The 56,760-nt window shown below is 37.7% G+C and overlaps 1 long non-coding RNA gene, 23 other non-coding genes and 25 pseudogenes across 27 annotated transcripts; 48 read left to right on the top strand and 1 right to left on the bottom strand.

Annotated features, from left to right (window-relative positions):
* Positions 1 to 33,102: 33,102 nt before the first annotated feature.
* On the bottom strand, positions 33,103 to 37,032 carry LOC114776669 (uncharacterized). 4 transcript variants are annotated; one of them, XR_003745635.1, is made up of 8 exons: positions 36,782 to 37,032; positions 36,586 to 36,703; positions 35,887 to 36,521; positions 35,580 to 35,663; positions 35,152 to 35,207; positions 34,896 to 34,951; positions 33,790 to 33,955; positions 33,103 to 33,306 (listed from the first exon to the last, which is right to left on the bottom strand). It is a non-coding gene; the product is annotated as an uncharacterized LOC114776669 (long non-coding RNA). The 4 variants fall into 4 exon arrangements; XR_003745634.1 differs by lacking the exon at positions 35,580 to 35,663 and having other exon boundaries at positions 35,887 to 36,049; positions 36,295 to 36,521; XR_003745633.1 differs by lacking the exon at positions 35,580 to 35,663.
* Positions 37,033 to 44,206: 7,174 nt separating this feature from the next.
* LOC114776678 (5S ribosomal RNA) lies at positions 44,207 to 44,325 on the top strand. Its single transcript, XR_003745644.1, has one exon. It is a non-coding gene; the product is annotated as a 5S ribosomal RNA (ribosomal RNA).
* Positions 44,326 to 44,469: 144 nt separating this feature from the next.
* On the top strand, positions 44,470 to 44,588 carry LOC114776710 (uncharacterized; annotated as a pseudogene).
* Positions 44,589 to 44,732: 144 nt separating this feature from the next.
* On the top strand, positions 44,733 to 44,851 carry LOC114776683 (5S ribosomal RNA). Its single transcript, XR_003745649.1, has one exon. It is a non-coding gene; the product is annotated as a 5S ribosomal RNA (ribosomal RNA).
* Positions 44,852 to 44,995: 144 nt separating this feature from the next.
* Positions 44,996 to 45,114, top strand: LOC114776684 (5S ribosomal RNA). The gene has a single exon (XR_003745650.1). It is a non-coding gene; the product is annotated as a 5S ribosomal RNA (ribosomal RNA).
* A 144-nt stretch (positions 45,115 to 45,258) lies between these two features.
* Positions 45,259 to 45,377, top strand: LOC114776689 (5S ribosomal RNA). The gene has a single exon (XR_003745655.1). It is a non-coding gene; the product is annotated as a 5S ribosomal RNA (ribosomal RNA).
* A 144-nt stretch (positions 45,378 to 45,521) lies between these two features.
* On the top strand, positions 45,522 to 45,639 carry LOC114776713 (uncharacterized; annotated as a pseudogene).
* A 143-nt stretch (positions 45,640 to 45,782) lies between these two features.
* On the top strand, positions 45,783 to 45,901 carry LOC114776700 (uncharacterized; annotated as a pseudogene).
* A 143-nt stretch (positions 45,902 to 46,044) lies between these two features.
* LOC114776696 (uncharacterized) lies at positions 46,045 to 46,165 on the top strand (annotated as a pseudogene).
* Positions 46,166 to 46,309: 144 nt separating this feature from the next.
* Positions 46,310 to 46,428, top strand: LOC114776702 (uncharacterized; annotated as a pseudogene).
* A 144-nt stretch (positions 46,429 to 46,572) lies between these two features.
* LOC114776694 (uncharacterized) lies at positions 46,573 to 46,691 on the top strand (annotated as a pseudogene).
* A 143-nt stretch (positions 46,692 to 46,834) lies between these two features.
* On the top strand, positions 46,835 to 46,953 carry LOC114776672 (5S ribosomal RNA). Its single transcript, XR_003745638.1, has one exon. It is a non-coding gene; the product is annotated as a 5S ribosomal RNA (ribosomal RNA).
* Positions 46,954 to 47,097: 144 nt separating this feature from the next.
* On the top strand, positions 47,098 to 47,216 carry LOC114776682 (5S ribosomal RNA). Its single transcript, XR_003745648.1, has one exon. It is a non-coding gene; the product is annotated as a 5S ribosomal RNA (ribosomal RNA).
* Positions 47,217 to 47,362: 146 nt separating this feature from the next.
* Positions 47,363 to 47,481, top strand: LOC114776697 (uncharacterized; annotated as a pseudogene).
* Positions 47,482 to 47,624: 143 nt separating this feature from the next.
* LOC114776671 (5S ribosomal RNA) lies at positions 47,625 to 47,743 on the top strand. Its single transcript, XR_003745637.1, has one exon. It is a non-coding gene; the product is annotated as a 5S ribosomal RNA (ribosomal RNA).
* Positions 47,744 to 47,887: 144 nt separating this feature from the next.
* On the top strand, positions 47,888 to 48,006 carry LOC114776680 (5S ribosomal RNA). Its single transcript, XR_003745646.1, has one exon. It is a non-coding gene; the product is annotated as a 5S ribosomal RNA (ribosomal RNA).
* Positions 48,007 to 48,150: 144 nt separating this feature from the next.
* Positions 48,151 to 48,269, top strand: LOC114776704 (5S ribosomal RNA). The gene has a single exon (XR_003745657.1). It is a non-coding gene; the product is annotated as a 5S ribosomal RNA (ribosomal RNA).
* Positions 48,270 to 48,414: 145 nt separating this feature from the next.
* LOC114776703 (uncharacterized) lies at positions 48,415 to 48,533 on the top strand (annotated as a pseudogene).
* Positions 48,534 to 48,677: 144 nt separating this feature from the next.
* Positions 48,678 to 48,797, top strand: LOC114776707 (uncharacterized; annotated as a pseudogene).
* Positions 48,798 to 48,941: 144 nt separating this feature from the next.
* Positions 48,942 to 49,060, top strand: LOC114776699 (uncharacterized; annotated as a pseudogene).
* A 143-nt stretch (positions 49,061 to 49,203) lies between these two features.
* LOC114776677 (5S ribosomal RNA) lies at positions 49,204 to 49,322 on the top strand. Its single transcript, XR_003745643.1, has one exon. It is a non-coding gene; the product is annotated as a 5S ribosomal RNA (ribosomal RNA).
* A 143-nt stretch (positions 49,323 to 49,465) lies between these two features.
* LOC114776695 (uncharacterized) lies at positions 49,466 to 49,585 on the top strand (annotated as a pseudogene).
* Positions 49,586 to 49,729: 144 nt separating this feature from the next.
* Positions 49,730 to 49,848, top strand: LOC114776686 (5S ribosomal RNA). Its single transcript, XR_003745652.1, has one exon. It is a non-coding gene; the product is annotated as a 5S ribosomal RNA (ribosomal RNA).
* Positions 49,849 to 49,990: 142 nt separating this feature from the next.
* LOC114776688 (5S ribosomal RNA) lies at positions 49,991 to 50,109 on the top strand. Its single transcript, XR_003745654.1, has one exon. It is a non-coding gene; the product is annotated as a 5S ribosomal RNA (ribosomal RNA).
* Positions 50,110 to 50,252: 143 nt separating this feature from the next.
* LOC114776676 (5S ribosomal RNA) lies at positions 50,253 to 50,371 on the top strand. Its single transcript, XR_003745642.1, has one exon. It is a non-coding gene; the product is annotated as a 5S ribosomal RNA (ribosomal RNA).
* A 144-nt stretch (positions 50,372 to 50,515) lies between these two features.
* Positions 50,516 to 50,634, top strand: LOC114776675 (5S ribosomal RNA). Its single transcript, XR_003745641.1, has one exon. It is a non-coding gene; the product is annotated as a 5S ribosomal RNA (ribosomal RNA).
* A 143-nt stretch (positions 50,635 to 50,777) lies between these two features.
* LOC114776687 (5S ribosomal RNA) lies at positions 50,778 to 50,896 on the top strand. The gene has a single exon (XR_003745653.1). It is a non-coding gene; the product is annotated as a 5S ribosomal RNA (ribosomal RNA).
* A 145-nt stretch (positions 50,897 to 51,041) lies between these two features.
* On the top strand, positions 51,042 to 51,160 carry LOC114776706 (uncharacterized; annotated as a pseudogene).
* Positions 51,161 to 51,304: 144 nt separating this feature from the next.
* On the top strand, positions 51,305 to 51,423 carry LOC114776701 (uncharacterized; annotated as a pseudogene).
* Positions 51,424 to 51,567: 144 nt separating this feature from the next.
* LOC114776705 (uncharacterized) lies at positions 51,568 to 51,686 on the top strand (annotated as a pseudogene).
* A 145-nt stretch (positions 51,687 to 51,831) lies between these two features.
* On the top strand, positions 51,832 to 51,950 carry LOC114776709 (uncharacterized; annotated as a pseudogene).
* A 144-nt stretch (positions 51,951 to 52,094) lies between these two features.
* Positions 52,095 to 52,212, top strand: LOC114776698 (uncharacterized; annotated as a pseudogene).
* Positions 52,213 to 52,356: 144 nt separating this feature from the next.
* Positions 52,357 to 52,474, top strand: LOC114776714 (uncharacterized; annotated as a pseudogene).
* Positions 52,475 to 52,617: 143 nt separating this feature from the next.
* On the top strand, positions 52,618 to 52,736 carry LOC114776691 (uncharacterized; annotated as a pseudogene).
* A 143-nt stretch (positions 52,737 to 52,879) lies between these two features.
* On the top strand, positions 52,880 to 52,998 carry LOC114776716 (5S ribosomal RNA). Its single transcript, XR_003745658.1, has one exon. It is a non-coding gene; the product is annotated as a 5S ribosomal RNA (ribosomal RNA).
* A 143-nt stretch (positions 52,999 to 53,141) lies between these two features.
* Positions 53,142 to 53,260, top strand: LOC114776679 (5S ribosomal RNA). Its single transcript, XR_003745645.1, has one exon. It is a non-coding gene; the product is annotated as a 5S ribosomal RNA (ribosomal RNA).
* Positions 53,261 to 53,406: 146 nt separating this feature from the next.
* Positions 53,407 to 53,524, top strand: LOC114776712 (uncharacterized; annotated as a pseudogene).
* Positions 53,525 to 53,669: 145 nt separating this feature from the next.
* LOC114776711 (uncharacterized) lies at positions 53,670 to 53,789 on the top strand (annotated as a pseudogene).
* A 144-nt stretch (positions 53,790 to 53,933) lies between these two features.
* On the top strand, positions 53,934 to 54,053 carry LOC114776673 (5S ribosomal RNA). The gene has a single exon (XR_003745639.1). It is a non-coding gene; the product is annotated as a 5S ribosomal RNA (ribosomal RNA).
* A 145-nt stretch (positions 54,054 to 54,198) lies between these two features.
* On the top strand, positions 54,199 to 54,317 carry LOC114776674 (5S ribosomal RNA). The gene has a single exon (XR_003745640.1). It is a non-coding gene; the product is annotated as a 5S ribosomal RNA (ribosomal RNA).
* Positions 54,318 to 54,462: 145 nt separating this feature from the next.
* Positions 54,463 to 54,579, top strand: LOC114776715 (uncharacterized; annotated as a pseudogene).
* Positions 54,580 to 54,723: 144 nt separating this feature from the next.
* Positions 54,724 to 54,842, top strand: LOC114776693 (5S ribosomal RNA). The gene has a single exon (XR_003745656.1). It is a non-coding gene; the product is annotated as a 5S ribosomal RNA (ribosomal RNA).
* A 143-nt stretch (positions 54,843 to 54,985) lies between these two features.
* Positions 54,986 to 55,104, top strand: LOC114776717 (uncharacterized; annotated as a pseudogene).
* Positions 55,105 to 55,250: 146 nt separating this feature from the next.
* Positions 55,251 to 55,371, top strand: LOC114776718 (uncharacterized; annotated as a pseudogene).
* Positions 55,372 to 55,516: 145 nt separating this feature from the next.
* LOC114776690 (uncharacterized) lies at positions 55,517 to 55,636 on the top strand (annotated as a pseudogene).
* A 145-nt stretch (positions 55,637 to 55,781) lies between these two features.
* Positions 55,782 to 55,900, top strand: LOC114776670 (5S ribosomal RNA). Its single transcript, XR_003745636.1, has one exon. It is a non-coding gene; the product is annotated as a 5S ribosomal RNA (ribosomal RNA).
* Positions 55,901 to 56,044: 144 nt separating this feature from the next.
* LOC114776719 (uncharacterized) lies at positions 56,045 to 56,162 on the top strand (annotated as a pseudogene).
* A 145-nt stretch (positions 56,163 to 56,307) lies between these two features.
* On the top strand, positions 56,308 to 56,426 carry LOC114776685 (5S ribosomal RNA). Its single transcript, XR_003745651.1, has one exon. It is a non-coding gene; the product is annotated as a 5S ribosomal RNA (ribosomal RNA).
* A 142-nt stretch (positions 56,427 to 56,568) lies between these two features.
* Positions 56,569 to 56,687, top strand: LOC114776681 (5S ribosomal RNA). Its single transcript, XR_003745647.1, has one exon. It is a non-coding gene; the product is annotated as a 5S ribosomal RNA (ribosomal RNA).
* Positions 56,688 to 56,760: the final 73 nt, after the last annotated feature.

Genomic DNA, 56,760 nt, shown 5'->3' with positions numbered 1-56,760 from the left:
CTCAAAGTCGAAAAAAAAACAAAGTCCGAAGTAAAAGGTTAAAAAAATGACAAAAGTCAGAAGCGAAAAAGTGAAAAATGACAGTCAAAAAAAACATGTCAGTTTTGTCAGTTTTTCCACTTTTTTTTAATTCTGACTTTTGTTTTTTTTTAAATCAGTTTTGTCAGTTATTTCCTTTTTTTACTTCTGACTTTTGTTTTTTTTAACTTTGTCATTTTTTCCACTTATTCACCTAAGGTGGAATTGTAAAATGCTCAAAAATCTACAAATTTGGAAAAAAAAAAAAAAGTCAGAAGTAAAAAGGTTAAAAAAAAATGACAAAAAATTACAAAGGTCAGAAGCGAAAAAGTGAAAAAAATTACAAAGTCTAAAACATGTCAGTTTTGTCAGTTTTTCCACTTTTTTACTTCTGACTTTTGTTTTTTTTTGTCATTTTTTCCACTTATTCACCTAAGTTGGAATTGTAAAATGCTCTAAAATCTACAAGTCGAAAAAAAAAAAGTCAGAAGTAAGAAGGTTAAAAAAAATGACAAAAAATGACAAAAGTCAGAAGCGAATAAGTGAAAAAATGACAGTCAAAAAAAAAACATGTCAGTTTTGTCAGTTTTTCCACTTTTTTTTAATTCTGACTTTTGTTGTTTTTTAAATCAGTTTTGTCAGTTATTTCCTTTTTTTACTTCTGACTTTTGTTTTTTTTAACTTTGTCATTTTTTCCACTTATTCACCTAAGTTGGAATTGTAAAATGCTCTAAAATCTACAAAGTCGAAAAAAAACATGTCAGTTTTGTCAGTTTTCCACTTTTTTTACTTCTGACTTTTGTTGTTTTTTAATCAGTTTTGTCAGTTATTTCCCTTTTTTCACTTCTGACTTTTTTTTTTTTTAACTTGTCTTTTTTTTCCACTTATTCACCTAAGTTGGAATTGTAAAATGCTCAAAAATCTACAAAGTCGAAAAAAAAAAAAGTCAGAAGTAAATAAAAAAAAGACAAAAAATGACAAAAGTCAGAAGCGAAAAAGTGAAAAAATGACAGTCAAAAAAACACATGTCATTTTTTGTCATTTTTTTTCCACTTTTTTTACTTCTGACTTTTGTTGTTTTTAAATCAGTTTTGTCAGTTATTTCCTTTTTTTACTTCTGACTTTTGTTTTTTTTTAACTTTGTCATTTTTTCCACTTATTCACCTAAGTTGGATTGTAAAATGCTCAAAAATCTACAAAAGTCGGAAAAAAAACAAAAGTCCGAAGTAAAAAGGTTAAAAAAATGCAAAAAAGTGAAAAAAAATGACAAAGTCGAAAAAAAAACATGTCAGTTTTTGTCAGTTTTTCCACTTTTTTACTTCTGACTTTTGTTGTTTTTTTAAATCAGTTTTGTCAGTTATTTCCCTTTTTTACTTCTGATTTGTTTTTTTTAACTTTGTTTTTTTCCACTTATTCACCTAAGTTGGAATTGTAAAATGCTCTAAAATCTACAAAGTCGAAAAAAAACATGTCAGTTTTGTCAGTTTTTCCACTTTTTTACTTCTGACTCAGTTGTTTTTTAAATCAGTTTTGTCAGTTTATTTCCCTTTTTCACTTCTGACTTTTTTTTTTTAACTTTGTCTTTTTTCTCCACTTATTCACCTAAGTTGGAATTGTAAATGCTCAAAATCTACAAATCGAAAAAAAAAAAAAGTCAGAAGTAAAAAGGTTAAAAAAAAAGACAAAAATGACAAAAGTCAGAAGCGAAAAAGTGAAAAAATGACAGTCAAAAAAAAACATGTCAGTTTTGTCAGTTTTTCCACTTTTTTTTTACTTCTGACTTTTGTTGTTTTTTAAATCAGTTTTGTCAGTTTTTCCTTTTTTACTTCTGACTTTTGTTTTTTTAACTTTGTCATTTTTTCCCACTTATTCACCTAAGTTTGAATTGTAAAATGCTCTAAAATCTACAAAGTCGAAAAAAAAACAAAAGTCCGAAGTAAAAAGGTTAAAAATAAATGACAAAAAATGACAAAAGTCAGAAGCGAAAAAGTGAAAAAATGACAAAGTCGAAAAAAAACATGTCAGTTTTGTCAGTTTTTTTCCACTTTTTTTACTTCTGACTTTTGTTTTTTTTAACTTTGTCATTTTTTCCGCTTATTCAACTAAGTTGGAATTGTAAAATGCTCAAAAATCTACAAAGTCGAAAAAAAATTAAAAGTCCGAAGTAAAAAGGTTAAAAAAAATGACAAAAGTCAGAAGCGAAAAGTGAAAAAAAATGACAAAGTCGAAAAAACATGTCAGTTTTGTCAGTTTTTCCACTTTTTTACTTCTGACTTTTGTTGTTTTTAAATCAGTTTTGTCAGTTATTTCCCTTTTTACTTCGGACTTTTGTTTTTTTAACTTTGTCATTTTTATCACTTATTCACCTAAGTTGGAATTGTAAAATGCTCTAAATCTACAAAGTCGAAAAAAAAAAAAAAGTCCGAAGTAAAAAGGTTAAAATAAATGACAAAAATTACAAAAGTCAGAAGCGAAAAGTGAAAAAAATGACAAAGTCGAAAATAAACATGTGGTTTTGTCAGTTTTTCCACTTTTTTACTTCTGACTTTTGTTGTTTTTTAAATCAGTTTTTGTCAGTTATTTCCCTTTTTTACTTCTGACTTTTGTTTTTTTTTAAATTTGTCATTTTTTCCACTTATTCACCTAAGTTGGAATTGTAAAATGCTCTAAAATCTACAAATTCGAAAAAAAAAAAAAAGTCCGAAGTAAAAAGGTTAAAAAAATGACAAAAGTCAGAAGAGAAAAAGAAAAAATGACAGTCAAAAAAAACATGTCATTTTGTCAGTTTTTCCACTTTTTTTTAATTCTGACTTTTGTTGTTTTTAAATCAGTTTTGTCAGTTATTTCCTTTTTTTACTTCTGACTTTGTTTTTTTTAACTTTGTCATTTTTTCCACTTATTCACCTAATTTGAATTGTAAAATGCTCTAAAATCTACAAAGTCGAAAAAAAAAACAAAGTCCGAAGTTAAAGGTTAAAAATAAATGACAAAAAATGACAAAAGTCAGAAGAGAAAAGTGAAAAAAATGACAAAGTAAAAAAAAACATGTCAGTTTTGTCAGTTTTTCTTTAACTTTTTACTTCTGACTTTTGTTTTTTTTTTAACTTTGTCATTTTTCCACTTATTCAACTAAGTTGGAATTGTAAATGCTCAAAAATCTACAAAGTCGAAAAAAAAAACAAAAGTCCGAAGTAAAAAGGTTAAAAAAATGACAAAAGTCAGAAGCGAAAAAGTGAAAAAATGACAGTCAAAAAAAACAATGTCAGTTTTGTCAGTTTTTCACTTTTTTTTAATTCTGACTTTTGTTGTTTTTTTAAATCAGTTTTGTCAGTTTTTCCACTTTTTTTACTTCTGACTTTTGTTTTTTTAACTTTGTCATTTTTTCCACTTATTCACCTAAGGTGGAATTGTAAATGCTCAAAAATCTACAAATTTGGAAAAAAAAAAAAAAAGTCCGAAGTAAAAGGTTAAAAAAAATGACAAAAAATACAAAGGTCAAAGCGAAAAGTGAAAAAATTACAAAGTCTAAAACATGTCAGTTTTGTCAGTTTTTCCACTTTTTTACTTCTGACTTTGTTTTTTTTAATTTGTCATTTTTTCCACTTATTCACCTAAGTTGGAATTGTAAAATGCTCTAAAATCTACAAAGTCGAAAAAAAAAAAAGTCAGAAGTAAGAGGTTAAAAAAAATGACAAAAAATGACAAAAAATGACAAAAGTCAAGCGAAAAAGTGAAAAAATGACAGTCAAAAAAAAACATGTCAGTTTTTGTCAGTTTTCCACTTTTTTTTAATTCTGACTTTTGTTGTTTTTTTAAATCAGTTTGTCAGTTTTCCCTTTTTTTACTTCTGATATTTGTTTTTTTTAAATTTGTCATTTTTCCACTTATACACATAAGTTGGAATTGTAAAATGCTCTAAAATCTACAAAGTCGACAAAAAATGTCTTTTTGTCAGTTTTTTTCCACTTTTTTACTCTGACTTCATTGTTTTTTAATCAGTTTTGTCAGTTATTTCCCTTTTTTACTTCGCAATTTTGTTTTTTTTTTAAATTTGTCATTTTTTCCACTTATCACCTAAGTTGGAATTGTAAAGTGCTAAAAAAATCTACAATTCGGAAAAAAAAAAGTCCGAAGTAAAAAGTTTAAAAAAAATGACAAAAAATTACAAAGGTCAGAAGCGAAAAAGTGAAAAAATGACAAGTCGAAAAAAACATGTCAGTTTTGTCAGTTTTTCCACTTTTTTTACTCTGACTTTTGTTGTTTTTTAAATCAGTTTGTCAGTTTTTTCCTTTTTTTACTTCTGACTTTTGTTTTTTTTTAACTTTGTCATTTTTTCCACTTATTCACCTAAGTTGGAATTGTAAAATGCTCAAAAATCTACAAAGTCGGAAAAAAAACAAAAGTCCGAAGTAAAAAGGTAAAAAAAAATGACAAAAGTCAGAGCGAAAAGTGAAAAAAAATGACAAAGTCGAAAAAAAAACATGTCAGTTTTGTCAGTTTTTCCACTTTTTTACTTCTGACTTTTGTTGTTTTTTAAATCAGTTTTTGTCATTTTTTTTACCTTTTTACTTCTGACTTTTTTTTTTTTTTTAACTTTGTTATTTTTTCCACTTATTCACCTAAGTTTGGAATTGTAAAATGCTCTAAATTCTACAAGTCGAAAAAAAACATGTCAGTTTTGTCAGTTTTTCCACTTTTTTTACTTCTGACTTTTGTTTGTTTTTTAAATCAGTTTTGTCAGTTATTCCCTTTTTCACTTCTGACTTTTTTTTTTTAACTTTGTCTTTTTTCCACTTATTCACCTAAGTTGGAATTGTAAAATGCTCAAAAATCTACAAAGTCGAAAAAAAAGTCATAAAAAAAAAGTCAGAAGCGAAAAAGTGAAAAAATGACAGTCAAAAAAAAAACATGTCAGTTTTGTCAGTTTTTCCACTTTTTTTTTACTTCTGACTTTGTTGTTTTTAAATCATTTTGTCAGTTATTTCCTTTTTTTACTTCTGACTTTTTGTTTTTTTTAACTTGTCATTTTTTCCACTATTCACCTAAGGTGGAATTGTAAAATGCTCAAAAATCTACAAATTTGGAAAAAAAAAAAAAAAGTCCGAAGTAACAAGTTAAAAAAATGACAAAAACTTACAAAGGTCAGAAGCGAAAAAGTGAAAAAATTACAAAGTCTAAAAACATGTCAGTTTGTCAGTTTTCCCACTTTTTTACTTCTGACTTTTGTTTTTTTTTAATTTGTCATTTTTTCCACTTATTCACCTAAGTTGGAATTGTAAATGCTCTAAAATCTACAAGTCGAAAAAAAAAAAAGTCAGAAGTAAAAAGGTTAAAAAAAATGACAAAAAATGACAAAAGTCAGAAGAGAAAAAGTGAAAAAAAAATGACAAAGTCGAAAAAAAACTGTCAGTTTGTCATTTTTTTCACTTTTTCTCTTCTGACTTTGTTTTTTTTAAATCAGTTTTGTCAGTTATTTCCCTTTTTTACTTCTGACTTTTTTTTTTTTTAACTTTGTTATTTTTTCCACTTATTCACCTAAGTTGGAATTGTAAAATGCTCTAAAATCTACAAAGTCGAAAAAAACATGTCAGTTTTGTCAGTTTTTCCACTTTTTTACTTCTGACTTTTGTTGTTTTTTAAATCAGTTTTGTCAGTTATTTCCCTTTTTCACTTCTGACTTTTTTTTTTTTAACTTTGTCTTTTTTTCCACTTATTCACCTAAGTTGGAATTGTAAATGCTCAAAATCTACAAAGTCGAAAAAAAAAAAAATCAGAAGTAAAAAGGTTAAAAAAAAAGACAAAAAATGACAAAAGTCAGAAGCGAAAAAGTGAAAAAATGACAGTCAAAAAAAACATGTCAGTTTTGTCAGTTTTCCACTTTTTTTTACTTCTGACTTTTGTTTGTTTTTAAATCAGTTTTGTCAGTTATTTCCTTTTTTTACTTCTGACTTTTGTTTTTTTTAACTTTGTCATTTTTCCACTTATACACATAAGTTGGAATTGTAAAATGCTCAAAAATCTACAAATTTGGAAAAAAAAAAAAAGTCCGAAGTAAAAAGGTTAAAAAAAAATGACAAAAATTACAAGGTCAGAAGCGAAAAAGTGAAAAAAATTACAAAGTCGAAAAACATGTCAGTTTTGTCAGTTTTCCACTTTTTTTACTTCTGACTTTTGTTTTTTTTTAATTTGTCATTTTTTCCACTTATTCACCTAAGTTGGAATTGTAAAATGCTCTAAAATCTACAAAGTCGAAAAAAAAAAAGTCAGAAGTAAAAAGGTTAAAAAAAATGACAAAAAATGACAAAAGTCAGAAGCGAAAAAGTGAAAAATGACAGTCAAAAAAACATGTCAGTTTTGTCAGTTTTTCCACTTTTTTTAATTCTGACTTTGTTGTTTTTTTAATCAGTTTTGTCAGTTATTTCCTTTTTTACTTCTGACTTTTGTTTTTTTTACCTTTGTCATTTTTTCCACTTATTCACCTAAGGTGGAATTGTAAAATGCTCTAAAATCTACAAAGTCGAAAAAAAAAACAAAAGTCCGAAGTAAAAAGGTTAAAAATAAATGACAAAAATGACAAAAGTCAGAAGCGAAAAAGTGAAAAAAATGACAAAGTCGAAAAAAAACTGTCAGTTTTGTCAGTTTTTCCACTTTTTTACTTCTGACTTTTGTTGTTTTTTAAATCAGTTTTGTCAGTTATTTCCCTTTTTTTACTTCTACTTTTGTTTTTTTTTACTTTTTAATTTTTTCCACTTATTCACCTAAGTTGGAATAGTAAAATGCTCTAAAATCTACAAAGTCGAAAAAAAAAAAAATCCAAGTAAAAAAATAAAAAAAAATGACAAAAATTACAAAAGTCAGAAGAGAAAAAGTGAAAAAAATGACAAAGTCGAAAAAAACATGTCAATTTTGTCAGTTTTTCCACTTTTTTTTACTTCTTACTTTTGTTGTTTTTTAAATCAGTTTTGTCAGTTATTTTTTAATTTGTCATTTTCCACTTATTCACCTAAGTAGGAATTGTAAAATGCTAAAAAGTCAGAGGTAAAAAAGTTAAAAAAAATGAAAAAAATAAGAAAAGTCAGAAGCGAAAAGTGAAAAAAATGACAGTTGAAAAAAAACGTCAGATTTGTCAGTTTTCGATTTTTTTACTTCTGACTTTTGTTTTTTTTTTTAAATCAGTGTTGTCAGTTATTTCCCTTTTTCACTTTTGACTTTTGTTTTTTTAACTTGTCATTTTTTCCACTCATTCATCTAAGTTGTAATTGTAAAATGTAAAAAATCTACAAAGTCGAAAAAAAAAAAATTCAGAAGTAAAAAGGTTAAAAAAACGACAAAAAAATAAAAAAAGTCAGAAGTGAAAAGTGAAAAAAATGACAAATCGAAAAAAAACATGTTAGTTTTGTCAGTTTTTCCACTTTTTACTTCTGACTTTTGTTCTTTTAACATCAGTTTTGTCAGTTATTCCCTTTTTCACTTCTGACTTTTGTTTTTTTTTAATTTGTCATTTTTTCCACTTATTCACCTAAGTAGGTAAAATAATATAGTATATATTCAAGAGGAAGGTCTTGAGCTGCCGTGTGAAGGTGCTCAGTGACTGAGCTGGAAGTTCATTCCACCACCGAGGGGCCAAGACGGAGAAGAGTCTAGATGAGCGTCTTCCTTTACCTTCAGAGATGGAGGGGACCAGGCGAGCAGTACTGGAGGCTCGGAGTATACCAGGTGCAGTGCGAGGTGTAATAAGGGCTGTGAGGGTAGTGGATGGTGCTACTCCAGTTTGGCTTTGTAGGCCAGCATCAGTATTTAGAACCTGATGTGTGCAGCTACTGGGAGCCGGTGGAGGGAACGTAGCAGAGGGGCGGTGTGGAGAACTTGGGAAGGTGAACATCAGTCGTGCTTGCTGCGTCCTGTATGAGTTGTAGAGGTCGGATGGTACATAGAGGTAGATTCTTGTTTACCTGCCACTTTCCACTTTTTAATCATTATTATTGGTGTGTTTTACACTTGGCCAACACACTCGCGTCTGAACCAGAAGAGCACCAAGTTCAAGGTTCAAACCCCACTTACTACCATCGTGTCCTCTGTCCCCAGGGGGACTGTCCCCGTCATTACTGATGTAAATGTGTTGTTACGGAACACGTAAAATAATATAGTTGTATATAATCCAAGTGAAATATAGTACATGGTGAACTATACAACATGGTTTTTAATGTTTGTCTTGTGTTTTGGACGTGTGAAGCTCAAGAAAGTCAAAGGAGATTTCATTCATCTTTTCTATATAGATTCTTTATTTGGCGTATTTGCATTTTGTAATAATGCTCATGTTCGCTCGCCTTTGCGATGTCCGCATAGCTGTGTCCTGTTCACCAGCCTCCCAGAAACCTGGACGGCCGGGTTCTAGTACTGTTTTCTTTTCTCCACGTCTCCTTGTAAAGCTTCTCGAAGATGCTGCAAGTCCGAAGTAAAAAAGTAAAAAAAAAATGACAAAAAATGAAAAAAGTCAGAAGCGAAAAAGTGAAAAAAATGACAAAGTCGAAAATAAACATGTCAGATTCGTCAGTTTTTCCACTTTTTTACTTCTGACTTTTGTTGTTTTTTAAATAAGTTTTGTCAGTATTTCCCTTTTTAACTTCTGACTTTTGTTTTTTTTAACTTTGTCATTTTTTCCACTATTCACCTAAGTTGGAATTGTAAAATGCTCTAAAATCTACAAAGTCGACAAAAACATGTCAGTTTTGTCAGTTTTTCCACTTTTTTTACTTCTGACTTTTGTTGTTTTTTAAATCAGTTTTGTCAGTTATTTCCCTTTTTTACTTCGGACTTTTGTTTTTTTTTAAATTTGTAATTTTTTCCACTTATTCACCTAAGTTGGAATTGTAAAATGCTAAAAAATCTACAAATTCGGAAAAAAAAAAAAAAAAAAAAACGTCCGAAGTAAAGAGGTAAAAAAAAATGACAAAAATTACAAGGTCAGAAGAGAAAAAGTGAAAAAAATGACAAAGTTGAAAAAAACATGTCAGTTTTTGTCAGTTTTTCCACTTTTTTTACTTCTGACTTTTGTTGTTTTTTAAATCAGTTTGTCAGTTATTTCCTTTTTTACTTCTGACTTTTGTTTTTTTTAACTTTGTCATTTTTTCCACTTATTCACCTAAGTTGGAATTGTAAAATGCTCAAAAATCTACAAAGTCGGAAAAAAAAAAACAAAAGTCCGAAGTAAAAAGGTTTAAAAAAAAATGACAAAAGTCAGAAGCGAAAAAGTGAAAAAAAAGACAAAGTCGAAAAAAAAACATGTTCAGTTTTGTCAGTTTTTTTTCCACTTTTTTACTTCTGACTTTTGTTGTTTTTTAAATCAGTTTTGTCAGTTATTTCCCTTTTTTACTTCTGACTTTTGTTTTTTTTAACTTTGTTATTTTTTCCACTTATTCACCTAAGTTGGAATTGTAAATGCTCTAAAATCTACAAAGTCGAAAAAAAAACATGTCAGTTTTGTCAGTTTTTCCACTTTTTTTACTTCTGACTTTTGTTGTTTTTAAATCAGTTTTGTCAGTTATTTCCCTTTTTCACTTCTTTTTTTTTTTTTTTTTAACTTTGTCTTTTTTTCCACTTATTCACCTAAGTTGGAATTGTAAAATGCTCAAAAATCTACAAAGTCGAAAAAAAAACAAAAGTCCGAAGTAAAAAGGTAAAAAAAAATTACAAAAGTCAGAAGAGAAAAAGTGAAAAAAAATGACAGTCGAAAAAAACATGTCAGATTTGTCAGTTTTTCCACTTTTTTACTTCTGACTTGTTTTTTTTAAATCAGTTTTGTCAGTTATTTCCCTTTTTTTACTTCTGACTTGTTTTTTTTTAACTTTGTCATTTTTTCCACTTATTCACCTAAGTTGGAAATTTAAAAATGCTCTAAAATCTACAAAGTCGAAAAAAAAACAAAAGTCAGAAGTAAAAAGTAAAAAAAATGAAAAAAATAAGAAAAGTCAGAAGCGAAAAAGTGAAAAAAATGACAGTTGAAAAAAACAATCAGATTTGTCAGTTTTTTCCATTTTTTACTTCTGACTGATGTTGTTTTTTAAAATCAGTTTTGTCAGTTATTTCCCTTTTTCACTTCTGACTTTTTTTTTTTTTTTTAATTTGTCATTTTCCACTTATTCACCTAAGTAGGAATTGTAAAATGCTAAAAAGTCAGAGGTAAAAAGTTAAAAAATGAAAAAAATAAGAAAAGTCAGAAGCGAAAAAGTGAAAAAAATGACAGTTGAAAAAAAACGTCAGATTTGTCAGTTTTTCTATTTTTTTACTTCTGACTTTTGTTTTTTTTTTTTAAATCATGTTGTCAGTTATTTCCCTTTTTCACTTTTGACTTTTGTTTTTTTTAACTTTGTCATTTTTTTCCACTCATTCATCTAAGTTGGAATTGTAAAATGTAAAAAAATCTACAAAGTCGAAAAAAAAAAATTCAGAAGTAAAAAGGTTAAAAAAACGACAAAAAAATAAAAAAAGTCAGAAGCGAAAAAGTGAAAAAAATGACAAATTCGAAAAAAAAAACATGTTAGTTTTGTCAGTTTTTCCACTTTTTTACTTCTGACTTTTGTTCTTTTTAACATCAGTTTTGTCAGTTATTTCCCTTTTTCACTTCTGACTTTTGTTTTTTTTTTAATTTGTCATTTTTTCCACTTATTCACCTAAGTAGGTAAAATAATATAGTTGTATATATTCAAGAGGAAGGTCTTGAGCTGCCGTGTGAAGGTGCTCAGTGACTGAGCTGGAAGTTCATTCCACCACCGAGGGGCCAAGACGGAGAAGAGTCTAGATGAGCGTCTTCCTTTTACCTTCAGAGATGGAGGGACCAGGCGAGCAGTACTGGAGGCTCGGAGTATACCAGGTGCAGTGCGAGGTGTAATAAGGGCTGTGAGGTAGGATGGTGCTACTCCATGTTTGGCTTTGTAGGCCAGCATCAGTATTTAGAACCTGATGTGTGCAGCTACTGGGAGCCGGTGGAGGGAACGTAGCAGAGGGGCGGTGTGGAGATCTTGGGAAGGTTGAACATCAGTCGTGCTGCTGCGTCCTGTATGAGTTGTAGAGGTCGGATGGTACATAGAGGTAGATTCTTGTTTACTTGCCACTTTCACTTTTTAATCATTATTATTGGTGTGTTTTACACTTGGCCAACACACTCGCGTCTGAACCAGAAGAGCACCAAGTTCAAGGTTCAAACCCCACTTACTACCATCGTGTCCCTCTGTCCCCAGGGGGACTGTCCCCGTCACTACTGAATGTAAATGTGTTGTTACGGAACACGTAAAATAATATAGTTGTATATAATCCAAGTGAAATATAGTACATGGTGAACTATACAACATGGTTTTTAATGTTTGTCTTGTGTTTTGGACGTGTGAAGCTCAAGAAAGTCAAAGGAGATTTCATTCATCTTTTCTATATAGATTCTTTATTTGGCGTATTTGCATTTTGTAATAACGCTCATGTTACGCTCGCCTTTGCGATGTCCGCATAGCTGTGTCCTGTTCACCAGCCTCCCAGATAAACCTGGATGGCCTGGTTCTTGTACTGTTTTCTTTTCTCCACGTCTCCTTGTAAAGCTTCTCGAAGATGCTGCAAGTCCGAAGTAAAAAAGTAAAAAAAAAATGACAAAAAATGAAAAAAGTCAGAAGCGAAAAAGTGAAAAAAATGACAAAGTCGAAAAAAACATGTCAGTTTTGTCAGTTTTTCCACTTTTTACTTCTGACTTTTGTTGTTTTTTAAATAAGTTTTGTCAGTTATTTCCCTTTTTAACTTCTGACTTTTGTTTTTTTTAACTTTGTCATTTTTTTTCCACTTATTCACCTAAGTTGGAATTGTAAAATGCTCTAAAATCTACAAAGTCGAAAAAAAACATGTCAGTTTTGTCAGTTTTTCCACTTTTTTTACTTCTGACTTCAGTTGTTTTTTAAATCAGTTTTGTCAGTTATTTCCCTTTTTCACTTCTGACTTTTTTTTTTTTTTAACATTTGTCTTTTTTTCCAATTATTCACCTAAGTTGGAATTGTAAAATGCTCAAAAATCTACAAAGTCAAAAAAAAAAACAAAAAGTCCGAAGTAAAAAGGTAAAAAAAAAAATTACAAAAGTCAGAAGCGAAAAAGTGAAAAAAAAATGACAAAGTCGAAAAAAAACATGTCAGATTTGTCAGTTTTTCCACTTTTTTACTTCTGACTTTTGTTGTTTTTTAAACCAGTTTTGTCAGTTATTTCCCTTTTTTACTTCTGACTTTTGTTTTTTTTTAACTTTGTCATTTTTTCCACTTATTCACCTAAGTTGGAATTGTAAAATGCTCAAAAATCTACAAAGTCGAAAAAAAAAAACAAAGTCAGAAGTAAAAAAGTAAAAAAAATGAAAAAAAATAAGAAAAGTCAGAAGCGAAAAAGTGAAAAAATGACAGTTGAAAAAAAAAACGTCAGATTTGTCAGTTTTTCCATTTTTTACTTCTGATTTTTTTTTTTTTTTTTTTAATTTGTCATATTTTCCACTTATTCACCTAAGTAGGAATTGTAAAATGCTCAAAAGTCAGAGGTAAAAAAGTTAAAAAAATGAAAAAAAAAAAAGAAAAGTCAGAAGCGAAAAAGTGAAAAAAATGACAGTTGAAAAAAAAACGTCAGATTTGTCAGTTTTTCCATTTTTTACTTCTGACTTTTGTTGTTTTTTTAAATCAGTTTTGTCAGTTATTTCCCTTTTTCACTTCTGACTTTTTTTTTTTTTTTTAATTTGTCATTTTCCACTTATTCACCTAAGTAGGAATTTTAATATGCTAAAAAGTCAGAGGTAAAAAAGTTAAAAAAATGAAAAAAATAAGAAAAGTCAGAAGTGAAAAAAATGACAGTTGAAAAAAAACGTCAGATTTGTCAGTTTTTCGATTTTTTTACTTCTGACTTTTGTTTTTTTTTTTTAAATCAGTGTTGTCAGTTATTTCCCTTTTTCACTTTTGACTTTTGTTTTTTTAACTTTGTCATTTTTTCCACTCATTCATCTAAGTTGGAATTGTAAAATGTTAAAAAATCTACAAAGTTGAAAAAGAAAAAAATTCAGAAGTAAAAAGGTTAAAAAAACGACAAAAAATAAGAAAAGTCAGAAGCGAAAAAGTGAAAAATTAGAAAAAAAAAACATGTTAGTTTTGTCAGTTTTTCCACTTTTTTACTTCTGACTTTTGTTGTTTTTTACATCAGTTTTGTCAGTTATTTCCCTTTTTCACTTCTGACTTTTGTTTTTTTTTTAATTTGTCATTTTTTCCACTTATTCACCTAAGTAGGTAAAATAATATAGTTGTATATAATCAAGAGGAAGGTCTTGAGCTGCCGTGTGAAGGTGCTCAGTGACTGAGCTGGAAGTTTATTCCACCACCGAGGGGCCAAGACGGAGAAGAGTCTAGATGAGCGTCTTCCTCGTACCTTCAGAGATGGAGGGACCAGGCGAGCAGTACTGGAGGCTCGGAGTATACCAGGTGCAGTGCGAGGTGTAATAAGGGCTGTGAGGTAGGATGGTGCTACTCCATGTTTGGCTTTGTAGGCCAGCATCAGTATTTAGAACCTGATGCGTGCAGCTACTGGGAGCCGGTGGAGGGAACGTAGCAGAGGGGCGTGGAGAACTTGGGAAGGTTGAACATCAGTCGTGCTGCTGCGTCCTGTATGAGTTGTAGAGGTCGGATGGTACATAGAGGTAGATTCTTGTTTACTGCCACTTTCACTTTTTAATCATTATTATTGGTGTGTTTTACACTTGGCCAACACACTCGCGTCTGAACCAGAAGAGCACCAAGTTCAAGGTTCAAACCCCACTTACTACCATCGTGTCCCTCTGTCCCCAGGGGGACTGTCCCCGTCACTACTGAATGTAAATGTGTTGTTACGGAACACGTAAAATAATATAGTTGTATATAATCCAAGTGAAATATAGTACATGGTGAACTATACAACATGGTTTTTAATGTTTGTCTTGTGTTTTGGACGTGTGAAGCTCAAGAAAGTCAAAGGAGATTTCAGTCATCTTTTCTATATAGATTCTTTATTTGGCGTATTTGCATTTTGTAATAACGCTCATGTTACGCTCGCCTTTGCGATGTCCGCATAGCTGCGTCCTGTTCACCAGCCTCCCAGATCAACCTGGACAGCCTGGTTCTTGTACTGTTTTATTTTCTCCACGTCTCCTTGTGAAGCTTCTCGAAGATGCTGCAGTGCTGCTCTCATGTACGCGGTCTGCTCGAGTTGCCCACACAGTTCCTTCTGCCTTCTGAAGAGGACCTTCAGGGTTTCCTCAATCTCCTGCCTCTTGCTTGTATTGTTTAAGTCCTGGAAACGTTTTTCCAGTTCGTTCCTGGTAGATGTTTCTTCGAGGAGCACTTTTTCAAGTTCTTCTCGTGCTCTGTGCTCATGGTCACGTTCGGCTGTCATCATCTCAAGTTCCTTTTTCATTTGCTGGAGCGTCTCCTCGGGGAGACTGTCTTTGCTCTCCAGCTGATGACGGAACTTTGTCTCTGTCTCCAGGAGAAGCCTCTCTGCCTCTTTCCTGCTTTCTCTTTTTGCTTCAAGCTCTTTTTCAGCTTTCTCTCTCCTCCTCTGCTCATCTGTCATTTGACTTCTCAGCGTTTCCTGCTCCTCCTTCTCATTCTGCAGCGTCTCTTCATAAAGAGCCTGCATGCTCCCCAGCTGCGTATGGAGCTGTGTCTCCATCTCCATCTGCTTTCCAGTTTCTCTCACGTTACAGAAACGCCTTTCTGCTTCTTCTCTGTTGTGTCTCTCCACGTTCAGCTGTGCTTCAAGCTCCTCACATTGCAGCCGTTCCAGATCTTGTTCTTCTCTCAGTCTTTCTTTTACTTCATTCTCAGCCTCCTGGATGGCAATTTGCCTCAGCTCTTCACGCCAAGCCAGGCTGTTCTGTGTCGTGTCACGAATAGCCATCTCCAGATTATTATTAGAGGCCATGAACATCTCCTCCACTTCTTTACGATGACCGGGATCCCTTTCCAGGAATGTCTCCATCACCGCCTTGAGTGTGCCGAGCTGTTCCCCGAACACCTCAACCTGACCCATCTGAGCTGATTTCAGATCGGTCATTTTGGGCTCAACGGAAACGTCCTTCTTGAAGAAGCGACGCTTGGTCCACCTAACAAACTTCTTCCACGCCTTCATTTCTCTACCTCTATACTGAACTCTCGGAAATCTGAAATGATTAAGCTCTTCACGGCTCACCTCTTAAATAGAGCGAAGCTGATGATGTCACTTTTTTTTCAGCCAATCAGATGGAGGAACAAGATCTTAAGAACATTGTGATTGGCTGGTTTCACTCAGCTGATTACGCTACAGAACAAGAGCTCAGAAACATTGTGATTGGCTGAAAAAAATTATATCAGCCAATCACATTAATTCTGGGCTCTTGTTCTTGCTGAAAAAAAAGTGCCTCTCTGGACAGTGAATCAGGAGGAAACCCACACCGAGACAGAAGAACATGTAAACTCCACACACACAAGGTGCTGTTTGTCCCAAATCAAATTACTGCCACTTTCACTTTTTAATCATTATTATTGGTGTGTTTTACACTTGGCTAACACGCTTGCGTCTGAACCGGAAGAGCACAAAGTTCCAGGTTCAAACCCCACTTACTACCATCGTGTCCCTGAGCGGGACGCTTAACCCTGACTGTGTCCCCAGGGCATACCTGTCAAGTATCCCGTTTTGGCCCGTTCTTTCCCGCCGTCCTCCCGTATTAGTATTTTCCCGTAAATCTCCCGTATTTTAATCTGCGTTATTTAAAAAAAATAATCTGAGTTGTGTCGCTAATGTCGCGATAAGTGCCGCCTGCAGTAGCTACTACAGGTACTGAAGGTGGCAGTTCTCGCGAGATTAGCGCTTGAGGTCAGATGACGAGATGATGAGTGACGACGCGGGAAAAAAGAAGAAGAAACAGACAGATGATGGACGCCAGGACAGAGAAGGAAGGCGCTCCTGCCAAAAAAAACTAAATCCTCGTGTCAATACCGCGATCAATGGGACACCGAATGTATTTTTTATGAAGAAGAGCGGGGTGGGGGACAGTCATTTGTAACCGCGATTTTAGCATCGCACACGGGGGAAGGAATGATGTCCGCCAGGCACAAAAACATGCCCGGGCGATGTCAGCATTCGTGACGAGAAATGCCACTGAGGCAGACCAGGTCACAAGTGCAGAGGTACAAACGGCAACGCTGTGTACCAAAAACCTGATTAATCAGTTTGTCCAATAATGGCGGTCAGGAGTGGTGCAGCTGTGTATAAAGCCAGCTGAAGTTTAGAAGTGATTGACAAGTGGTGATTTTAGCTTTCTTGTCACCCGTCTTAAAATGTAAGGGACACTGGGGCTTGGTCGGGGTGGTGGGACTGCTTAATAAAGTGAAGTGATTGTCACATGTGATACACAGCAGCACAGCACACGGTGCACACAGTGAAATTTGTCCTCTGCATTTAACCCATCACCCTGAGTGAGCAGTGGGCAGCCATGACAGGCGCCCAGGGAGCAGTGTGTGGGGACGGTGCTTTTGCTCAGTGGCACCTCAGTGGCACCTTGGCGGCTCGGGATTCGAACCGGCAACCTTCTGATTACGGGGTCGCTTCCTTAACCGCTAGGCCACCACTGCCCCACTTGTGGTGGGCGCAGGAAAATGTCCCTTATTTTCAAATCCAAAACTTGACAGGTATGCCCCAGGGGGACCGTCCCCGTCACTACTGAATGTAAATGTGTTGTTACGGAACAAGTAAAATAATATAGTTGTATATATTCCAAGTGAAATATAGTACACAGTGAACTATACAACATGGTTCCAGTCAGTAAAAACATTTGTTTTGCACGTCATTAGTGTGAACATGGACACACCCCCTACACAAATGGGCCAATCGGATACCAGTGCAACTTTGATTCTACATTTTATTATTAGATCATTTGTACCGTGATATAAAATTATTTTTAATGCTTGTCTTGTGTTTTAGACGTGTCAGAAAGACTTTGGGCGGAACCAGATTTGTTTAGTTGTTTCTATCTGGTCCGGTTAGAGTGTGACACCTAATGAGCCACGCGTATTTTTCACATGTAAATGTGTGCGTTCATGACGGAAAGTAAGTGCTGAGGAGTGTTGTTCACACTCGTGTGTTCGATTCGTTTAACCTTTCATACTGTTTTATATGCAGAGAGAGAGTTTGTAATGTTTGGGAATTATTTAATTCTTATGCTAATTTCCGCCTGCAATTAGCGCTAAGCTAACGGGGTTCAATAATTTTCCTGTGTTTTAGCTGCCTATATGGAGTGTTTGCTTATGTATGCTTTCTCTGTTTCTTGTAGACCACACACACACACACACACACACAGACACACACATACTTCGTTAATAAATAAGATAATTGATAAGCTGGCCTCCAGGCTCCTGATTCTCTGACCGGAATTCTCTGACCGGTCTTAATTGTGCTGACTGTCTATGGAGCTAATATTATGACAAAACTATTTGAATGTGAATTGTGTAAATTTGAATTATCAAAACTGAATTTGAAATTATTTTACTTGAATATTAGAGCTAATATTATGACAAAACTATTTGAATGTGAATTGTGTAAATTTGAATTATTAAAATTGAATTTGAAATTATTTTACTTGAATATTAGAGCTAATATTATGACAAAACTATTTGAATGTGAATTGTGTAAATTTTAATTATTAAAATTGAATTTGAAATTATTTTACTTGAATATTAGAGCTAATATTATGACAAAACTATTTGAATGTGAATTGTGTAAATCTGAATTATCAAAATTCAATTTTCTAAAATTCAATTTTCTAAATTCAGTTTTCTAAAATTCAAACCCAGAAATTCAGATCGTACAGAAAGTAGGTCAGAGGTCATTCACAGGGAGGCGTAGATGATCTCCGAAAAGTCGAGCGAAGCATTTTGGCCAATTACAGAGCTGCTCAGGAGGTGACCATTCTTCTGCGTGATCATGAATCGCCCAGAGGTAAGTGATTTTTAAGCATTTATGGTTTATATTTATATATTGTGTTAGCGTTCCCAGCATGTGAAACATTATCTGAGCGGTCTCTGGTGTTTGTATATTTGATAAAAGGGTTTAGCATACCACCGTGTCTATATAGAACGCGAACACGCCGCAATAACTTTAAGTGACAAAGCGGCCGTTGTAAAGAGCTTAGAATCCGTTTGCTGTTGGGAATTTCGCATTCAGTGTAGACATTATCCCTGATTTTAATCATCAGGTTCTACTGTCTTCTGTCATGACGCGTCACACCGCTCGTGTCCTGTCTAGACAAGGTGTAAACGTAATAACTCCAGGTACGGATTAACTAAAACAGAATAGAATACAATAGAATAGAAAGCCTTTATTGCCATTATACACAGTACAATGAGCGCAATGTATAAGTGATGTACTAAAAACTATAACTACAGTACACATACAGACAAATAAATCAGATTAAACATACTTTGGTCCAAAGTGGCGAGCAGCATACAGTATGGTAGAGGTAGTATAGATAGCACAAGGGTATAATATAAATGCAATATTATACAAATATGACAGTTTTCAGTATGGAAACAGCTTTGGGGAAAAAAACTGTCCCTGAGTCTATTTGTTCTGTCAGGTATAGACCTATAGATTTTAATCTGCCTTCACTGGCTGGTGCTGCGCAACAGACGCGTTTTACAGTGTTACGCATTATAAACAATCACACACAATTCTTTTTTTATGAATGCAATGATCAATCAGACATTTAGATGAGTCATGACTGAAACTTTTGCTGTTGCATGCTCGCTGCTCTCTAGCGAGTTGTCTCATCATAAACAACAAATTACAGATGTGTGCATACAGTGCAAGTGCACAGTAAATTGCAAAATGTAAACCACTTCAGTGATTATAATAGGAGTTTTTGAGAGTGGTTGAACTCAATGATAATGTTCTTTGATAATTATTTGCTCTCTTTCTGTACAATTAAATGGTTATAATTAGTAACTTACAAAAACATTTGTAAATGAAATCTAAGCAAACAGCACAAAGAAAGTATTATGTAGAGGACCATATGTCACCTTGTGCTTTATTCTCCAAATGCTTGTTTGAACGAACTGATTGCTTAGGACTTTTCTCGTAATGCCTTATGTTGTAGAATAGAGCGACTTTGGAGAGATGTGTGGACTGCAGTGGCCAGCGTCTACTATGATGTACTACACTATCTTGAGGAAGCCAGCTACCTTCATACTGCAGACCAAACACATCTCTTCTGTTGCCACTACACATTTCTACCACGGCTGATCTGAGCATTTTCCGAGATGGTTGGGATAATCACCCTTCGAGAACAGAACACAACATGTCTCCAAACCAGCTCTGGGAATTGGGTCAAATTCATTATCCAGTTGATGATCCCCAAGATGAAGAGGTATTTTGTTAATGCTAATTTAAAGCCATGTTTACATTATTACAGGGGTTGTGAAAATTAAATGTTCCTTAACTGGTGTTTAAACACTTAGTATTTGGAACTATTACAGCTGAGATTATACACGATTTATACAGAAATATGTTGTTCTTTGTTTACACAGGAACTGAACATTGCTGTTCATTGATTGCCTCCTGGTGAAAGTGTTGGTGTTAATGTTCCTATTGTGGAATGTCCACTTACAGCAGAGCAGCTTGCAGCACTAAAGGACACAGTGGATCCAAGATCACCATCACAATCCCATGGGATAGACATTTACATGGCTGCAGTGCAGTTTTGCCAGTCACTTGAGTAATGACACATTGAGTAGACACATGGAGTTCTGGAACTGAATTTAAATTTATTTGACAGAAAACCTGTAACATTATTGCATGGAAGTTTCCAAAGTCTCAAAAATAAAACTGCAATACTACATGAACGTGTGCATAGATGAACTGCATCAAAATTATTGAACAACAAGTCCAAACAATGCAGGGCAAACTGTGGGACTGTAACTTCATTTGTAGACATGGTGTCTGTATTAGATTTCACATAACTCCTGAATATAACCGCAATTTACAGCAAGTTCTCTGTCTTGATCTTCCTTGTCCATCCTCAAATCCATGGTCATCAAGAGGGGCTTTCTCATCTCATGTTGGAGAATTATTTCCTTTGTGTATAAGGATGCTGCTTTATTTTTTATCTGGTTCAGTTTTCCAATCTGCAAAGAAAACAAAACAAAAACAAAGAAGCAACATGTTAACAGTTCAGCTGAAGCTAATTGTGTATTCTATTTCAGTTTTACATCTCAGAAATGTATTATGCTTATCAGTTCCAAAAAAAAATGTAAAAATGCTTGTGGCATCATCTGCATTTAAATGATCACCGGTATGTGTCACAGACACAGAAACTCCAGATGTGGATGGTTCTTCCATAGACACATTAAACTCCAGAGGTTGCATGCTTACACTGTAATATACAAACTTAATTAACGTGCAATAACGGAACAAAATTCCTTTTTGAATAGATAACTTCAAGAGTTCTAAATGAATTGAACATTCATAATTTGAACATAAAACACAATATTCACAATTGTATAGTGAAGAAGTGAAGAAGACCTGTGGCAATCTTAACAGCACAAAGAAAGTACAAAAAACAACAATAAAATTTTTTTATTATAATAAGATTTACTGAAAATATGTTGTGCAATTTTCCTTACCTGTCACCTGTGCAAAAACTTGCATGAATCTTTATCACATCAAAAGGCATTTTCTTTTGACAAATGGGGCAAGTTTCCTAGAGGGAACAATATAAAAACAATATAATGTTAATTATTTTCTTTCATGTTGTTTCAAGCATTTATTAGTTTTTTAATGTGTTTTTAAAATTATACATATGCAAAGAATGAGTGGAGTTACGTAAAGAACTCCTTTGAAACCCTGGGTTGCTGCTTTCAAATGTTTGGCACTGTACCCACTCTCATCGGGTGGGATAAGTGTAAGCTTCCGGGAGCCCCATCCACCTTAAGAAAAATTACACAAAATACAGAAAAACACAATGTATTATTGGATTTCATTCCTTTTATTTTGTTATGCCAGGATTCATGTTTTAAGCTTGACACAAAGGTATTTAATTACATAAAATATGAAATATGGTATTAGTGATAATGTAAAAATTCAGAAATGTATTTGATTTTACTTATTTATTTATTTTCATTGCAATGTATCACTATGTTCCTGATGATTACCTGAAGACTTATAGACAAGCCAACCCCCCTTTACATCCTGAAATCAGCTCCTTCAGTTGGGCACATACCTTACAATGTAAATAACACTGTCAGTATAGCAAACCACGTAAAAATTAAATGCCCAACAGTTACCAGTGCAACACTGGTACAAAAAGCTTATAGTGTTACATTATAGCAATGTGCTTAAGAGCACCTTAGCACCCATGTTCCACATACAGAGTTACTAATGAATTAAGCTCTGTTACATTAGAAAAAGATCATTTTAAAAGATACAGGAGAGACATCACACATACTTACTTCATCATAAGTTGCATTTTCAACCATTTGCATTGTCCTTCACCCAACCCAGCTTGCATATGTACCAGTTGCTCACTCTCCTCAGGTGTTTGCTCATATTGGTGAGGAAGCAGATAAAAGTTAACAGGCAATATTTTTGCGGGTTTGCTAGGGGGCATTGACAGCATTCGCCTTTTACCCCGTCCTTTGCTGAAAAACCCGGGAAATGATCTGTTGGCAAAACAAAAACCAAAATAATAACCATCAAATAATATCATGATGGCTTATGTCAGTATTAAAAAAAATGTGGTTGCAAAACCTGGTCATCTCAGTTTGAATGGTGGCCCTCTGCTGAACAGTGTGCTGCCTATGGAGGCTGAATTATGAAATTAATTTAATGAAAGTATTTTAATAAAACTATGTATGCACAAATACATATACATAACAGGGATTTCCTTTACCACACTATCCTTACTATCTATCCTTTCCACAATAATGAATAAAAATACACAAAAAAAATACACTGACTGGGACCAGCTGCACTGCTTGAGGTCAGCAAAGACAACAAGTGCCTGGCTGATCTGACAACTTCGCTGTCCTGTAAAAACAGTTTAAGCAAAATATATATATTTTTATATTTATTTTTATATATAGCTACAAACTAATGATGTGTATCTAAAAACAATATCGTTAGTAGGACATAAATTGAATTGGTTACTGAATCATTAAATAAGCCAATGATTCAGTAACCCGTTCATAAAGACAGTCACTTGCCTCGTTGCAGTAGTGTTGATATTCGGGAAACGTCTAAAATGTTGTTTACCTAAATAATATAGTCTGATCATGAGGAATATTGGCCAATTCCTTGGCTCGATCGGTGCATCTCTACTAATAACATTTATATATTTGTTTTATTTGTATGATATAAGCGAAAATGAACGATATAGCTACTTTAATCGTGCCTGCAAGCTACACATATATCTAAATGATTATTCACAATGTTAAAGTCTTCAACTCAAAACACAGCTTACAATCATCATCGAGTGACCTTATATCCAAGTTGGATCTGATGTGGATTCCAATCAAGGAAATAAATGAAGCACTAACGGAGTTATTGTATTAACACAGGACACGAGCGGTGTGACGCGTCATGACAGAAGACAGTAGAACCTGATGATTAAAATCAGGGATAATGTCTACACTGAATGCGAAATTCCCAACAGCAAACGGATTCTCTGTTCTATTTCTAAGCTCTTTACAACGGCCGCTTTGTCACTTAAAAGTTATTGCGGCGTGTTCGCGTTCTATATAGACACGGTGGTATGCTAATCCCTTTTATCAAATATACAAACACCAGAGACCGCTCAGATAATGTTTCACACGCTGGGAACGCTAACACAATATATAATTATAAACCATAAATGCTTAAAAATCACTTACCTCTGGGCGATTCATGATCACGCAGAAGAATGGTCACCTCCTGAGCAGCTCTGTAATTGACCAAAATGCTTCGCTCGACTTTTCGGAGATCATCTACGCCTCCCTGTGAATGACCTCTGACCTACTTTCTGTACGATCTGAATTTTAGAAAACTGAATTTAGAAAATTGAATTTTAGAAAATTGAATTTAGAAAATTGAATTTTAGAAAATTGAATTTAGAGAATTGAATTTTAATAATTCAAATTTACACAATTCACATTCAAATAGTTTTGTCATAATATTAGCTCTAATATTCAAGTAAAATAATTTCAAATTCAGTTTTGATAATTCAAATTTACACAATTCACATTCAAATAGTTTTGTCATAATATTAGCCTCTTTTTAATTCAAATTTACACAATTCACATTCAAATAGTTTGGTCATAATATTAGCTCCATAACTGTCTGGTTCCAGTTCTGGATTTTACATGGTAAACACATGTTGGAGAGTAACGGTGCCACGTCTGGGTGCAGCAGGAGCCCCAGCTGGCAGCACTCAGCCTGACAGCAGGGCTCTAACCATGGACAGGTGCTGCTGGGTAGGCATCCGTGGTTGGAGCCCTGTTAGAAGGAACCGACACTGATGCATCGATGTGGATCCTGAACTTTGATTTCAGTTCCTGGCAACCGCCACACGCCTGTTGGTTTGTTTTTCTTGGCTTCCTTTGTTTTGTTTCCTTTTTCTTTTGTGCGTATTAATAAACCCCATTTGCCCAGATGTCCCGTCTCTGCGCTTCCTTCCCCCGTCAGCCCGTGGTCGTGACAAACAGAGGTAAAATGTACAATGAGACAAGTTCTGACATTCAAACAAATCCTGTTCAATTTTCTGATATGTATTGTATTTCTTTTCATAAATTATTTGTTGTTCCGGCAGCTCAGGTGGCACTTTATTTTAAAAAGTCTATATTTGCCAGATCAAGTAAAGCATACATGTGCATGTTTTTGGTGTTATGTTTTGGTGTTTAATTATCATTATATTCGTGCATTTTCTAAAGATTCTGTTTTTGAATAAAGGGTTGGAAATGAATGCTTTTATTTATTCATAATTTATAAAAAATAATCGACAGATTAATTGATTATTAAAATGATTGTTAGTAGCAGCCATGCTTCTTTATTATCGGAAGATACATCGAACATTAAGACTAACTGTGCTGTAAAACAAGTATTTGCTTTATTAGATATTTCTCCAGATTTATTTGTTTCAAAGCCAAATGGCGTATGATGTAAGCCAGGACTTTATTAGGCCTCAGACCAAGTGGTGATTATCACCATTTCACAGCCTCCCTGATCAATCTGGACAGCCTTGTTCTTGTACTGTTTTCTTTTCTCCACGTCTCCTTGTGAAGCTTCTCGAAGATGCTCCAGTGCTGCTCTCATGTCCACTGTCTGCTCGAGTTGCCCACACAGTTCCTTCTCCCTTCTGAGGAGGACCTTCAGGGTTTCCTCAATCTCCTGCCTCTTGCTTGTATTGTTTAAGTCCTGGAAACGTTTTTCCAGTTCGTTCCTGGTAGATGTTTTTTCAAGGAGCACTTTTTCAAGTTCTTCTCGTGCTCTGTGCTCATGGTCACGTTCGACTGTCATCATCTCAAGTTCCTTTTTCATTTGCTGGAGCGTCTCCTCGTGGAGACTGTCTTTGCTCTCCAGCTGATGACGGAACTTTGTCTCTGTCTCCAGGAGAAGCCTCTCTGCCTCTTTCCTGCTTTCTCTTTTTGCTTCAAGCTCTTTTTCAGCTTTCTCCTGCTCTGCTCATCTGTCATTTGACTTCTCAGCGTTTCCTGCTCCTTCTTCTCGTTCTGCAGCGTCTCTTCATAAAGAGCCTGCATGCTCCCCAGCTGCGTATGGAGCTGTGTCTCCATCTCCATCTGCTTTCCAGTTTCTCTCACGTTACAGAAACACCTTTCTGCTTCTTCTCTGTTGTGTCTCTCCACGTTCAGCTGTGCTTCAAGCTCCTCACATTGCAGCCGTTCCAGATCTTGTTCTTCTCTCAGTCTTTCTTTTACTTCATTCTCAGCCTCCTGGATGGCAATTTGCCTCAGCTCTTCACGCCAAGCCAGGCTGTTCTGTGTCGTGTCACGAATAGCCATCTCCAGATTATTATTAGAGGCCATGAACATCTCCTCCACTTCTTTACGATGACCGGGATCCCTTTCCAGGAATGTCTCCATCACCGCCTCGAGTGTGCCGAGCTGTTCCCCGAACACCTCAACCTGACCCATCTGAGCTGATTTCAGATCGGTCATTTTGGGCTCAACGGAAACGTCCTTCTTGAAGAAGCGACGCTTGATCCACCTAACAAACTTCTTCCACGCCTTCATTTCTCTACCTCTATACTGAACTCTTGTAAATCTGAAATGATTTAGTTCTTCACGGCTCACCTCTTAAATAGAGCGAAGCTGATGATGTCACTTTTTTTCAGCCAATCAGATGGAGGAACAAGATCTTAAGAACATTGTGATTGGCTGGTTTCACTCAGCTGATTACGCTACAGAACAAGAGCTCAGAAACATTGTGATTGGCTGAAAAAAATTATATCAGCCAATCACATTAATTCTGGGCTCTTGTTCTTGCTGAAAAAAAAAGTGCCTCTCTGGACAGTGAATCAGGAGGAAACCCACACCGAGACAGAAGAACATGTAAACTCCACACACACAAGGTGCTGTCAACGCTATTTGTCCCAAATCAAATTACTGCCACTTTCACTTTTTAATCATTATTATTGGTGTGTTTTACACTTGGCTAACACGCTCGCGTCTGAACCGGAAGAGCACAAAGTTCCAGGTTCAAACCCCACTTACTACCATCGTGTCCCTCTGTCCCCAGGGGGACTGTCCCCGTCACTACTGAATGTAAATGTGTTGTTACGGAACAAGCAAAATAATATAGTTGTATATATTCCAAGTGAAATATAGTACACAGTCAGTAAAAACATTTGTTTTGCACGTCATTAGTGTGAACATGGACACGCCCCCTACACAAATGGGCCAATCGGATACCAGTACAACTTTGATTCTACATTTTATTATTAGATCATTTGTACCGTGATATAAAATTATTTTTTTTAATGTTTGTCTTGTGTTTTAGACGTGTCAGAAAGACTTTGGGCGGAACCAGATTTGTTTAGTTGTTTCTATCTGGTCCGGTTAGAGTGTGACACCTAATGAGCCACGCGTATTTTTCACATGTAAATGTGTGCGTTCATGACGGAAAGTAAGTGCTGAGGAGTGTTGTTCACACTCGTGTGTTCGATTCGTTTATCCTTTCATACTGTTTTATATGCAGAGAGAGAGAGTTTGTAATGTTTGGGAATTATTTAATTCTTATGCTAATTTCCGCCTGCTATTAGCGCTAAGCTAACGGGGTTCAATAATTTTCCTGTGTTTTAGCTGCCTATATTTATATTCTAGGTAAAATGTTCTAGTGCTGGTTAGCTGCTTATGTAGGATTGTATTGTCTGTTTCATGTTAGATTACTGTAAGCAGTGTTATTAATCAGTGTTGTGTATCATATCATGTTCTGTGGAGTGTTTGCTTATGTATGCTTTCTGTGTTTCTTGTAGACCACACACACACACAGACACACACACACACAGACACACACATACTTCGTTAATAAATAAGATAATTGATAAGCTGGCCTCCAGGCTCCTGATTCTCTGACCGGAATCAGATCCTATTGTCGCTTCACCAGTGTAACACGTCGTGGGAGTGGTAGAATCTACACGACAAGACGTGTGAAACTCAAGAAAGGCAAAGGAGATTTCATTCATTTTTTCTTTATAGATTCTTTATTTACCGAAATATCCTACTGTGTCTTCCTTTTACCTTCAGAGATGGAGGGACCAGGCGAGCAGTACTGGAGGCTCGGAGTATACCAGGTGCAGTGCGAGGTGTAATAAGGGTATTATAAATCATTATAAATCTGCTTGGCAGCAGAATCCCAGAATCTCTGTATTTAATCAGCTCAAGGTAATGTTGAGACGTGAGAGAAAGTCCACAAATAACTTGTGAAGCATAAGATTGACAGAGTGCTTGGTCTGAATTGTGCTGACTGTCTGGTTCCAGTTCTGGATTTTACATGGTAAACACATGTTGGAGAGTAACGGTGCCACGTCTGGGTGCAGCAGGAGCCCCAGCTGGCAGCACTCAGCCTGACAGCAGGGCTCTAACCATGGACAGGTGCTGCTGGGTAGGCATCCGTGGTTGGAGCCCTGTTAGAAGGAACCGACACTGATGCATCGATGTGGATCCTGAACTTTGATTTCAGTTCCTGGCAACCGCCACACGCCTGTTGGTTTGTTTTTCTTGGCTTCCTTTGTCTTTATTTGCATTTGCCTTTTTCTTTTGTGCGTATTAATAAATCCCATTTGCCCAGATGTCCCGTCTCTGCGCTTCCTTCCCCTGTCAGCCCGTTTTGTGCATGTTTTTGGTGTTATGTTTTGGTGTTTAATTATCATTATATTCGTGCATTTTCTAAAGATTCTGTTTTTGAATAAAGGGTTGGAAATGAATGCTTTTATTTATTCATAATTTATAAAAAATAATCGACAGATTAATTGACTATTAAAATGATTGTTAGTAGCAGCCATGCTTCTTTATTATCGGAAGATACATCGAACATTAAGACTAACTGTGCTGTAAAACAAGTATTTGCTTTATTAGATATTTCTCCAGATGTATTTGTTTTAAAGCCAAATGGCGTATGATGTAAGCCAGGACTTTATTAGGCATCAGACCAAGTGATGATTATCACCATTTCACAGGGTGAAGAGCAGGAATCCGCTGAAGATGCAGTGATTACTCTCATCGTTGTAAAGTCGCTGGTTTCCAGTCTCCCGCCTCCAGCTGCAGAGTCACGCCGCCGACCAGGTAGGAGACGTGGTGGTCCATGTCGTACTCCCCCAGCAACATGATCCTCTGCTGGTTCCTGTACAGCGCTGTGTACATGGTGCGCGATGAGAGGATGTCCGCCACGGTGAACCTGAAGAAGTAAACGCCCTTCACTGGAGCGGTGAAGAACCCTGCAGAACCATACAGAAAAATTCACTACAGTCAGATCTACTACCATGATGCACCTGTCAGGTTAAACAGGAGACTATCAGTCCCTGTTCATCACCAGACCGAACCACAAACCCTGGTGGACGCCAGGGACTCCGCCTTCCAGTCCAAAGACAAAGAGGCTCAATTCTACAGGCCGAGCCAACCAGTCACGGGCCAGTAAGGAGCAAAACGAGCTGATGCAGAGAAGATGAACATGGCTGCCCGCTCCTCACCAACGGTGATGGTTTAAGCCTTTAAACCTGAGCCACACCGTGTGTGGTGTTTCACAAGGACAGACACTTAACTTTGACAAAGTGTGTTAAGAGGCTGGCACTGAGGTGTTTAAAGAATGTGACTCCCACTGACACCATGACTATGAGAAGATGCTGAGCACCTGTATTACTGCTGTAGGCGTTTCCAACATTGGTGATGATGTTCCTGAAGACCAAGTTCAGTTCGGAAGGTCCTGCTTGTACATACTCAGTATTAAATGTCAAAGCTGCTGAAAAGGCCACTTTGCCTCCTGTAAAGTGGAACAGAACCAAAAAAACATCACTGCTGATATTCAACTTTACAAAAAGACAAAAACATAATCATCTGATCTGTAAGTAATTCTATTGATTTACATAGAATGATGACTAGAAAGTAACTTATATCCCAAATAAAAGGCACATCATATTTAAGGATATGACCCAATACTCATCATGTACAAATAGACAGATCTTTCATCACGATTACAATATGTATTCAGTATATAGCAATAATAATGTCATTTACCTGCATTCATGTTATTCAGTTTCTCCACTTTGGTCTCCACTGATGTTAGTCTGCTCTTCAGTCCTCCAATCTCTGCATTCAGAGCAGAAAATATTAAAACCACAGTTCATCACATGATACCTGAGTTCTTCTGCTGCAGATCTTCTACTTGGTTCTTGACAGCTTTCAGCTCTGCTGCTTGTTCTGATGTAGGTGGAACACAAAAAATGAGCCAAATCTTCACCAAGAAAATATGATTAGAGATCATTTCAATCCAGCACCTGCATTCTGATGAGTCAGGTTCTCCACGTTCTGCTCATTGTCATCCATTTGGATCTTTAGAGCCGTCAGCTCTGCCACAAGTGCTGCAATAATGAAGGAATAATTCAGTACTTTATGGTAGATTATGGTATGGCTTATTTCTATAGGAGATTAAAGAGTTTTTATGACAGGATGGTTGCATATAACAGTAAATTTATATGGCTGTATATGGCAGTTTATGGCGGTATATAATAATTTATGGATGATTATGGTTGCATATAACAGTTAATTTATATGGCTGTATATAATAGTTTATGGCGGTATATGAATGTACATGACTGTGTGTATGGATGTATAACAATGTATATTGATGAGATGTCGCTGATTGTTCCCATTCTCAGAATTACTGTAAAAAATTAAATGGTCACTCTTGTAAGCAGCTTGGATGTGAACGTTGGACTGTCTGTTCTGCATTACCTGCATTTTCCATCTTCAGATTCTCCAGGTCTTTCTGTACGTCGGACAGGACAGCATCTTGCGCTTATATACAAAATAATACAGATGTCTGTTATTCTAAATTATATCTACTCATGCACTCTATTACATGTAGAGAATTGAATTAATGTACTGTTATTCTAACCTAAACTAATCATAACCAATGAATAATAATTCACTGTTTATGTTATTTATACAGTAATTACATGGAATTAATACTATGTGTGATTAAATAATACTATTTGTATAGTATATTTTACACTATAATATTTGTCAAATGTCATTCATGCACCTGCATTCTCCTTCTTCATGTTCTCCACTTCATCCTTCATGGTCTTTATCTCCACATCTTGAGCTAAATAATGTAAATGTAAATGAGCTAAATACCAACATTAAAGTCTGTGAATGATGTTCATACTGGTCTCAGTGTTGTTGAATTAATATTGCACATTTAGAAGATTACCAGCGTTTTCTCTCTCCAGAACTTTGAAATCCAGCCTCAGATCCAGCGCCATGTCTTCAGGGTCCTTTAGGTTGGTCTTCACGTTCTCCAACTGGACTTCCTGAGCCAGCATCGTGTCCCGCAGGTAGTGGACCATGTTCCTCAGGTACTGCAGCTCAGCGTTGATGTCCTGCACAGGAATTTCTTTTTTTGTATTTAGAGGGTTGCTCTGGTTCAGAGAAAGAGCTCTAAATGTGGAGAACAGCAGGAACAGCAAGGAGATGATGACCCTCATCTTCAACACAATCAGGTCAGCTTTCCACTCATCTAGACTCTTCTCCGTCTTGGCCCATCGGTTGTGGAATGAACTTCCCCTTTAGGTCAGAACAGCTCAGTCACTGAGCACCTTCAAACGGCAGCTCAAGACCTTACTCTTTAGAGAAGATTTAGATGAACTGGTGACCTTCTTCTTGTCTTCTGTACAGAATCTACAACAGAGTGAATAAAAAGATTGTATTCATAGTTGGGGGTCCTAGTGAACCAGAACTGACCACTTCATCCATGGTAACATGGAAGCAAGTTGTAAGTCGCTCTGGTTAAGGACGTCTGCCAAACGCCTTAAATGTAAATGTAAGCGGCCTCCTTTTTTTATAAAGCCGAACTTATTCATTATTTACATTTAAGGCATTTGGCAGACGGCCGTATCCAGAGCCACTTACAACGTGCTTTCAAGTTACCATGGATGAAGAGATCAATTCCGGTTCACTAGGACCCCCAACTATGAATACAATCTTTTTATTCACTCTGTTCTAGTTTCTATACAGAAGAAGGTTACAAGTTCATCTAAATCTTCTCTAAAGAGGAAGGTCTTGAGCTGCCGTGTGAAGGTGCTCAGTGACTGAGCTGGAAGTTCATTCCACCACCGAGGGGCCAAGACGGAGAAGGGTCTAGATGAGCGTCTTCCTTTTACCTTCAGAGATGGAGGGACCAGGCGAGCAGTACTGGAGGCTCGGAGTATACCAGGTGCAGTGCGAGGTGTAATAAGGGCTGTGAGGTAGGATGGTGCTACTCCATGTTTGGCTTTGTAGGCCAGCATCAGTATTTAGAACCTGATGCGTGCAGCTACTGGGAGCCGGTGGAGGGAACGTAGCAGAGGGGCGGTGTGGAGAACTTGGGAAGGTTGAACATCAGTCGTGCTGCTTCGTCCTGTATGAGTTGTAGAGGTCGGATGGTACATAGAGGTAGATTCATGTTTACTGCCACTTTCACTTTTTAATCATTATTATTGGTGTGTTTTACACTTGGCCAACACACTCGCGTCTGAACCAGAAGAGCACCAAGTTCCAGGTTCAAACCCCATCGTGTCCCTCTGTCCCCAGGGGGACTGTCCCCGTCACTACTGAATGTAAATGTGTTGTTACGGAACACGTAAAATAATATAGTTGTATATAATCCAAGTGAAATATAGTACATGGTGAACTATACAACATGGTTTTTAATGTTTGTCTTGTGTTTTGGACGTGTGAAGCTCAAGAAAGTCAAAGGAGATTTCATTCATCTTTTCTATATAGATTCTTTATTTGGCGTATTTGCATTTTGTAATAACGCTCATGTTACGCTCGCCTTTGCGATGTCCGCATAGCTGCGTCCTGTTCACCAGCCTCCCAGATCAACCTGGACAGCCTGGTCCTTGTACTGTTTTCTTTTCTCCACGTCTCCTTGTGAAGCTTCTCGAAGATGCTCCAGTGCTGCTCTCATGTACGCTGTCTGCTCGAGTTGCCCACACAGTTCCTTTTCCCTTCTGAGGAGGACCTTCAGGGTTTCCTCAATCTCCTGCCTCTTGCTTGTATTGTTTAAGTCCTGGAAACGTTGTCGCACTTGGTGGAGTCGATGTTGTGGAGGGCGATGAGCAGCTCGCCGGGGGTCAGCGGAGACATGGAGGAGCTGCCTTCACCTGCAGGAACACACACATCTCAGCGCCGAGCTGCACAGAAGATGCTGGGGACAGCAGGATGAAACGCCAGCTTACTGTGCTGGGTGCCGAGGAGCCGGTTGAAGACCTCCTTCACCACGATGGGGTTCAGTCCTGGAACCAGCCGGCTGCTCCGGATTAAAAAGACGGTGCGGGACGAGGAGACGGACCTGCGTTAGGACCGGACCCCCCGGAATAATGACCAGGCTGGATTTTAATTTCAGAACTTTATTTAAAACGCTGCTGTGTTGTACACTGTAACAAGGATAATGTGAAATCTACAGAAACTAGCTGGCAGCTTTTAGCAAGTAAGTTGCTGTAGAACATTCTACAGTATGCTTACTGTAAATTGAATCACAGTACCTACAAAATACTGTAATTGTTATTACAGCAATGATCTGAATACTGTAATCATTGTTACAGTAGTAAGCACAGACTGTATTTGCAATCACAGTAATAAAGTGCTGTATATTTCATTACAGCACATATTAGGCTACTGCAATATGCATGACTGCATTATTTGTTATAATAAGTAATTTATAAAATATTGTTATAAAATAAAAATTATAGCATACAATACAATGAAGATGCGTTTTTTGTCGCAAAACATTTCATTTATTTTTTTAAAGCAGTTTACAAAAAGTTTTACTTTGTAAAAAACACTTATTTTCCCAAACAACCCTTTCTCTTCAGGTAAACCAATTTAAACACCAAGGCCAAGAATTATTTTGTAACACTTCAATGCTTATAGAGATAATTAAAACAAAATACTTTTTTGTACTTTTTACATTTCCCTTTTCAGACATTGGTTTGTATGTGCAGTCACTGTATCCTGTAAAGTTAATTGATAATATAATAAAATTAACAATAAAACACACAAAAGCATCACCATATAGACAACTATCACATATTTCAGGTTTGTATGTGCAGTCACTGTATCCTGTAAAGTTAATTGATAATATAATAAAATTAACAATAAAACACACAAAAGAATCACCATATAGACAACTATCACATATTTCAGGTTTGTATGTGCAGTCACTGTATCCTGTAAAGTTAATTGATAATATAATAAAATTAACAATAAAACACACAAAAGCATCACCATATAGACAACTATCACATATTTCAGGTTTTGTTTTTTGTTTGTTTGTTTTTTACAAATACAAAAATTCCAAGTAAGTAAAATGTTCAGTTAAAAGAAGAATTGTAGAAAAATGCATTTGTACGAAAACATTTCAATATTCAACCAATAAACTGTTCAAGACTGACTTTACTGGTCCCAATGACATATATGATTCCTGCGCCGTTTCTTCCTATACTGAATATGTCTTCTAGGGCTGTAATCTTCTTCCCTGAAGTGGAAGGACAAAGAGGCATTAGTTACTAATGTAGAGTAGAAATGCAAAGGCAGCATTAATCCACACTATTGGCTCTATGACAATTTTTTGAGACTCCCTACTTCCCATTGGAAACGTTTGGAAATGTTTCTATTACTACATGAAGGTGCAGTAGCCTAGTAAAATACACTACACACACATGCACAGTTTTACATATAGAAACACACAAACAAGAGGGCATCTGTAAGACACTGCCCTGTACAGTGAATAAGTGTAGCCAACCCTGGTCCTTGAGGGCCACGGTCCTCCTGCTCATTTTCCAACCATCACTGCACTTACAGCTTCTGAATGCCTGGATCAGGTGTGTTCAGTCAATCAGTGGGTAGAATAGTTGTAAAACTAGCAGGATAGTGGCCCTGGAGGATCAAGGTTGTCTATCCCTGCTGTAGAGTATTTTATTTCTGCAAAGTTTAAATAAATATAAATTAACAGTCTCACCTGATATCAATTGTTCTGCCAGTCATACTCGATAAAGCCTCTGATAAACGATGCCACGTGTGGATTGAGGGATTCATTTTTTCGTTGCACCATCCTGCCAGTCCTTCTGCTCAGCTGGACCTTGGAAGAACACTTGCTTTGCTCAGGATTTATCCTGACAATAAATCTGTAAATTCATAAGATGCCATATATTACCCCAGGAGAAAAAACTTACAAAGATTTGGTCCAATATAGTGATATTTGCTGATCCATGTGAGGGTAATAAATTATTGAAGTTTGGTACATTAACCTCTCACACTTGTAATTTTGTGAATACTTTGTGCTACTTCCGATTCTCTAATATACCATAGAATGCAGAACTATTTTCTACTTTGTTTCACTACTCAGCAGCTGTCCGGACCCATATTCAACATATAGGGGAAATATATTGGCAGTGCTAAAGCAGAAAATTGTTCCACCAGAGTGTTGAGGACAAATGTTGGTTTCAGATATCCTTCACAGCAAATTTGTAGCTTTGTAGTGCATCTCAAAATGTATCTGTATTTATCCATACATTTTCCAGTGTCTCCTTAAACATCACAGAAGAGCTGGAGCCATTTCTAGCTGTCATTGGGAAAGAGGCAGGGTACACCCTGGACAAGTTGGCGATTACAAAGATGACATACAGATGCATACAAACATTCACGCTCACACCTATGGGCAATTTAATTTCAAGAATGTTAGAGCAATACACTCCAGTAAAGCTCTTGTTCTCACAACAGGAAAGGAACAGATCTGTTGATGTATTACACTAATGGATCAGCAAGTACCAATATATGGGTAAAAATATAAAAATAACAAATTGGTTATTTATAATATAACTGAGGATTGTCCCTGCAAAGAAATATCATTCTTTGCATTTGAAAGACATACTGATTACAGTATGTAGTTGAACTGACTGTTTGGCTGGTGTTTGCTACAGATTCATATCCTGAAAAAAAAGTATGTGACAGACTTAAACATGTAAAGCCAAAATCAATAATGTGTCAAAATGTATTCACTAGTTGGAAATGACACTCCTGTGTCCTCAGGTTAGATGATCGAAGTCCAAAAATGCAGCGTCTTACCTGTTGCAGTGTCCTGTGTCGCCTAGGTCGGTTTCCGTTGACAATACCAACGGTTGCTAGCGAAGAAGAAAACAATTGTCAAGCTAATTAGCTGTAGCTAGCTAACAGACCAAGAAGCAACACTACAGGCATAAGTGCACACAATTGCAAGTAAACATCTATCATGTGATGCTTCCCCTGAACCAGACTTACGAGACCAGATAGCACATAATAATGTATAATTATTTTGGAGCTCAGAAGATATGCGGCGTCTTACCTGTTGCAGTGTCCTGTGTCGCCTAGGTCGGTTACCGTTGACAATACCAACGGTCGCTAGCAAAGGAGAAGACGAATGTCAAGCTAATTAGCTGTAGCTAGCTAAAAGACCGACAAGCAATACTTGAAAAAATTAACATTTAGCTAAATTAGTGCTAGTGTGCCGGAGTTAAATGGTTACACTAGATTTATAAATGTATTTCTTCTTTTTTTGTGTCTTTTATTTTCTTATTTTCTAAAGACTTTTATTTTGTTTACCTGTATTCTGATGTGGGTAAGGGAATTATAATGATAATCCGGGTGTTTGTTTAATTGTAGAATGTTAAAATGTGTTAATGTTTCTGGTTATGTCAAATATGTTTCTGTATTTTTGTTTGTTCAATTTATGATTATTATAAAAAGTTATGTGGGTTCTAAAACTTTGATCACCCCCGAAAAGTGGTTGGATGCGGCCGTGCCCGTGGGTTAGTGGGTTGGAGACCCGGTTTAGTCCTCTTAGACACATGGCATGAGCTGTGAGAGAGAGAGGTGCAGAGAGACGCGAGTTGTGACGCGATGTTCTGGCGTGACCTTGCTTTTATACAGAATACACTTTGCACGAAAAATTTCTTGGGTGTCAGCTCGTCAATTACGGTTCAAGAAAAGAAATAAAAAAATTACACAACGCAGAAGAAGGACCACTACACTAGGTTAAGCTAATACACGTACTGTAGCAAAAAACATTGAGTTGATTTACCTTTCTGAAGTCAAAGGACGAGGATCTTCTTTCATGAAAATAATGCGAAGCTGGCCATCAGTACTTCATTTCTTAATATTGAGGATGTAAAATTAAAAACGCTGGGTCATCCTCTGGCTTCATGAAATATATCCTAGAAATATGATTTCTGTGTTCCGAATAACTGAAAGATGAGAAATATGAAAATTCCCGCTCAAAATTATTGTATTATGATATACCGCAATATGGTTTTACTGTAAAACAACAGCCGCCCAGGAATTTAAACCATGATGCTTTGCAAATCTACAGCAACATGCTGTATACAGGTTCTACAGTACGGATTTGTTCATTATACAGTAATAATGCTGTGAAAACTACAGAAATGTGTTACAGTGTCATGTGTCTCGTGTGTCTTCACCGTTTATTTACCGTGCGTTAACTAAACTTCGGCATGAACGTCAATCTTGTGTTTCGGTCGCTAATAAAAGTTTTCATGTGAACGTCAGTCTTCGTCCTCGTCCTCCTGCGGCGTGGGGTCCGCCTCCTCGGTCACCTCCGGCCCGCCGGGGAAGTCGCGCTGGGGGTCGGGGGGCAGCGCCGGCGAGAAGGCCGCGTCGCTCTTCACGCCCCAGCCGATGTAAACGTTCTCGAACTTCCTGCGGGGAGACCGGGACGCGGTGATGACGGGCGACGCCCCCGGCCGGCGGCGGCGGGTCTTACCTTCCGCGGGCGTAGGCGTGGGCTCCCGGCCACAGGTTGGAGCGGACGTAGGCCACGGCGAAGCGGGGGACGAGGGCGGAGGACAGCCGGGAGCTCCACGGTGGCAGCCGGTCGATTTCTACACCAAACGCAGAAACGTGGCGCGTTACCGTGGTTACGGAGGAGGAGGCGGACCGGCGGCATCTCGCACGCTCACCTGCGTCTTCAGACAGCGGGGTGAAGAGGGCGGGTCCTTCCTCCCGTTCCGGCTCCTCCTCTTCATCTTCATCAGGTTCCGCCGCCGGTTTCTCCGCCGGGTTCACCCACACGCAGCGGCCCTGGACGAACCGCAGTATCAGCGGCGGGTTCTAGAAGGTCCGAGGTGACGGTTAAATACGAAGGACGGACCTGAGTCAGGATGTGCGGGACGTGGTGGACCCAGGAGCGCCTTCCCTTCTCTGTCCTGGCGTCCATCATCTGTCTGTTTCTTCTTCTTTTTTCCCGCGTCGTCACTCATCATCTCGTCATCTGACCTCAGGCGCTAATCTCGCGAGAACTGCCACCTTCAGTACCTGTAGTAGCTACTGCAGGCGGCACTTATCGCGACATTAGCGACACAACTCAGATTATTTTTTTTAAATAACGCAGATTAAAATACGGGAGATTTACGGGAAAATACTAATACGGGAGGACGGCGGGAAAGAACGGGCCAAAACGGGATACTTGACAGGTATGCCCTGGGGACACAGTCAGGGTTAAGCGTCCCGCTCAGGGACACGATGGTAGTAAGTGGGGTTTGAACCTGGAACTTTGTGCTCTTCCGGTTCAGACGCGAGCGTGTCAGCCAAGTGTAAAACACACCAATAATAATGATTAAAAAGTGAAAGTGGCAGTAATTTGATTTGGGACAAATAGCGTTGACAGCACCTTGTGTGTGTGGAGTTTACATGTTCTTCTGTCTCGGTGTGGGTTTCCTCCTGATTCACTGTCCAGAGAGGCACTTTTTTTCAGCAAGAACAAGAGCCCAGAATTAATGTGATTGGCTGATATAGTTTTTTTCAGCCAATCACAATGTTTCTGAGCTCTTGTTCTGTAGCGTAATCAGCTGAGTGAAACCAGCCAATCACAATGTTCTTAAGATCTTGTTCCTCCATCTGATTGGCTGAAAAAAAAGTGACATCATCAGCTTCGCTCTATTTAAGAGGTGAGCCGTGAAGAGCTTAATCATTTCAGATTTACGAGAGTTCAGTATAGAGGTAGAGAAATGAAGGCGTGGAAGGCGTGGAAGAAGTTTGTTAGGTGGACCAAGCGTCGCTTCTTCAAGAAGGACGTTTCCGTTGAGCCCAAAATGATCGATCTGAAATCAGCTCAGATGGGTCAGGTTGAGGTGTTCGGGGAACAGCTCGGCACACTCGAGGCGGTGATGGAGACATTCCTGGAAAGGGATCCCGGTCATCGTAAAGAAGTGGAGGAGATGTTCATGGCCTCTAATAACAATCTGGAGATGGCTATTCGTGACACGACACAGAACAGCCTGGCTTGGCGTGAAGAGCTGAGGCAAATTGCCATCCAGGAGGCTGAGAATGAAGTAAAAGAAAGACTGAGAGAAGAACAAGATCTGGAACGGCTGCAATGTGAGGAGCTTGAAGCACAGCTGAACGTGGAGAGACACAACAGAGAAGAAGCAGAAAGGCGTTTCTGTAACGTGAGAGAAACTGGAAAGCAGATGGAGATGGAGACACAGCTCCATACGCAGCTGGGGAGCATGCAGGCTCTTTATGAAGAGACACTGCAGAACGAGAAGAAGGAGCAGGAAACGCTGAGAAGTCAAATGACAGATGAGCAGAGCAGGAGAGAGAAAGCTGAAAAAGAGCTTGAAGCAAAAAGAGAAAGCAGGAAAGAGGCAGAGAGGCTTCTCCTGGAGACAGAGACAAAGTTCCGTCATCAGCTGGAGAGCAAAGACAGTCTCCACGAGGAGACGTTCCAGCAAATGAAAAAGGAACTTGAGATGATGACAGCCGAACGTGACCATGAGCACAGAGCACGAGAAGAACTTGAAAAAGTGTTCCTTGAAGAAACATCTACCAGGAACGAACTGGAAAAACGTTTCCAGGACTTAAACAATACAAGCAAGAGGCAGGAGATTGAGGAAACCCTGAAGGTCCTCCTCAGAAGGGAAAAGGAACTGTGTGGGCAACTCGTGCAGACCGCGTACATGAGAGCAGCACTGGAGCATCTTCGAGAAGCTTCACAAGGAGACGTGGAGAAAAGAAAACAGTACAAGAACCAGGCTGTCCAGGTTGATCTGGGAGGCTGGTGAACAGGACGCAGCTATGCGGACATCGCAAAGGCGAGCGTAACATGAGCGTTATTACAAAATGCAAATAAAGAATCTATATAGAAAAGATGAATGAAATCTCCTTTGACTTTCTTGAGCTTCACACGTCCAAAACACAAGACAAACATTAAAAACCATGTTGTATAGTTCACCATGTACTATATTTCACTTGGATTATATACAACTATATTATTTTACGTGTTCCGTAACAACACATTTACATTCAGTAGTGACGGGACAGTCCCCCTGGGGACAGAGGGACACGATGGGGTTTGAACCTGGAACTTGGTGCTCTTCTGGTTCAGACGCGAGTGTGTTGGCCAAGTGTAAAACACACCAATAATAATGATTAAAAAGTGAAAGTGACAGTAAACAAGAATCTACCATGTACCATCCGACCTCTACAACTCATACAGGACGCAGCAGCACGACTGATGTTCAACCTTCCCAAGTTCTCCACACCGCCCCTCTGCTACGTTCCCTCCACCGGCTCCCAGTAGCTGCACGCATCAGGTTCTAAATACTGATGCTGGCCTACAAAGCCAAACATGGAGTAGCACCATCCTACCTCACAGCCCTTATTACACCTCGCACTGCACCTCGTATACTCCGAGCCTCCAGTACTTCTTTAGAGAATATTTAGATGAACTTGTAACCTTCTTCTTGTCAAACTTGTGTACAGAATCTACAACAGAATGAATAAAAAGATTGTATTCATAGTTGGGGGTCCTAGTGAACCGGAATTGATCTCTTCATCAATGGTAACTTGAAAGCACGTTGTAAGTCGCTCTGCCAAATGCCAGAAATGTTGTGGAAGTGGAGCACGTTGATTAATCGGACTGACCGTTACTGACCTGTTGCCATGGAGACCATTGGTCGAAAAATTTGCATCCACTCATTGGATTCATTATCCAATTTATTCCCTTTAACTTGCATGATATTACACCATTCGACGTGGACGGGAAAAGTCTCTGTATTTTAAATAGCTTTTAAAAGTAACAAATTGAAAATAGTTTTAAATATGCATCATGGCAAGCCCTATTAGTGACTAATCACTTTTAATCGATTGAGTCCGAACAAAAACATTTATTGACATGTGCAAATTGACGTTTCTGAGACTTTCATTGTTCAATCTAATGCCAGAGAAAATTTAAGTTTAAAGACGTTATTGTCATTGCACAATCATACTTAGTACTACAGCACGACGAAATTGAGGTCCTGTACAGCAGTCCCAGTGCAAGATAAGATAAGATAAACCTTTATTAGTCCCACAAGTGGGAAATTGCACTTGTCACGGCAGAAAGTGACAGAAGCAGAAGGTAATAGCATCACAAAAAAATAACATAAATATGTATCTGTATAAGTAGCGATTAAAATATACTTTATGTCAAAAATGATTGATGACATATCAGCATAAGGAAAAAGCGCATGATTTATGATTCTACCTTCTCCCCTTCTCCACCGGACACCCAGCGCGTAATTTATGACCTCCTTCCCTCTCCCCTCTCTCACCCTTGGACACCCAGTGCATCCTCTCACAGTCTTAGATGTCATATAATCACTTAGACAAGCTTTTAAAAAAACAGATGTCATATCACTTGTTTACAAACTATGGCTGTTGTGGGAGAGGTCATTTTAAAACAGAAACCTTATTTTTAAGTGTATGGTTTTACTCAACCTACTGTTTCAGTGTTTAACACGTTTAAACACAATACTTACACAAACTTATTTTAAAAATACAAACGCATACGCTATTCATATACTGACTGAATATGGTAGAATCCCATTTTGTATGTAGGAAGCATCACAGCACCTTCTCGCCCCACTCTATCGCTCTCTCCCTTGTGTCACATTACAGATGTCATATACACTTAGACTAACTTTTAAAACAGATGTCTTATCACTTGTTTACAACTATGGCCATTGCTAATGGCTTATGACCCCATTTCTCCCAAAGCCATCCCTTTCCCCACCGCACTTCCCTTCCCGGTTTCATCTCACATTCTTCCCCGACACCTTGCAGAGTCTCATATTGACACACACACACACACACACACACACTTAGACTATTTTTAAAACCATATTTTAATGATATATGGTTTAAAAGGATTTCTAGTTAAAGAAAAACAAGTTTAAACACAATACTTATTTTAAATATACAACACATTCAGTCGTTTTTCCAAAAGATACATCACACAATGGTATGTAAGAGGCATCACATCACTGGCACGCGCACACACCCACACAACAGACTTTTTCTTTTCCTTGTTAAAATAAAACTAATCGTCACGCTGTTTTATGAACAAGCCAGAGGTATTTCATTTATGGTTTTCAGATGATATGACACACAAAACGTTAATAAACTCTCATTTTTATTTAGTTGAACCATACACAGACTTTTGTTTATCAAACTGATATATTTATGAACATGACTTTTTTTTTTCAAGATTCTTTTCAGAAAATAAAATTCTACATTTATTAACAATGTTAATTTCCTCTGAAACCATCCCAGCTTGTGACCGCTCCTCATTGGCAGTAACAAGATCTTCACCACCCAGCAGATAACCAACTACTATTTAGTGCTCGCTTGAAACTGATGTTTGCAAAAATGACCACTGTTGGTGGTTTACGAACCCCTCATATCAATGACACAGACCCACAGTTCACACACCCTTAGACTATCTTTTAAAACAGAAACCTTGTTTTTCACTCAAGGATTTACTCAACCTATTGTTTCAGTGTTAAACACATACTAAACACAATACTAATTTTAATACAACGCAAACACTGTTAATATACTTACTGAATATGGTATCCCATCAGTCATTTCCCAAAAGATACATCACATAATGGTATGTAGGAAGCATCACACCATTGACACAGGACATAAGCTGTTCACACACACACACACACACACACAAAAAGACTTTTCCATGCCAAAATAAAACTAATCATAATGCTGATTTATGAACAAACCTTTCTCCAAAGGTGTCTCATCTATGGTTTTCAGATGATATGCCGCACAAAAATGCTAACAAACTATCATTTCTATTTAATGAACCTCACACAGACTTCTGTTTATCAAACTGATATATTTATGAACATTGAAAAAACTTTTCAACATTCTTTTTAATCATGTTTTTCCACTATGGATTATGTAATGATAATATTGAAAATATATACCTACACACTTTCTAACCACTTTTTAATATAGTTCACATCAGACATATATATATATTTTAGACATGGTTTTTAATATTATTATCAAGTAACTTCAAATAAATTTCTCATGTTAACAATTTCATATTTTCTGAAATCGTATCAAGGGGTGCGATTTTTAGGGAGGGGGCATGCAACTTTAGGGCTATAATATCAAAGAATTTAAAGTTTCATTTATTTGTATATTTTTTCTACAGTATATTTGTATTTTTTTTATCCTTCTGATGTTGAAGTGCTTCATTGTTCGCAGATTTTCTATCTGTATGATTGATTCTCGCTGGTCATATTATTAGGTAGACCTCGTTAGTACTCGGGTGGACCACCTTATGCCTTTAGAACAACCTTATTCTTCATGGCATAGCCTCAAAAAGGTGTGGAAATATTCCTCAGATATATTGGTCCATACAGACATGATAGCATCATGTAGCTGCGGCAGATTTGTCTGCTGGTTGTCTATGATATCCGAAGCCAATATCCAAAGGTGTTCTGTTTGGATTGAGACCTGGTGAATGTAGAGTACAGCGAACTCAATGTCATGTTCAAGTAACTAGTCTGAGATAGTTTGAGCTTTGTGACTTGGTGTATTATGCTGTATTTAAGTAGCCATCAAAAAAAAAAAGGGGGGGGGGGTACACTGTGGTAATAAGGGAATGGACATGTCAGCAGCAATACTAATTTATGTGTACATCTATGGTATTTATCAGACAGCCTTATCCAGAGTGACTTACAATCGGTAGTTACATGGACAGCCCCCCCCCCCTGAGAGACCAACACCAGCCTGAACCACTAGATCCAGGGTTGGATGCATCCATGCTTACATGTTGATTACACCACATTTTGACCCTACCAACAGAATGTTAAATTGTTTTGATAATTCTCCAGTCTTCAGTTTTCTAATTAATAAAGTAGAATAAAAAAAAAATTAAATATACTTTTTGGCATTTACTGTATATATTACTCTTCCATAAATAACTTAAAAATACTAAAGATCCTTCAATACAAATCAGTTATTTTAAACTTGATGTGACAATGACAACATTTACAAGAACCCTCTAAGGTGTCAGTGCTGAACTGTTTGGTTGAAAGCACGTTGTAAGTCGCTCTGGATAAGGACGTCTGCCAAATGCTGTAAAGGTAAATGTAAATGTAAAAAACTTAAATCCCCCCAAAAAATCCAATAATTGGCTAACAATTGGCATAAACATATGAGGTGCTGCTTTTCTAATGCTTGCAAAAAAACAAACACTAAGTTTACTAAATAATGAGGTCTTATCAGGTCTTATCAGTGAACAATACCGAGATAATTATTATAAAAATTATTATAAAAATGCATGAATTAATTATTCCTCGCACTCATACTGTATTTGGAGAAAATTGAATGTTTTGTGGTAACGTTTGGCACTGTTACGCGCACTATTGCGCACACTTGTGCTTGCTCTGGTACGGCCAGATGGTCGTCCTGGTGGCAGCGCTGATCAGACATCCGTGTATACATTTATTTTAGCAAAGTAACTGTATTCTGATTATCACTCATTTAAACGGTACATGCATTCCGTCACTCCCCAACACTGTCCACATACATTGGTTGTTCTGACATTTTGAGTCTGCCCTTTATCCTGTGACATCAACAAGGCTTTTTGTCTACACAACTGTTGCTAACCGGATCTTTTCTCTTTTTCAGACCTGGTAAACCCTACATATGGTTGTGCATGACAGTAGATCACCAGTTTCTAAAAACTCCAACTGTGTCTCGTCCAAAACCACTTAAATATTCTTTTACCCCCATTCTAATGACCAGTTTGGACTTCAGAAAATTGTTTTCACCACGTCTAGATGCCTAAATGCAAATCTGATATAATCTGGATCTCGGAAGCTAAGAAGGCTTGGGCCTGGTTAGTACTTGGATGGGAGACCTCCTGGGAATACCAGGTTCTGTAAGCTTTAACTGTTGAAAAACTTTTTAAAATGAAGTTTTTTTGCATCGCTTTGTTAGTTTTTTTCTAAAGTAAGTTAAGAGGTATTTTCAATCTGTGATATGTTTTCAAGCCTAGGTTGTTTAAAGTCCAAGATTTTCAAGCAGAGATTGCTTACGGCCATACCAGCCCAAGAACGCCCGGTCTCGTCTGATCTCGGAAGCTAAGAAAGCTTGGGCCTGGTTAGTACTTGGATGGGAGACCTCCTGGGAATACTAGGTGCTGTAAGCTTTAACTGTTGAAAAACTTTTTTAAAATGAAGTTTTTTGCATCGCTTTGTTAGTTTTTTTCTAAAGTAAGTTAAGAGGTATTTTCACTCTGTGATATGTTTTCAAGCCTAGGTTGTTTAAAGTCCAATATTTTCAAGCAGAGATTACTTACGGCCATACCAGCCCAAGAACGCCTGGTCTCGTCTGATCTCGGAAGCTAAGAAGGCTTGGGCCTGATTAGTACTTGGATGGGAGACCTCCTGGGAATACCAGCTTCTGTAAGCTTTAACTGTTGAAAAACTTTTTAAAATGAAGTTTTTTTGCATCACTTTGTTAGTTTTTTTCTAAAGTAAGTTAAGAGGTATTTTCACTCTGTGATATGTTTTCAAGCCTAGGTTGTTTAAAGTCCAAGATTTTCAAGCAGAGATTGCTTACGGCCATACCAGCCCAAGAACGCCCGGTCTCGTCTGATCTCGGAAGCTAAGAAGGCTTGGGCCTGGTTAGAACTTGGATGGGAGACCTCCTGGGAATACCAGGTGCTGTAAGCTTTAAGTGTTGAAAAACATTTTAAAATGAAGTTTTTTTGCATCGCTTTGTTAGTTTTTTTCTAAAGTAAGTTAAGAGGTATTTTCACTCTGTGATATGTTTACAAGCCTAGGTTGTTTAAAGTCCAAGATTTTCAAGCAGAGATTTCTTACAGCCATACCAGCCCAAGAACGCCCGGTCTCGTCTGATCTCGGAAGCTAAGAAGGCTTGGGCCTGGTTAGTACTTGGATGGGAGACCTCCTGGGAATACCAGGTTCTGTAAGCTTTAACTGTTGAAAAACTTTTTAAAATGAATTTTTTTTGCATCGCTTTGTTAGTTTTTTTCTAAAGTAAGTTAAGAGGTATTTTCACTCTGTGATATGTTTTCAAGCCTAGGTTGTTTAAAGTCCAAGATTTTCAAGCAGAGATTGCTTACGGCTATACCAGCCCAAGAACGCCCGGTCTCGTCTGATCTCGGAAGCTAAGAAGGCTTGGGCCTGGTTAGTACTTGGATGGTAGACCTCCTGAGAATACCAGGTTCTGTAAGCTTTAACTGTTGAAAAACTTTTTAAAATGAAGTTTTTTTTCATCGCTTTGTTAGTTTTTTTCTAAAGTAAGTTAAGACGTATTTTCACTCTGTGATATGTTTTCAAGCCTAGGTTGTTTAAAGTCCAAGATTTTCAAGCAGAGATTGCTTACGGCCATACCAGCCCAAGAACGCCCGGTCTCGTCTGATATCGGAATTAAGAAGGCTTGGGCCTGGTTAGTACTTGGATGGGAGACCTCCTGGGAATACCAGGTTCTGTAAGCTTTAACTGTTGAAAAACTTTTAAAATGAAGTTTTTTTGCATCGCTTTGTTAGTTTTTTTCTAAAGTAAGTTAAGAGGTATTTTCACTCTGTGATATGTTTTCAAGCCTAGGTTGTTTAAAGTCCAAGATTTTCAAGCAGAGATTGCTTACGGCCATACCAGCCCAAGAACGCCCGGACTTGTCTGATCTCGGAAGCTAAGAAGGCTTGGGCCTGGTTAGTACTTGGATGGGAGACCTCCTGGGAATACCAGGTTCTGTAATCTTTAACTGTTGAAAACTTTTTAAAATGAAGTTTTTTTGCATCGCTTTGTTAGTTTTTTTCTAAAGTAAGTTAAGAGGTATTTTCACTCTGTGATATGTTTTCAAGCCTAGGTTGTTTAAAGTCCAAGATTTTCAAGCAGAGATTGCTTACGGCCATACCAGCCCAAGAATGCCCTGGTCTCGTCTGATCTCGGAAGCTAAGAAGGCTTGGGCCTGGTCAGTACTTGGATGGGAGACCTCCTGGGAATACCAGGTTGCTGTAAGCTTTAACTGTTGAAAAACTTTTTAAAATGAAGTTTTTTTGCATCGCTTTGTTAATTTTTTTCTAAAGTAAGTTAAGAGGTATTTTCACTCTGTGATATGTTTTCAAGCCTAGGTTGTTTAAAGTCCAAGATTTTCAAGCAGAGATTGCTTACGGCCATACCAGCCCAAGAACGCCTGGTTTCGTCTGATCTCGGAAGCTAAGAAGGCTTGGGCCTTGTTAGTACTTGGATGGGAGACCTCCTGGGAATACCAGGTTCTGTAAGCTTTAACTGTTGAAAAACTTTTTAAAATGAAGTTTTTTTGCATCGCTTTGTTAGTTTTTTTCTAAAGTAAGTTAAGAGGTATTTTCACTCCGTGATATGTTTTCAAGCCTAGGTTGTTTAAAGTCCAAGATTTTCAAGGCGATATTGCTTACGGCCATACCAGCCCAAGAACGCCCGGTATCGTCTGATCTCGGAAGCTAAGAAGGCTTGGGCCTGGTTAGTACTTGGATGGGAGACCTCCTGGGAATACCAGGTTCTGTAAGCTTTAACTGTTGAAAAACTTTTTAAAATGAAGTTTTTTGCATCGCTTTGTTAGTTTTTTTCTAAAGTAAGTTAAGAGGTATTTTCACTCTGTGATATGTTTTCAAGCCTAGGTTGTTTAAAGTCCAAGATTTTCAAGCAGAGATTACTTACGGCCATACCAGCCCAGGAACGCCTGGTCTCGTCTGATCTCGGAAGCTAAGAAGGCTTGGGCCTGGTTAGTACTTGGATGGGAGACCTCCTGGGAATACCAGGTGCTGTAAGCTTTAACTGTTGAAAAACTTTTTAAAATGAAGTTTTTTTGCATCGCTTTGTTAGTTTTTTTCTAATGTAAGTTAAGAGGTATTTTCACTCTGTGATATGTTTTCAAGCCTAGGTTGTTTAAAGTCCAAGATTTTCAAGCAGAGATTGCTTACGGCCATACCAGCCCAAGAACGCCCGGTCTCGTCTGATCTCGGAAGCTAAGAAGGCTTGGGCCTGGTTAGAACTTGGATGGGAGACCTCCTGGGAATACCAGGTGCTGTAAGCTTTAAGTGTTGAAAAACATTTTAAAAATGAAGTTTTTTTTGCATCGCTTTGTTAGTTTTTTTCTAAAGTAAGTTAAGAGGTATTTTCACTCTGTGATATGTTTACAAGCCTAGGTTGTTTAAAGTCCAAGATTTTCAAGCAGAGATTGCTTACAGCCATACCAGCCCAAGAACGCCCGGTATCGTCTGATCTCGGAAGCTAAGAAGGCTTGGGCCTGGTTAGTACTTGGATGGGAGACCTCCTGGGAATACCAGGTTCTGTAAGCTTTAACTGTTGAAAAACTTTTTAAAATGAAGTTTTTTGCATCGCTTTGTTAGTTTTTTTCTAAAGTAAGTTAAGAGGTATTTTCACTCTGTGATATGTTTTCAAGCCTAGGTTGTTTAAAGTCCAAGATTTTCAAGCAGAGATTACTTACGGCCATACCAGCCCAGGAACGCCTGGTCTCGTCTGATCTCGGAAGCTAAGAAGGCTTGGGCCTGGTTAGTACTTGGATGGGAGACCTCCTGGGAATACCAGGTGCTGTAAGCTTTAACTGTTGAAAAACTTTTTAAAATGAAGTTTTTTTGCATCGCTTTGTTAGTTTTTTTCTAAAGTAAGTTAAGAGGTATTTTCACTCTGTGATATGTTTTCAAGCCTAGGTTGTTTAAAGTCCAAGATTTTCAAGCAGAGATTGCTTACGGCCATACCAGCCCAAGAACGCCCGGTCTCGTCTGATCTCGGAAGCTAAGAAGGCTTGGGCCTGGTTAGAACTTGGATGGGAGACCTCCTGGGAATACCAGGTGCTGTAAGCTTTAAGTGTTGAAAAACATTTTAAAATGAAGTTTTTTTGCATCGCTTTGTTAGTTTTTTTCTAAAGTAAGTTAAGAGGTATTTTCACTCTGTGATATGTTTACAAGCCTAGGTTGTTTAAAGTCCAAGATTTTCAAGCAGAGATTGCTTACAGCCATACCAGCCCAAGAACGCCCGGTCTCGTCTGATCTCGGAAGCTAAGAAGGCTTGGGCCTGGTTAGTACTTGGATGGGAGACCTCCTGGGAATACCAGGTTCTGTAAGCTTTAACTGTTGAAAAACTTTTAAAAATGAAGTTTTTTTGCATCACTTTCTTAGTTTTTTTTCTAAAGTAAGTTAAGAGGTATTTTCACTCTGTGATATGTTTTCAAGCCTAGGTTGTTTAAAGTCCAAGAATTTCAAGCAGAAATTGCTTACGGCCATACCAGCCCAAGAATGCCCGGTCTCGTCTGATCTCGGAAGCTAAGAAGCCTTGGGCCTGGTTAATACTTGGATGGGAGACCTCCTGGGAATACCAGTTGCTGTAAGCTTTAACTGTTGAAGAACTTTTTAAAATGAAGTTTTTTTGCATCGCTTTGTTAGTTTTTTTCTAAAGTAAGTTAAGAGGTATTTTCACTCTGTGATATGTTTTCAAGCCTAGGTTGTTTAAAGTCCAAGATTTTCAAGCAGAGATTGCTTACGGCCTATACCAGCCCAAGAACGCCCGGTCTCGTCTGATCTCGGAAGCTAAGAAGGCTTGGGCCTGGTTAGTGCTTGGATGGGAGACCTCCTGAGAATACCAGGTTCTGTAAGCTTTAACTGTTGAAAAACTTTTAAAATGAAGTTTTTTTTCATCGCTTTGTTAGTTTTTTTTCTAAAGTAAGTTAAGACGTATTTTCACTCTGTGATATGTTTTCAAGCCTAGGTTGTTTAAAGTCCAAGATTTTCAAGCAGAGATTGCTTACGGCCATACCAGCCCAAGAACGCCCGGACTTGTCTGATCTCGGAAGCTAAGAAGGCTTGGGCCTGGTTAGTACTTGGATGGGAGACCTCCTGGGAATACCAGGTTCTGTAATCTTTAACTGTTGAAAACTTTTTAAAATGAAGTTTTTTTGCATCGCTTTGTTAGTTTTTTTCTAAAGTAAGTTAAGAGGTATTTTCACTCTGTGATATGTTTTCAAGCCTAGGTTGTTTAAAGTCCAAGATTTTCAAGCAGAGATTGCTTACGGCCATACCAGCCCAAGAACGCCCGGTATCGTCTGATCTCGGAAGCTAAGAAGGCTTGGGCCTGGTTAGTACTTGGATGGGAGACCTCCTGGGAATACCAGGTGCTGTAAGCTTTAACTGTTGAAAAACTTTTAAAATGAAGTTTTTTTGCATCGCTTTGTTAGTTTTTTTCTAAAGTAAGTTAAGAGGTATTTTCACTCTGTGATATGTTTTCAAGCCTAGGTTGTTTAAAGTCCAAGATTTTCAAGCAGAGATTGCTTACGGCCATACCAGCCCAAGAACGCCCGGTCTCGTCTGATCTCGGAAGCTAAGAAGGCTTGGGCCTGGTTAGTACTTGGATGGGAGACCTCCTGAGGAATACCAGGTTCTGTAAGCTTTAACTGTTGAAAAACTTTTTAAAATGAAGTTTTTTTTCATCGCTTTGTTAGTTTTTTTCTAAAGTAAGTTAAGACGTATTTTCACTCTGTGATATGTTTTCAAGCCTAGGTTGTTTAAAGTCCAAGATTTTCAAGCAGAGATTGCTTACGGCCATACCAGCCCAAGAACGCCCGGTCTCGTCTGATATCGGAAGCTAAGAAGGCTTGGGCCTGGTTAGTACTTGGATGGGAGACCTCCTGGGAATACCAGGTTCTGTAAGCTTTAACTGTTGAAAAACTTTTAAAATGAAGTTTTTTTGCATCGCTTTGTTAGTTTTTTCTAAAGTAAGTTAAGAGGTATTTTCACTCTGTGATATGTTTTCAAGCCTAGGTTGTTTAAAGTCCAAGATTTTCAAGCAGAGATTGCTTACGGCCATACCAGCCCAAGAACGCCCGGACTCGTCTGATCTCGGAAGCTAAGAAGGCTTGGGCCTGGTTAGTACTTGGATGGGAGACCTCCTGGGAATACCAGGTTCTGTAATCTTTAACTGTTGAAAACTTTTTAAAATGAAGTTTTTTTGCATCGCTTTTGTTAGTTTTTTTCTAAAGTAAGTTAAGAGGTATTTTCACTCTGTGATATGTTTTCAAGCCTAGGTTGTTAAAGTCCAAGATTTTCAAGCAGAGATTGCTTACGGCCATACCAGCCCAAGAACGCCCGGTATCGTCTGATCTCGGAAGCTAAGAAGGCTTGGGCCTGGTTAGTACTTGGATGGGAGACCTCCTGGGAATACCAGGTGCTGTAAGCTTTAACTGTTGAAAAACTTTTTAAAATGAAGTTTTTTTGCATCGCTTTGTTAGTTTTTTTCTAAAGTAAGTTAAGAGGTATTTTCACTCTGTGATATGTTTTCAAGCCTAGGTTGTTTAAAGTCCAAGATTTTCAAGCAGATATTGCTTATGGCCATACCAGCCCAAGAACGCCCGGTCTCGTCTGATCTCGGAAGCTAAGAAGGCTTGGGCCTGGTTAGTACTTGGATGGGAGACCTCCTGGGAATACCAGGTTCTGTAAGCTTTAACTGTTGAAAAACTTTTTAAAATGAAGTTTTTTGCATCGCTTTGTTAGTTTTTTTCTAAAGTAAGTTAAGAGGTATTTTCACTCTGTGATATGTTTTCAAGCCTAGGTTGTTTAAAGTCCAAGATTTTCAAGCAGAGATTGCTTACGGCCATACCAGCCCAAGAACGCCTGGTCTCGTCTGATCTCGGAAGCTAAGAAGGCTTGGGCCTGGTCAGTACTTGGATGGGAGACCTCATGGGAATACCAGGTTCTGTAAGCTTTAAACTGTTGAAAAACTTTTAAAAATGAAGTTTTTTTGCATCGCTTTCTTAGTTTTTTTCTAAAGTAAGTTAAGAGGTATTTTCACTCTGTGATATGATTTCAAGCCTAGGTTGTTTAAAGTCCAAGATTTTCAAGCAGAAATTGCTTACGGCCATACCAGCCCAAGAATGCCCGGTCTCGTCTGATCTCTGAAGCTAAGAAGGCTTGGGCCTGGTTAATACTTGGATGGGAGACCTCCTGGGAATACCAGTTGCTGTAAGCTTTAACTGTTGAAAAACTTTTTAAAATGAAGTTTTTTTGCATCGCTTTGTTAATTTTTTTCTAAAGTAAGTTAAGAGGTATTTTCACTCTGTGATATGTTTTCAAGCCTAGGTTGTTTAAAGTCCAAGATTTTCAAGCAGAGATTGCTTACGGCCATACCAGCCCAAGAACGCCCGGTCTCGTCTGATCTCGGAAGCTATGAATGCTTGGGCCTGATTAGTACTTGGATGGGAGACCTCCTGAGAATACCAGGTTCTGTAAGCTTTAACTGTTGAAAAACTTTTTAAAATGAAGTTTTTTTGCATCGCTTTGTTAGTTTTTTTCTAAAGTAAGTTAAGAGGTATTTTCACTCTGTGATATGTTTTCAAGCCTAGTTTGTTTAAAGTCCAAGATTTTCAAGCAGAAACTGCTTACGGCCATACCAGCCCAAGAATGCCCGGTCTCGTCTGATCTCTGAAGCTAAGAAGGCTTGGGCCTGGTTAATACTTGGATGGGAGACCTCCTGGGAATACCAGTTGCTGTAAGCTTTAACTGTTGAAAAACTTTTTAAAATGAAGTTTTTTTTGCATCGCTTTGTTAATTTTTTTCTAAAGTAAGTTAAGAGGTATTTTCACTCTGTGATATGTTTTCAAGCCTAGGTTGTTTAAAGTCCAAGATTTTCAAGCAGAGATTGCTTACGGCCATACCAGCCCAAGAACGCCAGGTTTCGTCTGATCTCGGAAGCTAAGAAGGCTTGGGCCTTGTTAGTACTTGGATGGGAGACCTCCTGGGAATACCAGGTTCTGTAAGCTTTAACTGTTGAAAAACTTTTTAAAATGAAGTTTTTTTGCATCGCTTTGTTAGTTTTTTTCTAAAGTAAGTTAAGAGGTATTTTCAATCTGTGATATGTTTTCAAGCCTAGGTTGTTTAAAGTCCAAGATTTTCAAGCAGAGATTGCTTACGGCCATACCAGCCCAAGAACGCCCGGTCTCGTCTGATCTCGGAATTAAGAAGGCTTGGGCCTGGTTAGTACTTGGATGGGAGACCTCCTGGGAATACCAGGTTCTGTAAGCTTTAACTGTTGAAAAACTTTTTAAAATGAAGTTTTTTTGCATCGCTTTGTTAGTTTTTTTCTAAAGTAAGTTAAGAGGTATTTTCACTCTGTGATATGTTTTCAAGCCTAGGTTGTTTAAAGTCCAAGATTTTCAAGCAGAGATTGCTTACAGCCATACCAGCCCAAGAACGCCCGGTCTCGTCTGATATCGGAATTAAGAAGGCTTGGGCCTGGTTAGTACTTGAATGGGAGACCTCCTGGGAATACCAGGTTCTGTAAGCTTTAACTGTTGAAAAACCTTTTAAAATGAGTTTTTTTTGCATCGCTTTGTTAGTTTTTTTCTAAAGTAAGTTAAGAGGTATTTTCACTCTGTGATATGTTTCAAGCCTAGGTTGTTTAAAGTCCAAGATTTTCAAGGCGATATTGCTTACGGCCATACCAGCCCAAGAACGCCCGGTATCGTCTGATCTCGGAAGCTAAGAAGGCTTGGGCCTGGTTAGTACTTGGATGGGAGACCTCCTGGGAATACCAGGTTCTGTAAGCTTTAACTGTTGAAAAACTTTTTAAAATGAAGTTTTTTGCATCGCTTTGTTAGTTTTTTTCTAAAGTAAGTTAAGAGGTATTTTCACTCTGTGATATGTTTTCAAGCCTAGGTTGTTTAAAGTCCAAGATTTTCAAGCAGAGATTACTTACGGCCATACCAGCCCAGGAACGCCTGGTCTCGTCTGATCTCGGAAGCTAAGAAGGCTTGGGCCTGGTTAGTACTTGGATGGGAGACCTCCTGGGAATACCAGGTGCTGTAAGCTTTAACTGTTGAAAAACTTTTAAAATGAAGTTTTTTTGCATCGCTTTGTTAGTTTTTTTCTAAAGTAAGTGAAGAGGTATTTTCACTCTGTGATATGTTTTCAAGCCTAGGTTGTTTAAAGTCCAAGATTTTCAAGCAGAGATTGCTTACGGCCATACCAGCCCAAGAACGCCCGGTCTCGTCTGATCTCGGAAGCTAAGAAGGCTTGGGCCTGGTTAGAACTTGGATGGGAGACCTCCTGGGAATACCAGGTGCTGTAAGCTTTAAGTGTTGAAAAACATTTTTAAAATGAAGTTTTTTTTGCATCGCTTTGTTAGTTTTTTTCTAAAGTAAGTTAAGAGGTATTTTCACTCTGTGATATGTTTACAAGCCTAGGTTGTTTAAAGTCCAAGATTTTCAAGCAGAGATTGCTTACGGCCATACCAGCCCAAGAACGCCCGGTCTCGTCTGATATCGGAATTAAGAAGGCTTGGGCCTGGTTAGTACTTGGATGGGAGACCTCCTGGGAATACCAGGTTCTGTAAGCTTTAACTGTTGAAAAACTTTTTAAAATGAAGTTTTTTTGCATCGCTTTGTTAGTTTTTTTCTAAAGTAAGTTAAGAGGTATTTTCACTCTGTGATATGTTTTTCAAGCCTAGGTTGTTTAAAGTCCAAGATTTTCAAGCAGAGATTGCTTACGGCCATACCAGCCCCAAGAACGCCCGGACTTGTCTGATCTCGGAAGCTAAGAAGGCTTGGGCCTGGTTAGTACTTGGATGGGAGACCTCCTGGGAATACCAGGTTCTGTAATCTTTAACTGTTGAAAACTTTTTAAAATGAAGTTTTTTTTGCATCGCTTTGTTAGTTTTTTTCTAAAGTAAGTTAAGAGGTATTTTCACTCTGTGATATGTTTTCAAGCCTAGGTTGTTTAAAGTCCAAGATTTTCAAGCAGAGATTGCTTACGGGCCATACCAGCCCAAGAACGCCCGGTCTCGTCTGATCTCGGAAGCTAAGAAGGCTTGGGCCTGGTTAGTACTTGGATGGGAGACCTCCTGGGAATACCAGGTGCTGTAAGCTTTAACTGTTGAAAAACTTTTTAAAATGAAGTTTTTTTTGCATCGCTTTGTTAGTTTTTTTCTAAAGTAAGTTAAGAGGTATTTTCACTCTGTGATATGTTTTCAAGCCTAGGTTGTTTAAAGTCCAAGATTTTCAAGCAGAGATTGCTTATGGCCATACCAGCCCAAGAACGCCCGGTCTCGTCTGATCTCGGAAGCTAAGAAGGCTTGGGCCTGGTTAGTACTTGGATGGGAGACCTCCTGGGAATACCAGGTTCTGTAAGCTTTAAACTGTTGAAAAACTTTTTAAAATGAAGTTTTTTTTGCATCGCTTTGTTAGTTTTTTTCTAAAGTAAGTTAAGAGGTATTTTCACTCTGTGATATGTTTTCAAGCCTAGGTTGTTTAAAGTCCAAGATTTCAAGCAGAGATTGCCTACGGCCATACCAGCCCAGAACGCCCGGTCTCGTCTGATCTCGAAGCTAAGAAGGCTTGGGCCTGGTTAGTACTTGGATGGGAGACCTCCTGGGAATACCAGGTTCTGTAAGCTTTAACTGTTGAAAAACTTTTTAAAATGAAGTTTTTTTGCATCGCTTAGTTAGTTTTTTTCTAAAGTAAGTTAAGAGGTTTTTTTCACTCTGTGATATGTTTTCAAGCCTAGGTTGTTTAAAGTCCAAGATTTTCAAGCAGAGTTGCTTACGGCCATACCAGCCCAAGAACGCCCGGTCTCGTCTGATCTCGGAAGCTAAGAAGGCTTGGGCCTGGTTAGTACTTGGATGGGAGACCTCCTGGGAATACCAGGTTCTGTAAGCTTTAACTGTTGAAAAAACTTTTAAAATGAAGTTTTTTTGCATCGCTTTCTTAGTTTTTTTCTAAGTAAGTTAAAAGGTATTTCACCTCTGTGATATGTTTTCAAGCCTAGGTAGTTTAAAGTCCAAGATTTTCAAGCAGAAATGGCTTACGGCCATACCAGCCCAAGAACGCCCGGTCTCGTTGATCTCGGAAGCTAAGAAGGCCTTGGGCCTGGTTAAGTACTTGGATGGGAGACCTCCTGGGAATACCAGTGCTGTAAGCTTTAACTGTTGAAGAACTGTTTAAAATGAAGTTTTTTTTGCATCGCTTTGTTAGTTTTTTTCTAAAGTAAGTTAAGTAGGTATTTTCACTCTGTGATATGTTTTCAAGCCTAGGTTGATTAAAGTCCAAGATTTTCAAGCAGAGATTGCTTACGGCCATACCAGCCCAAGAACGCCGGTCTCGTCTGATCTCGGAAGGAGCTAAGAAAGCTTGGGCCTGGTTAGTACTTGGATGGGAGACCTCCTGGGAATACCAGGTTCTGTAAGCTTTAACTGTTGAAAAACTTTTTAAAATGAAGTTTTTTTGCATCGCTTTGTTAGTTTTTTTCTAAAGTAAGTTAAGAGGTAATTTCACTCTGTGATATGTTTTCAAGCCTAGGTTGTTTTTAAAGTCCAAGATTTCAAGCAGAGATTGCTTACGGCCATACCAGCACCAAGAACGCCCGGTCTCGTCTGATCTCGGAAGCTAAGAAGGCTTGGGCCTGGTTAGTACTTGGATGGGAGACCTCCTGGGAATACCAGGTTCTGTAAGCTTTAACTGTTGAAAAACTTTTTAAAATGAAGTTTTTTTGCATCGCTTTGTTAGTTTTTTTCTAAAGTAAGTTAAGAGGTATTTCACTCTGTGATATGGTTTCCAAGCCTAGGTTGTTTAAAAGTCCAAGATTTTCAAGCAGAGATTGCTTACGGCCATACCAGCCCAAGAACGCCCGGTCTCGTCTGATCTCGGAAGCTAAGAAGGCTTGGGCCTGGTTAGTACTTGGATGGGAGACCTCCTGGGAATACCAGGTGCTGTAAGCTTTAACTGTTGAAAAACTTTTTAAAATGAAGTTTTTTTGCATCGCTTTGTTAGTTTTTTTCTAAAGTAAGTTAAGAGGTATTTTCACTCTGTGATATGTTTTCAAGCCTAGGTTGTTTAAAGTCCAAGATTTTCAAGCAGAGATTGCTTACGGCCATACCAGCCCAAGAACGCCCGGACTTGTCTGATATCGGAATTAAGAAGGCTTGGGCCTGGTTAGTACTTGGATGGGAGACCTCCTGGGAATACCAGGTTCTGTAAGCTTTAAACTGTTGAAAAACTTTTTAAAATGAAGTTTTTTTGCATCGCTTTGTTAGTTTTTTTCTAAAGTAAGTTAAGAGGTATTTTCACTCTGTGATATGTTTTCAAGCCTAGGTTGTTTAAAGTCCAAGATTTTCAAGCAGAGATTGCTTACGGCCATACCAGCCCAAGAACGCCCGGTCTCGTCTGATCTCGGAAGCTAAGAAGGCTTGGGCCTGCTTAGTACTTGGATGGGAGACCTCCTGGGAATACCAGGTTCTGTAAGCTTTAACTGTTGAAAAACTTTTAAAATGAAGTTTTTTTGCATCGCTTTGTTAGTTTTTTCTAAAGTAAGTTAAGAGGTATTTTCACTCTGTGATATGTTTTCAAGCCTAGGTTGTTTAAAGTCCAAGATTTTCAAGCAGAGATTGCTTACGGCCATACCAGCCCAAGAACGCCCGGTCTCGTCTGATCTCGGAAGCTAAGAAGGCTTGGGCCTGGTTAGTACTTGGATGGGAGACCTCCTGGGAATACCAGGTTCTGTAAGCTTTAACTGTTGAAAAAACTTTTAAAATGAAGTTTTTTTGCATCGCTTTGTTAGTTTTTTCTAAAGTAAGTTAAG

The sequence above is a fragment of the Denticeps clupeoides genome, unplaced genomic scaffold (assembly GCF_900700375.1).
Source record: "Denticeps clupeoides unplaced genomic scaffold, fDenClu1.1, whole genome shotgun sequence".
Lineage (NCBI taxonomy): Eukaryota > Metazoa > Chordata > Actinopteri > Clupeiformes > Denticipitidae > Denticeps > Denticeps clupeoides.
The sequence above is the reverse complement of the archived record's forward strand: the minus strand, read 5'-3'. Positions and strand labels throughout refer to the sequence as shown.